The 62,721-nt window shown below is 39.0% G+C and overlaps 3 protein-coding genes across 7 annotated transcripts in view; 2 read left to right on the top strand and 1 right to left on the bottom strand.

Annotated features, from left to right (window-relative positions):
* Window positions 1-3,421: 3,421 nt before the first annotated feature.
* On the bottom strand, window positions 3,422-23,169 carry si:ch211-110p13.9 (uncharacterized protein LOC562347 homolog). 3 transcript variants are annotated; one of them, XM_057831453.1, is made up of 4 exons: window positions 22,204-22,918; window positions 17,033-17,168; window positions 16,822-16,955; window positions 3,422-9,073 (listed from the first exon to the last, which is right to left on the bottom strand). In XM_057831453.1, exons 1-4 carry the CDS (start codon window positions 22,399-22,401, stop codon window positions 8,420-8,422), a joined length of 1,122 nt encoding a protein of 373 aa, XP_057687436.1. In that variant the 5' UTR covers window positions 22,402-22,918; the 3' UTR covers window positions 3,422-8,419. The 3 variants fall into 3 exon arrangements, with proteins under 3 accessions (XP_057687436.1, XP_057687438.1, XP_057687437.1); XM_057831455.1 differs by lacking the exon at window positions 22,204-22,918 and adding an exon at window positions 22,072-22,125; XM_057831454.1 differs by lacking the exon at window positions 22,204-22,918 and adding an exon at window positions 22,959-23,169 and having other exon boundaries at window positions 3,425-9,073.
* zcchc8 (zinc finger, CCHC domain containing 8) lies at window positions 22,562-54,249 on the top strand. 2 transcript variants are annotated; one of them, XM_057831451.1, is made up of 14 exons: window positions 25,713-26,293; window positions 26,389-26,428; window positions 26,506-26,580; window positions 30,305-30,410; window positions 34,398-34,475; window positions 36,309-36,412; window positions 36,523-36,588; window positions 36,671-36,731; window positions 39,300-39,436; window positions 39,512-39,654; window positions 41,264-41,370; window positions 45,728-45,814; window positions 47,597-47,705; window positions 53,094-54,247. In XM_057831451.1, exons 1-14 carry the CDS (start codon window positions 26,104-26,106, stop codon window positions 54,014-54,016), a joined length of 2,226 nt encoding a protein of 741 aa, XP_057687434.1. In that variant the 5' UTR covers window positions 25,713-26,103; the 3' UTR covers window positions 54,017-54,247. The 2 variants fall into 2 exon arrangements, with proteins under 2 accessions (XP_057687435.1, XP_057687434.1); XM_057831452.1 differs by lacking the exons at window positions 25,713-26,293; window positions 26,389-26,428; window positions 26,506-26,580 and adding an exon at window positions 22,562-22,785 and having other exon boundaries at window positions 53,094-54,249.
* A 5,349-nt stretch (window positions 54,250-59,598) lies between these two features.
* Window positions 59,599-62,721, top strand: part of spinb (spindlin b) — a 14,430-nt gene continuing 11,307 nt past the window's right edge. Inside the window, exons 1-4 of one of the 2 annotated variants that reach the window (XM_057831450.1) lie at window positions 59,599-59,796; window positions 61,754-61,796; window positions 61,870-61,910; window positions 61,982-62,232. In XM_057831450.1, coding sequence (XP_057687433.1) covers window positions 61,758-61,796; window positions 61,870-61,910; window positions 61,982-62,232 — 331 coding nt within the window. In that variant the 5' untranslated portion in view covers window positions 59,599-59,796; window positions 61,754-61,757. Of the gene's footprint in view, window positions 59,797-61,680; window positions 61,797-61,869; window positions 61,911-61,981; window positions 62,233-62,721 lie in introns of both variants that reach the window. The other variant, XM_057831449.1, reaches the window with a different exon arrangement.

The raw sequence follows: 62,721 nt of genomic DNA, 5'->3' as shown, positions 1-62,721 counted from the left end.
CAATGTGTAAATCCAGAACTAAATATTTATTTAAATCGTAAATGTAAATGTTAAATGTAGTTCCGAAATGTAAGTCTGATATGTATATCCTAAATATTTATCTGAAATTTATATCCGAAATATTTACTTTGATTCTGAATTTTATACTTATATATTTTAAATCTTAAAACTAAATTTTAATGTTATATCTGGAAACGGTTGCAACTATATATTTAGCGTAATATGCAAATTCACATGACTGGAGACCGGAAGTAACAAAATAAAAGCTGGAGCAGCTCAGACTGTTTGTTTACGTTGCTTGAAAATAAATAAACCTCGTGGCTATTCATAGTATCTTTACTGGGCTCGTACGTAAAAGTGCCCCTAAAACTCTTTAACACTAGAAAACCCAGCAGAGGCCGACTCGGCCCTTCCTCAAGACAAATATTCCTAATATTCCCAAGCAATGGCCGATTTGGCCTCTCTTCCTAAAAAACCCAGAGGTGGCCCAAATGACCCAAGTGCTTTTGAATTAGCAAGTCGTTGTCCGACAGACAGCAACCATTCATATGTAAATGCAACCACTAGACATACATTGTGTTAGAATGCGGCCCAAACGGAGGGGAACACACCACGGTTGCACACTTAATGTGATAGTTTTTGTCAGTTCAAGTCAAGCTACATTTATTAATTTACATTTATTTATGGAGTTTTACGCTTTTTACAAACTTTTAACTTAATTCTCCTATACTCCACACAGAAAAACAGAAAAAAATGGCCCAAATGTGTACATTGTTTTTGCAAAAAAAAAACATTTTCGAACTGCAATTTGAGTTTAAAGCGAGATCATGTATATAGTTTAGAATGACTGGATCTAATGGAGCATGAATTGTGGCCATTTTGTCTGAAGTTAGTACGAGAAAACGTGTAGAAAACCTTTGAGAAAAACAGAAACCGAATTTGTGTCATGAGAAGGTGGAAGGGAGCGGCCCTGAACAGTTTCTTTGACACACTGAAACAAAGACTGAATGTCCTAATAGTCCTAATTATTATGAAGGGAATATATACTGCACAGTGTTGTCGATCTTACTTAAAAAAGTAATTAGTTACAAGTTACTAACTAAATTACTTTTTGGGAGAAGTAACTCAGTTACCTCATTGTAAGAGTAATTTGTTACTCAGCAAAAAAACTCATGTTACTTTTCATGTTCTACACGTTATTACAAATATACAATAAAAAACATTTTACATCAAAGATGTTTATGCTAACTGATTGAATTGATTTTTTCATTCCTCCCCCAAAAAACGTAGGTCAGATTTTTTACATTTTTTTTTTTTTAATTCACCTATATGAGAGTTAGTGGTATACAATCTCATTGGGCTGTCATGATAAATGGTAAAAAAATCACAGGGACTTTGATTACTTACCATTGAAAATAAATTTTGTTTTTATATGTATTTGTTTAAATTCTGATACAGGACATACCATCTTCATAAGTAGGACTGATAATTCAACATTCAGTCATTGTTTCAGTGTGTTCAAAAGCAACTGCTCAGGGCTGGTCCCTACGCCCTCCTCAATTATTTATTTTGAGTCCTAATTAATAAGTCTCACCAAAAAACAAAGGAACAATATGTATGCCGATCCTTTCCTAAGGTGGTAAAATGATCAGGTGTTTATTTTGTCATAACATAGCAAAGGTGGTAAAATGATCAGGTGTTTATTTTGTCATAACATAGCAATTGCATAAAAAAAAAAAAAAAATTATATATATATATATATACACATATATACCGTATATATAATATATATTTCATGTGTGGTGCTCTTCGAATGAAAATATATACTTTGATTGAAGGAACCTTTTTTTTTTTGGATTGACTAAGACATACACAAATCTACCTACAAATTTATCAACCTACAGTAGGCAAGTAACAAATAAGTGTCTACTAGTCAGGCTACTTTAGCTGAGGAGGGAGTTGGGCGAAAGAGAAAGCAGCCTCACTCAGCAAGGTTTCACCCAACCCCCTCCTCAGCTAAAGTAGCCTGACTTGAGCCTTTTTCGCCCAACCCCCGCATCAGCTAAAGTAGCCTGACTTACTCAGACACTTATTTCTTACTTGACACTAAACTGCTAAACTTCTGAGAATATTTTAATAACAGTATTTTAATAATTCATTCGGATGTATTTGTTTGAATACCCTCTACATGATAAAAAAAAAAAAAAAACATTTCAAAAAGATCAATTAACAATTTGCTGTGGATATACATTTATGTGCATAGATATTTAGAAATAATACAACTAAGCACACCAAGACACAGTGGTGAAATGAAGAGCACCACACATGAAATTGCTGGGAAAAAAATATGCAAGATTAGTAAATACCACTCTTGGTTCAGAAACAAGCCATCATTCAGGTTTCATACAATGGTGTAAATATTACATTGAATTTGAAACCAAATTAAATTAAACTGAACTAGTGCTCCACATCTATGTGCATGTGTTGTGGACCCTTCCGTTAGTTACCAGTGTTTGTTTTGTGTGCTTTGCTTAAATTAAATGAAACAAGCTTGATACATCCAAACAATATTCTAACAGCTGATGACCAGTATTATCTACTCTCAATGCGTTTTCTTCAGTCAGAAAAGTAATAGTTAAAAAAAGATTAATCACGATAAAATTGCACTTGCATTAGGGGTATAATAAATAAAAAATCGACACCACTAATTGTAATGTTAGTTCATTGTTCATGTTGTTGTGTTGAACATTTAAATTTAGTATTTAGATTTAGTATTTAGATTTAAGATTTAGGATATAAGTATAAAATTCAGATTTAAAATAAATATTTCGGATATAAATTTCAGATAAATATTTAGGATAAACATATCAGACTTACATTTCGGAAATACAGTTAACATTTACATTTACGATTTAAATAAATATTTAGTTCTGGACTTACACATTGAAGTCCGATACTTATTATTCAAAAATAAATATTTAAGTTGCTAAACAATGTTGTAAATGTGCAAAAAAAAAAGTGACTATAAAAAATTCACACCACGTTTTTAACACTGTGTGGCGCTAAATATGAGAACATGTTGTCGTAATTTTCAGCATGTTCTGCTTAACAAACGGCGCACCATAAGAGGTTTATTTGATCCATGGTTGGCAATCAACTGGTATTGAATAGTATCTAACTTGTGAAGAGATGTGTTTGCTCCTATCACATACAGTAGCATGCTCCCATAATCTGGTACTGATCTGAGCCTTCAAAGGGAAATCTCGGACTTAAAGACTTGTACAGTAGGTTCTATAAACCACATTTGTTCTCTTTTACAAAAATAAGTTTAGAGACATATAAAACATTGCCATTGATTTAAAAATCTATAATATTTAATACAACCTCTAGCAAAAAGTATGAAATCACCAGTCTCGGACAAGCACTCACTCAGACATTTTATTATGTAGAAGAAACTCAGATAAAAAGCTTTAAAAAATAATGAATTAGTTCAAAAGTGCAACTCCTTGGCATTTAGAAACACTAAAAGAAACGAATAAAAACATTGTGGTGGACAGTAAATCTTACTTTTTTGGAGCAAGTGCAGGGAAATAAATATAGAATCACTCCATTCTGAAGAAAAAAATATGGAATCACTCCATTTTGAGTAGAAAATACAGACACGTCCAGTCAATTTCCTTTCCTTAATTGGGCCCCTGCCTCGGATTAGATCTGCTTGTTAGTCAGCAGTTAAAAACAGTGCAGTTATCACACCCTGGAGGGCTGCTGGACCAAGTGGATTCACAAGAATCATGGCTCCAACAAGAGAGATGTCTCTTGAGACCAAGGAGAGGATTATCAAACTTCTTGTATGGCTGCCAAAGATGTGGGCTGTTCACAGTCAGCTGTATCAAAAATCTGGACCAAGTACAAACAGCATGGCAAGGTTTTTAAAGTTAAGGGTACTGGTAGACTGAGGAAGACATCCAAATGTCATTGACAAACAACTAAAGGTCATATGTCTTGAAAACAGAAGATGTACAACAAGACAAATGAAGAAGAAATGGGAGAAAGCTGGAGTCAAGGTATGTGACAGAACTGTGCAAAATCGTCCAAAGGGAATGGGATTTTCATACAGGAAAGCTAAAAGGAAGACATATTCCATTGACACTTAAAAAAAAGACTGCAATGGGCTATAGAGAGGCAATCATGGACTGTGAATGACTGGATGAAGGTTATTTTCAGTGATGAGTCAGGAATCTGCATTGGACAAGGTGATGATGCTGGAACATTGCGCTTCATTAAAAAAAAAAAAAAAAATACAGTGTTATTGAATCAAGTTAATGTTTAATGCATGTTATGCTATGATTTTTTTTTAATATTGCAAATTTTGTAATGTAAAATGTTGCATGTTTTGTAATGTGTACATCCGTCACTGTTTATAGTTCAGCTGAAACGAGTGAGGAGAAACTGTTTCAACAGTTTAACGGCTATCTACGAAGCTAACAGTATTTTCCTGTTTCACTGTCATTTGAGTCAATGATGGCCATAACTCTACACTGGGCCCATTTTCCCTCCACCTCCTTTCGTCGCTTTTTGAAGCAGCACCTAAGCGCTTGGACCTTTTCATATTAAGTCTTAATTGTCGTGTTGACAGCAACAGAAATGAGGCATTCATTTACCTTTCACTGTCAACTTGATTATTAACTTCATTACAAGTTAACTACTACAAGTTAACTACTAACGAAAACTAACCTTTTGGCTAATTTGGGGACATTTACATTGTTATTTTTATTATTGTGCACGGTCACTCTGAAAACCAAATAAATAAATAAATAAAAGCAACAGGAGGTTCCGAGCGCCAGATCTGACTCCATTCACGAATTTAGATCAGAAGTCAAATTGAAAATAATATTTTTTTTATATGTAGCATATTGAAATATACTTCATATGTTAGAAACATTAGGGAAGTGTAGCAAGAGTATTCCCCCTCCCTCTGAGTATTTTTTCCCCGTAAATTCAATTCAATTTTATTTGTATAGCCCTATATCACAACAAGGTTGTCTCAGAGGGCTTTGCAGAGTCAATATGATACACGATCAGATACAGTCGATGAATTACATGAGTTCAAGTCCTAGGCATCCCCCATCCTTAGACGCTCCATGGCGGCAAGGAAAAATAAAAAAAACACTAACACTAAAGCACTTTGGCGTCCCCCGCTACGAGATAGCGCGTTAAGCAACTGCCTCGCATGCCTGTACTGAGGGCCTGCACTACCATTGAACTGTAATTAAATAAAGCTATAAAATAGAATCTATTAATCCAGTGCTATTCCAAATGAGGTACGTAGTGATTAGTGTGCAAGATGCTCCTTTACTGAAGATAAAAACGTGTTAATTCCTACAAATTCCCGATGTGCCTTCCAAGAACCCATTTTAAAAGTACCCATGAATTTTCCACCCACTATCAATCGGACGCAAGCTTTTGCAGCCTGGTGCCCGATTGAGGCCCACGGGATGATATTTTTTGGGCTCCTTCTTGAAATTAGAATTTAGTGTTCCTGCATTTTTGCGGAGTTGATGCTTTTGGGGTGTTATAAATCCCTTATAAACTACCGCAGCTCAAGCAAAACACAGTTTTCAGCAACACAGGGCACTTGATTTTAATTCTAAAGTGAGAGTTTTCAGCAACACAGGGCACTTGATTTTAATTCTGAAGTGAGACAAAACAGAAAAAAAATATATCCTGTCATGTCTTTCTCAAAAACTCCTGTAAATAGAAAGACCACAGCACAGGTGTGAGAGTGTTTTTTTTTTTTTTTTTTTTTTTTTTAGCTGAGCACCTGAGATTCTTCCATTAACAAAGTGCAGTGCTCAAGAAATAGTGAACTAGACATGCTAAATACCAAAATACTAGTTTCATTTCATTTTCATTTCATTCGTTTATTTCAGGCCATCACTGTTCTTGTCAAGACAGCAAATATATACAGCTCATATAACAAAAATGAGCAGCAAAACAAATTAAGGAAATTAAGTAACATTACAATATCAACTAAACGCCTTAAAAGGAGCGGGAAGAAGAAAACATTTAATCCCACCCCTATTTTCTAATTTAGAACAAAAAAAATCTTGCTACTTCCTTCCATATTGTAGCCAACTAAAAATTCAGTTCAAACAATTTTGTACATATACGTTTTTGTATCCAATTTTGTCCCTACTGATGAAGTTACCATAGGTAACACCCAAACCAAGAGCGTAGGTTGGTATCAACATTGGTAGGGACGATATAACAGCATAATATGCATGTACACTTTTTGCTCGGGATGGGACATTAAGAAGACCAAACAGATTGGGAGAACCGGTGTCAGGGCTACATTTCTTATGAATATGAACCTAATTAATTGATATGCTAAATCGGGGGTGCTCATTACGTCGATCACGATAGACCAGTCGATCGCAACACTAGTGTAGGTAGCTTGCGGCCCCCCTCCCCAAAAAAACTTTTTAAAAAAAATGTACATAGTTAATTATGATTTTGTTGTGTGTATGTTGTGTTGCTTCTTGCTCACGTTTTTCTAGTTCTGTAGTTCCCAGCAGAGTTCAATAAATTTCCCAAAGTTAAATTATTGGTATGTGTAGAAAACACAAACAGAACAGTTTTGCAGGTTAGCAAGTTCACACAGTTTAATGTTATGCTAACTCTGATGCAGGTCGGACTTTCAGTAGCAAAATTAGTGGTGTGTTCCCCACCTCCACAACATTGGTGTCTTTTTAAAATCACTTAAAGTGGCTGCTGCTGGCCAAAAAAACTTATAATATCCCTTCTCTTCGAAGGGGGTGGAGGAGGCGACCTGTTTTTTTAAATGTATTTCTGCTGGGGTTGTGTGAGTGTGTGTGTCGGGGGTGGGTCTAGCCATCAGCCAATGAAACGTGCGTTTTGGGGGGGGGGGGGGGGGGGTGGACCGCACATTCAGCAAGTGAAATGGGGTAAGTGAACAGTAAGTTTGAAATAGTTCACTTAATAATGGTAGGGTCAATTTTATCCTTACAACATATAGGAAGACAATCTAAATGACCTATATAACTGAACTCATTATATCACGCATATAAGGTTGCTTAAAATTTGGTAGGGACAATTTGAGCATCCTGAAAAGTTGCCAGTGTTATGTCTCTACCGTCCCTATGCAAACCTACGTCCTTAACCCAAACCAAAAACAATTTCATACCAACATGGTAAATGAAAGTAAAACCATACCAACAACGGTAAAGGCCATACACACATGACAAACAATTATAAATGACAACAATAACGATACCAACAATGGTAACAGACAATATATCAGCGATGTTAAGAGACAACCAGCACACCTTCCAAGACAGATTATTAATGTAAATAAGACCTTGTATCAGTATACTGTGACCAGACTATAAGTTTGTATAACCGTTTGAATCTGTAGATAGTTTGGCATTGCTTGTGTTGCATTTCCAGAGTATTCCAAAGTTTTACTCCACACACAGACACACAAAAACCTTTAAGAGTTGTTCGAATTTTTGGAATTTTAAAGTTTCCATATCCTCTTAAGTTATGAGTTATCTCTTTCATTGTGAAAATGTTTTGTAAGTTATTTGGTAATATTTTGTTGAATGCTTTATAAAGGATTATTGAAGTGTTATACTTCACAAGATCATTCAATTTTAGCAGCTTTGAGTGAATAAACAAATTATATGTGTGCTCCAGAAACCCGACCTTATGAATGATCCGCATGGCGTGTTTCTGTAAAGTGACTAAAGGATTTATCGTGCTCTGATAGGCGTTTACCCAGACCTCAGCACAATGTGAGAAGTATGGGCGAACCAAAGAGAGAGAATATAAAGTGCGGAGTGCGTTCACATCAAGATAGTGTTTACTTTACTTATTATTGAGACTCTTGGAAATTTTTGTTTTTATATGTCTGATGTGGGGTTTCCATGTTAACACCCAAAAATGTATTCACATCTACGTTTTCAATTTGGACACCATCAATAATTACATACAAATCAAGATTTGTATTAAAGCTACCAAACATCATTGCTTTGGTTTTACGTAACGATAATTTATATCCATCCATTTTTTAATTCTAATCGGCTCCTTTTCACGGTCTTTAACAACTCATTATAATTAATACGACTATAGAATACATTGGTGTCATCTGCAAAAAGAATGTTTTAGAGGTTGATTAAAAAGAGAGAACCAGGTCGAGCACCTATCTTGGTCATGTTCAGAAAAAACTGTTAATGTTTTTAACTGTTACTATTTAAGAATTGATTACTTTTTTTGAATACTCGAAGGCCTTTTTTGGTGAATTGGCCCAGAATCACGCAGACGCTATCGCCAGGTTTAAATTGCTAAATTTTGTTCGAGACCCCGGCACTAGGATATCTACTTGCAGATCATAGGACGTCTACTTGCAGATCAAAGTGGAATAAAGCACGTGTGCCACACCGGTGATGAGGTTGTGATTTGCAAATTCCAGCATGAGAAGCAGGATTGGGTACTCGCTTTGCCTCTTGGCCCAGTCTTCATCCCTACTCAGTCCCATCCAGTTGAGCAGTAGGGTCCTCATTGCATCCGGGAAGAGCTGCGTAGACAGCTCCTCTGCCGGCGGCAGCTCCCCGATCCTCTGGATGTGGCGCTCTTTGAAGGCTTCCACCCGCCGGCTGATGTCAGCGTGGGCCGCGGCGAACCGGCGGCCTAACCAGCCGGCCAACGATGTCTCCGCAGCGTCTCGTTCTGCCGCTGTCCCGCTTAGGTAGCATTCTGCATGGTCCAGGAGGAGCAGGACCGGCTCCTGATGATGCTCCGCCAAGTTTATCGTCGCCAGTTTGTCACTTAGGCTCCTAAGCTTATTTCCAAGAGCAGATAAGGTTTCGGAGCTCTGCAGGGTGGAATAACAGTGGTCTGACTGCATTTCTTTATTTGTATTCTCCAATTGCTTGGGTGTTTGCTCATTTGGCGTTTCATTCACGGCGTTCAATCCAGCTGCTGTGTCCAGCTGCACAGTCAGGCTGTAACTGGTTTTCAGTGCACTGTCACTCATTTGAGATTTCCACACATCCTGCAACAGGGGACATGTTCAAGAATTTCATTTAATAGGTCTCAAAATGATTTTTAATAATAATTTTGACAACATTAATCAACTCACTTTTCATCTGAAAACATGATTATTTCCTGAACAATATTACTACACTATAACAGCATTACTTCAATGTGTCAAGTACATTTCGGCTAAGCTAAGAACCCTTGGATGACGGCTACCAAGCACTCGCCATTGTGCCACACTTCCACACCTGGCTCCAGAGACCCACATCCGTGCCCGGGAAAATGATGTCCCTTTTTCTTATTCGTCATAGAGGAGCAATTAAGTCGTATTTGTCTGGTCCCTTAACCAGGACCTGTTTGCCCTGGGTGAACCTACTAGGATCAAAGGCTCCCAGAAAATTTAGGATAACTGGGACAAACAAACCCTTCCACCATAAAGGAAAATAGTATTTTTGCTAACATCTTTATCACTAATCACAGACATGACTGCTTCTATTGTTTTAGTACAACAGTAAAGTAAAAATAAAGACATAAAGACATTAAATACGTAGTGTAACCAACAATAAAATACATGAATGCACAAATCCGATTTTTTGTCATATGTTTTTTGGTGTGCCCGTTCAGACTGCCTTTGTTCATTGAGCCCATTGAAGTATTACGCATGCGCACTAATTCGCAGTGCGACATGCGCTGAGCAAGAAGACCCGCATGCGTAGAAGCATAAAAATAAATGACTACACATGCTGGCTGTCATCTGTCATTCCAGGGAGATCATATTTTGATTTCCAAAAAGAGGACACAAATATCAAACATAAATAATCCCTGTTTAGGCTAATATTCAAAGTTTATATGGATCGATAGCATGCACGCCCCCCCCCCCCCCCCCCCCCCCCCCACACACACACACAGACAGTTTGCCCCGACTCTCAGCCGTGTAAGCAATCTTGAAATATTGCTCATATAGAGCAGAGAGAAAAAAGAGCATTCTCAGGCTTATCCTCAACCCATTTTTATTTTTTTAATGACTGTTGTCAAGCTCGACCCTTCCCCAAAAGCTGTGTTCAATGCAAGTTAGGGGCTAATAACGCACAGCTGCACCGCTACCGTAGTGCCCTGTCTCTCTCGCTCTTTGATGACGTAATTGCTGAATGAATTCCAATTTGGGAGACTTGACAGTTCAGACGGCTGCGACATTCTGGAAAAATGTGGCTCAGATTGGATTTAAACCACATACGAAAGTGACCCAGATCGGATTTGAAATGGTCCACTTCTAAGCTTGACCTGTCCCGTTCAGACCTTCAAGTTAATGCCTCCCTTGAGTCGGAAAAACACGAAAAAATTGGATTCGTGCATTAAGACCTGCAGTATGAACCTAGCCTAAGACTGATGCCACCCTCGGACAACGCCCAGCTTCCTGGCTCCCTTTAAAAATCTGAACACTTTCTCCAGACAACGTCACCTCTCTGGATGCCAAGGGGCATGCGGCGAGAATGGACCCAGGGCTCGGTTTTTCCACTCTGTTTGCCTGCCAGTTTTCGTTGCTCGCTCCCTATTTAGACTGTTCTTTCCTTGGACTAAATTGTCAAGGCTACAACAACATGAAAGAGCAAGCCAAAATGCCGATAACTACTATAAACAGGCATGAAAATGGGTCAGGGGTTAAAAAGGTGAGAAGGGTGTGGAGGAAATATGTTACGGTACACTTTACAACCCAATAAAATAATGAGCTCTGTCGACCCACAGTGTTTTTCAGCAGGGCCAGTCAGAGACCGGTAGAGGAGCAGTTGCTCATAGATCAAAAGGGGCATATAACCAAGTATTTAATACACCTTAACCCTTGTGCAGTATTGCGCCAAATCCTGGCGTTTTGCTTTGTTACTCATCATATTATCATATATAAAGCATATCAAAAAATAAGCTAGAGGGCTGAAAATTGTCAAAAAATGTCAAAACATGTTTACCTTCAAAATGGCACCATCCACAATTTCAAAATTGGTATTGTCATTATTATATGTGGGAGGCCTACTTTTTTGTGACGCAGGGAGTATTACGCCAACTTTCGTCCCCATTGACTCCCATTATAAATCCCAATTTCTCACGTTTTTTGATGCACTGCCACCTGGTGTGTGAAAGTGCATTTCCCACGATTACACAATTTATGGCTTCAGCGGGGTGTCAACTGAAACGAGATTGTAACGGATCCTGGATGAATATCTTAAAAATAAAAAATCCAGCAGGGGACACTAGACTATTATTTATCATTTTTCTTGATTGATCCCTCATTGTCAAACGCATTTACTTACTACCAAAAAAAAAAGTTTTCATGTTGAGCTTTGATCGAACGGGCCAGTGTGTGGACTCACGAACACTTGTGTGTGAGTGGGTGTGTGCACGCGCGTGTGAGGGTGGGGGTGTGCACGCGCGAATGTGGGTATGTGTGTGTGTGCGCGCGCGCGCACGTTGCTTGTTCAATGGGACAGTATGAGTTGACTTTTGTGACGTTTGACTTTATGACGCGACTGTGGGAGAAATCGTGTGCGTTTGTACATGCACGCGCACTCTCAGGTCACTGAGCGTGTGCGTATGTGTGTGTGCTTGTACTTTTGCGTGCAGAGGTCTGCAGAAGGCGGCTTTGAATGCACTTCAAAGCACCTTGTCTGCAGGGCGCAAAAAGGTGTTTGATGTGACACATTTTGAGAATTCAAAATGCAGTTGTTTATTGAATCTCAACTCTTATTGGTAGAATGTTTTACTTTTTCCTCCTCCCATTGGCTCAGTGAATGGTCACGTTTGTAAACAACTTTATATGGGGTCCAACGGCTCAAAGGCCATTTTACTCCCTGTGACGGCTGGTGAGCAGAGATGGCGAGAATCTTTTTTCTTGAGGAGGCAAGAAAAATGGTGTTGGAGGAGGAATGTCCCACAGACTCACTGGATGAAAAGGATGATGTGTCACAAGACTATGATGAAGATTTTGAGCCACTTGTAGGAGAGGAGGAAGAGGATGATGATGATTTTGAGGAGGTTACAGCAGAAGCAGCAGAGGAGCAACAACAACAGAATCAGGTCAGCACTCCATGGCTTGCCAAAAACCAAGAAATGAAGTTTCGAGGCACTTCAACCCGCCCCCCATTCTATTGCCTGGCCCAACGCTTTTTGCAATTGCCAGGATCAGTAGCCCCGAGACTACTGTCAATCTGTTTTGCCCCCACGACATTATCCAGCAGATTGTCTAAAAAAAAAGCCCAAGATTATTTTGGACTACAATCTGTGTAAAGGGGCAGTCGATCACTTGGACCAGGTAAGCATAGGTTATGTCTTTTTAAAAACTTTGCATCAAAGCTCTCTGGTCATCTGACATCATCTGATGTGTTTTTTTGTGTGTGTGATTTGCAGGCATCTGCCACATATTCTTGCTGCTGGAGGACATTACAATGGCCAATGTCCATATCATATCATTTGCTGGATCTGTCTCTCTTCAATACATTCACCCTCTTTACTCAGGTGGACCCCGCAGTGGTGGCCACGCCACAAAGCCAGAAATGTGGGCAGTGTGGCCTTTGCATTAACCAACCGACTACGGGCATCAAACATTAGCTGCAAATGTGGCATTTATATTACATACAACATTGTTAGTTTTGTTCATAGCACACTATTGCTTTTATTGTCCATAGAGGGCATTCAGAATAAATAAATAAATAAATAAAAACTATATACGTATGGATAGGTCTGATGCTAGTGAACATTTTGAGATGTTGCAAGTAAAAAAATATTTAGAAATGACTTGGTTATCACATCCTCAAGAGGGCGCCAGACTTCATCCCCAATACTGCGAGAGGGGTAAAAATTTTGAAATTGCTATTGTCAAAAAATGTTGAGTTCCCCAAAAATTTTGATTTTGTGATTTATTAACATATTCAAGGCTCTAATGACCTGATATCAAATATTCCTACTTGGATTTGGTTTTATGTATTTCATACAACATAGTTTTGTTCAAAGCACACTATTGCTTTTATTGTCCATAGAGGGCATTCAGAATAAATAAATAAATAAAAACTATATATGTATGGATAGGTCTGATGCTAGTGAACATTTTGAGATGTCGCAAGTACAAAAATATTTAGAAATGACTTGGTTATCACACCCTCAAGAGGGCGCCAGACTTCATCCCCAATACTGCGAGAGGGGTAAAAATGTTAAAATTGCCATTACAAAAAAATGTTGAATTCCCAAAAAAATTTGATGTTATAATTTATGAACATATTCAAGCCTCTAATTATCTGATATCAAATATTCCTACTTGGATGTGTTTTTATATATTACATACAACATCGTTAGTTTTGTTCATAGCACACTATTGCTTTTATTGTCCATAGAGGGCATTCAGAATAAATAAATAAATAAAAACTATATACGTACGGATAGGTCTGATGCTAGTGAACATTTTGAGATGTTGCAAGTAAAAAACTATTTAGAAATGACTTGGTTATCACATCCTCAAGAGGGCGCCAGACTTCATCCCCAATACTGCGAGAGGGGTAAAAATTTTGAAATTGCTATTGTCAAAAAATGTTGAGTTCCCCAAAAATTTTGATTTTGTGATTTATTAACATATTCAAGGCTCTAATGACCTGATATCAAATATTCCTACTTGGATTTGGTTTTATGTATTTCATACAACATAGTTAGTTTTGTTCAAAGCACACTATTGCTTTTATTGTCCATAGAGGGCATTCAGAATAAATAAATAAATAAAAACTATATATGTATGGATAGGTCTGATGCTCGTGAACATTTTGAGATGTCGCAAGTAAAAAAATATTTAGAAATGACTTGGTTATCACACCCTCAAGAGGGCGCCAGACTTCATCCCCAATACTGCGAGAGGGGTAAAAATGCTAAAATTGCCATTATAAAAAAATGTTGAATTCCAAAAAAAATTTGATGTTATAATTTATGAACATATTCAAGCCTCTAATTATCTGATATCAAATATTCCTACTTGGATGTGTTTTTATATATTACATACAACATCGTTAGTTTTGTTCATAGCACACTATTGCTTTTATTGTCCATAGAGGGCATTCAGAATAAATAAATAAATAAAAACTATACACGTATGGATAGGTCTGATGCTAGTGAACATTTTGAGATGTCGCAAGTAAAAAAATATTTAGAAATGACTTAGTTATCACACCCTCAAGAGGGCGCCAGACTTCATCCCCAATACTGCGAGAGGGGTAAAAATTTTGAAATTGCCATTGTAAAAAAATTTTGAGTTCCCCAAAAAATTTGATGTTATAATTTATGAACATATTCAAGCCTCTAATGACCTGATATCAAATATTCCTACTTGGATTTGTTTTTATATATTACATACAGCATTGTTAGTTTTGTTCATAGCACACTATTGCTTTTATTGTCCATAGAGGGCATCCAAAATAAATAAATAAATAAATAAAAACTATATACGTATGGATAGGTCTGATGCTAGTGAACATTTTGAGATGTCGCAAGTAAAAAAATATTCAGAAATGACTTAGTTATCACACCCTCAAGAGGGCGCCAGACTTCATCCCCAATACTGCGAGAGGTATAAAAAAAATATACTGCACAAGGGTTAAAACAACATAACTTCAATTTTAACCAGCTTTAAATTATAATTGGCTGTGACATATTCTAATTGGGAGGGGGCAACAGTGAATAGAAATCAACACTGTCATTAACACTTTCTAGCTGTGACTCAGTCACTGCCTCTTTTCTTCGTTCAACCTCTACATCAAAACTTTCTTCCTCAACTTGTTTTTCATCTGAGAACAAACCTCATCAGATGGTCACTGAGCCACCAACAGCACAGTTCCCTAAAAATATTTCATTATTATCCATATTTGACAACTCTAGCACCTAATAATTAATAAAGCAATGACATAAAATCTTATAAAAAAATAACATTGTAATTATGTTTATAATTGTATTTTATACCTGACTATCCTTGCAAACTGTTATTCTAAGTAAGTGTGCTATTCACCCAGCTGATGAGGTATCCGCTGCCTTTAGCAGCCTCATTCAACTTTTTTTATCCCTCAATCTCCTTTCCTTACGAGGCATGTCTACATCATGAAATATAAATCTTAACTTTAAAAAAATCAGACTCCCCAGTGGCTTTTAATTTTAAAGCTTTAATTTCTTTCTCAATAACTATGCAGAAAATATATATATTTTTGATCCAAAAAATGTCACTTCAATAAAAAAATGTGTTTGAATGCAAAAATAAATTTGAGACAAAAAAAAAAAAAAAAAAAAAAAAGCATTTGAAAACTTTTACTTGATTGAAAAAACCTTTTGGATTGAAGTAATGTTGGTTTGCGTTTGGGCCACATTTTGGCTGGAACATTTGTGTCTTTATTGTTCAATCAAAAAATAAGTTGCTTCAAAAAAAAAAAATCAATCATAGAAAAAGTTTGCGCATGCGTCAATCATCGTTTAACTAAGTGAGCAGCTTGACAGGATTAGAGTAGACTCACTATCAAGCATTTAATAAAACCAAGCATTTTTCTACTACTTTATTCTTGTTTAAAAATAATTCGGTGGGACTGTAACATGTTTAAATCTTATCATAATTATTACATTTTGAAGTGCTTAAAAACAATTTATAAATTATACTTTGGGGAAAAAGTGAAAAAAACATGTCTTTTATGTGTAACTTTTTTCCAGTGCTAATCTGGATAAATTGAACACGCACAAAAAAAACCTTATCTTTCACTTATCGCGGCGGGTTCTGGTCCCCATTAACCGCGAAAAACGAGGGATAACTGTATTTCTGAAAAGCTTTAAGAAGCGAGAATCATTCCCACCACTTGTTGGGCCGGCCGTTAGCTCAAGTTGCAGCCAAAAATTACGCGCCTCAGTCGGACGAGAGGATCGATGCGAGCTGCCCCTTCCATCCGAGCATGCTGCTTAATTTGACTCAGCAGTGTGTTTCTTCGTTTACATTACCGTTAAATACACAAGCTTGACGCTAACTTAACGGGAGCTATTTTTTCACGGGAGATTTGGCTAGCCGTGGCAGTGTTCAACGCAAGCTGCAACAAACGGCAGTAACTTTATTATATCGCAAAATACGAAAACAATTGAAACCATTACTCACCAAATTTAATCTGCAGGCCAATACAGGCAAGTGTGTATGTTGCGCTCTGGTCTGCCCCAGCGTGCCTGCTTTTTGTTTTCGCAGCTTTGCAATGCAACCAAAAGCTCTCCAAGCACTCAATGTTCACGCTCTCCAAGCACTCCATGTTCACGTGAAGAGCGTGCGCGCGATTGGAATAATGGAACGCAGTTTGGGCCTATGATTGGTTCTTGTCAGCGAAGCAGCCAGAAGGATTTGCTGACTGTCCAAGTGTCATTTTTTTTTTAAAGGACCGATTTCTGAAGTGCTCAGTTAATCACATGATAATAATAGTATTTTTTTTTTAATCTCCCTCCCCCCTTCCCCCACGTAGGTCCACGTAGGTCACCCTTTTTGACTTCAAAACGGCGAATTTCGCCAAAAGGTGAGACATTTTCATGCCTGTAAAGAAATAACTATCATTCACGTAAATTATACAGTCACTTCAGTTCACATTGGTCTTGATTACTTTTGGTCTCTTTTTCTATATCACAAAAACCTGGCATTTGAACAGGGTTGTGTAGACTTTTTAGATCCTCTGTACCACCAGTACCTGTGCCTCTCTCAACATTTGTATTGGTCATGTGTTACAATCTTACTTGGAAGTTGTCAAGCACTGCCAGTTGCTCCCGCTTGGTGTACATCTCAAAGGCCACCCGGAAAAGACCATGAATTGTGTAGAACCACAACCCGTTATTGGATGGTGCCACCTTCAACCCCTGAAACCTGAAGGCTGACAAATGCCACACGTGCCGCTTGACACAACCAGACCCGTTGGGATTGATTGCTCTTTTGTTGTGTTGAGTTTACCTGAAGAAAAATGGATTTTGGTCGCAAGGCCTTTCCGGGCAAACTTGGCATGATGCCTGGGATGGTTCTCAGAGCGGACATTCGTGTTGGCCAAGAGGTCAGCGCCGAGAAAGAGAGGAACCGACGCCAGCGAACTCTGAAACAACAATTTTAATCACTTTAATAGGCAGATAAAACCACAATTATGGAGCCCAGATTAGTTTTTTTCCCCTCAACATTATTTTATGTGCTCAAAATCTTTAATTGCTTACTCAGTTTATTTCTCTGTCCTCAAAATCTATCATTGATAGTTCAAAATAGTGGCACAAATATAACGCCATAGTAATTGAGCAGGTAAAACTAACATGCAAACACAATTATGGAGCACAGAGTAGATTTTTTTTTACCTCAATATTATTTTCTGTGCTTAAAATCTATTATTGCCTGCTCAAAATCCTTAATTGCTCACTCAATATATTTTTCTGTGCTCAAAATCTATTTTTCTGTCATTGCTCACTCAGAATAGTGTCACAAATATAACGCCATATATTTTTTTTGTCCGCTCACTTGACCACCGGAACACGAACGTCCGCTGGTTTGACCACAGTCAAAGTCGCAATATCTGTTCTTTCCAATATCAACCCTAGTATGTTGTGTGTAAAAAAAATGTGACTGAATACATGTACGTCAGTGGTTTCCAAACTATTCCACATAGGGCCGCAGTGGGTGCAGGATTTCACTCCAACAAAATAAGACCACACCTTTTCACCAATCTGGTGTTTTATATGTGTAATCAGTTGATTTAGGAGTGGGAACCTCGTGTTAACTCACTATACGATACGATTTGCGATACAAAGTTCACGATAACGATGATCTGACGATATGGCGATACAACGATTATCGATACATTGCTCGGAAATTCATTCTAGGATATTTTACAAACAACTAATAAACAGAAAAAACAAGCTTCTGCTGTGAATTAAATTGATTTTAATCACTAGTAGACATCCAATCCATTTGAACTGGGAGGGTGGCAGCGAATGAACGTTCGTTCATTTGCTGCCATCCCTCCCACTTCAAACGGATTGAACGTCTATGGCCGTCAGTGGCAGCCAATGCCAGGCAATTAGGTCATTTTGGGTCTCCCTGTTGATTTTGGGGTATTTTATGGGTCACTTCCTGTTTATTTTGAGTTACAGAACAGAAAGTGACCTGGGAATCACACAAATGAATAAGCAGTAACTCAAACTCAACAGGAAATGACATGTAAATGAACAGCAAGTGACCTGTAATTGCCCTGAAAATCGGAAAGAATGACCGCGAATGCTCTGGTTTCGAATTAGTGCTGCAACAATTAATCAATTAACTCGAGTATTCGATTAGAAAAAAAGATTAAAATTAAATTTTGCTGCTTCGAGTTTTCGTTTCATTTAAGTGGCGTTGTAATGGTTTGTTTTGAAAGTGTTTGCATTTATTGATTTGGGTGGATACACAGCCCTCTAGTCTACCTTATTTCACATGGCTGACTCCATCTGCTCCCTGTTAAGACCAACATAAGCGTTTGAGCTAATGATTTTTTTTTTTTTTTTTTTTTTGCATTCCTAATTTAGTTTACAGGTATATTTAGCAGTTTTTTTGTGGGAATATGTGTCTGAGCCTTTTGTTAAGAGCATTGTAAAAAAGTGTTAGCATTTTATAGCATTTAAGCTAGCGGACTTTTGCTATGTAAGTTAGCCAATTTTTTGTTGTTGTACGTAGATCCTCTTTTTTTATATACCGTGTGAGGCTCAGCTCAGGTGTTTTAATTTTTTATGTTCCTTATCCGATTACTCGATTTTTCGAACTAAATAATTCATCAATTAATAGACTACTAAAATAATCGATAGCTGGAGCCCTATTTCGAATGAACGAAGGTTCCCAGTCTAAATGGATTGGGCATCTTGTACCGTCAATGGCAGCCATAGAGTTACCTGAGACACAATTTTGGTGGAAGATTTCAGTAGCAACTTGTTGGTTCCTTTTTTAAAAATTTTTTTATTTTTTATTTTTTAAACGATATCTCGATTCTTGGCAGGAGCATATCGATAACCTTTTGGGATACAAAATATCACGATATATCACCATTTCGATATAGTGTCACACCCCTAAGTTGATTGCAGTCAGGTGCTGCTTGTTTTAGTACAAACCACATTGGTTAAAAGTAGCGATGGCAGCTTGAAAGTGAAACTTTGAAACGTGCTCCGAACCGATGACGTAGATTTATATTGGACCAATGCTTGCTTCAAACCATGTGACATATGATGTATGAAACAGGAACTGTTTCAGTTCTTGAATGAAACACCCCTATCGGTTCACAATCCAATCGGGTGGGTCACAGACACTGGCGTCTTGATTCTGACAAGTGACTGGCTGAGGTGATTTGAATTATAGCATCTCATTATTTCATAACGGCACTAACAAATGTTAAATTTGCGGGTTGTCGTCGTGGTTCGTGTGCGTTTTTGCAGTTCACTTGCTGGGAAATCTGTTTTGTTAATGAGCAAGCTAGGAAGAGAGGTCGTTCTGAAATGTAGGAACACTATGATCTGATCGCTCCTGATAAGGTACGTTTGCTGTCTATAAACACGTAACATAAGTAATGTCATTTAAAAAAGTTACATTGCTAACAAAATTAAAGTTGTTGCCAGAGATGCTTGAGGTCTGATACCAGGAGGTCAAGGAATGCCTCAGGATATGCAACGAAGGAAGTGTAGCGATAGTTTACTGATCCACCCCTGGGAAGAGCCGAAAACCCACTTATTTACTGGCAAAATCATCAGAATGTGTACCCTCATTTATTCCAGTCAGCAAAACATTTTTTATGCAGACCATCATCATGTGTTTCCTGTGAGCTAAGTATTTTCTAAATGTGGAGAAGTTTTAAGCCAAAAAGAAATCGACTCCATCCAAAAACTCTGCAGATAATAATGTACCTCAATAAAAATCTTTGAATGTTCCCCATCCCACATAATGACCATAGTTAAACAAGCACACTCCAATCCCCCCCGGCCCACCACGTCGCTCACATCAGTGGCACAAAACATATTCATAGCTCTTTATTTGTAAAAATAGTCACCCTCTTAAAATATTCGCCTACGCCATATTTGAACAAATATTTACTCCACCGCCCAACCCCCACCAACCCTTGAACATTTCCTCAGGGTGCTGGCCACCTCTGCTAAAATTGGCAACATCCTTAGTCAAATTGATTACTCAATTCTGCCACTGAAATGGAATTAATCATCAATACAGTGTAATGAAAATTTGGTTCAATATTTCATGTTTTCGAAAAAAATAAAAAATAAAACTTAAAATAAAGTGACTTAGGCGATTATTGTAAGAGGATGACGAAATAGCACATCAAAATCAGCTTTCCTGTGTGCATCACACTTCAGGGGCAAAGATGGCTTGTGAGCCCCTGCAGTTCCATCTTATGCCAGGAGATGTCACTGGTAATGAAGTTTCATGAACTGAACCTATTTTCGAATCAATGGAGGAAGTCGGCGTGATGTCACGATGACGTCACCTTGCTTAGCAACGTGTCGCCATTTTGTGAAGGGGGTACGCACAGCTAAACATTCCGTAGACAAACGTCTGAAATTCATATATTTCAGGTGTGTTTTGCGTCTTTTTTCATAAAAACGTCTTAAACGTGGCTTACTATTATCACGAGTCACTGCCGACAGACGCGAGGAGGCGATACAATTTAAAATTAGCGTTTATTGGCTTACAAAGCTGCCCATACAAAGTCGCAGCTGATAGCTGGATAAACAAAGGAATGGCCTGCAGTGGAGTTTGGAAACATCTAGAACTACCTCATAAAGTCACCCAGTAAGTTGACCTTTATCAATTATGTGGAATATGTACTGTGTGGAACTGAGAAAATTGGTAGTATATACGAAGTGATTATTTCTGCCATAACCGGTAATTCGCCTCCAAGCGTTATTTAGCCATGAACACGTCACGGCAAAATAACCAGTTTCCACCAGGCCAATAATATACCAATTGACTAATCAGAGCAGTTCATGGCAAAAGAAAAATAAAGCTTTGCAAGTTGCCGGTTACGGTAATAATAACCACTGCCTAGTCTATTGCATCCTAGCAGCTAATTCGGGCAAAAATTAAAGACAGTTTACTCAACAGTTATAAAATGTCGGCTGCAAACGTAAATGTGCTTGGATTTAGGTTCCCACAGGAGAGAATAGTCCACGGAACCGTCCTCTTTTACTGTTCCTCGATTAATTGCTTTCAGCCATTTGCTTGCCATTTTCTTCTCACGAGGAAGAATAAGAACTTCAAATGCGGCTCCGAATTCTTCCTTGTGTGACAACCCGCAACACAGCAACTTTTAGTCATTCCGATGGAAAAAAGACCGCAAATAAGACGAAAGTTCAACGCGTTTGTATTAGGCTCAAGCGTATGACGTGACACTCGCGAGGTTTCCGCCGCTATCGCCATTTTGGAAGCGGGAAACATAAACAGTGAGGCATTTCAACACAGGTCGCTCTTTAAAAATGGTTGGAAATTGTTGTGCGGTAAAGAATTGCAACAACCGATCAAATAGAAAGGAGAATGTACAGCTCGATGGAACACCATTGAGTTTCTTCCGGATCCCTACATGGAGAAAAGGCGAGGGAAAGGTCATATCTGAACTTACCAAACGTCGAAGAATGGCATGGGTGGCCTCGATCAGAAGGAAGGGCATAACATTTGATTCTCCAGTTACACACAGAGTTTGCTCTATGCACTTCCACTCTGGTAAGTTAATTTCGTTTGTTTACGCAAATTTCGGTAACTTATACCCTAAGTCGGCCTGTTGTTATCTATAGCTACAGCTAAACAACTAGCATGCATACATGTGCATTGTCTTCATAAGACATAATTCTTGTCGTTGCTAAATGAAAAAGCTGTAATATTTTGACATGAGAGAGTGGCAAAGAATTTGTACACAGGCTACATTTTCTGCAACAGAAAATTTGTACATCCGGGGTCACAGACTAATGCAAACACACATTGCCTACCTTTGCTAGAAAGATGGTGTTGCCGTTTGCTATGGTCATAATGTGCAGATCCTGCACCCGTCCGCAGCAAAACTGTTTGTAGCTTTGTAGCGATTTGTAATCTCAGAATTGCTGATGAGTGTAGTAACTTACACCAAACACTAAATACAGCATGATGTCCATTTCGCGTAGTGGTGGAAGCTTGTTGACATCTTTATTCCATTTGTGTTCGGCTTGCTCGTAAGGGTCAACATTGTTCACATCCTTAAAATTGCTCACATATCTGTCCTTCGCCATGGTAACAAGTTTGCCTCTGTATCGAACTGGCAAGTTTTCCTTACTTTTTTCCATCTTTGGCACTCGTAGTTGAATTGTATTTGCCGTTAAGTTTAAATGTCCCGTGATGCAGACGTGCTTCCGAAATGGCTGCGTTGTCGCAAATCTCGCATGATCCCGTGCTGCTGTGACGTAAACGCTCGAGCCTAATTACAATGCACGACAGAGCAACTGCTTGTGACTCGTCTTTTGCTCCATTTGCAATATGGCGACGCTTTGTTATGGCTGGTGACGTCATTAATGCCTGGACGTCCGACTTGCTCTATCGGCCAAGTGGTTCGCAACTTCACATGAAGCTTCGTTGGCCATCACTAGTTAAAAGGTCCGTGTTTGATCACACCGGCCCTCGAGGACCGTTTTGGAGACCCCTGATGTACGTCATGGTGCTAAATCAGCATGGTAGGCTACCACCTTTGCATCACTTTTAGCCAAGAAAAACCCTGTTTATAGCTATTAAGAGACTTGCGATAACGCCAATTAATAGGTTTATCGGTGCGCGATGCACCTTGTTTGCATTGGTGTAAAAGTGCCTTTAAACTTTTGCCCCAAACAAAAATGGCTGTCTTGCATACCTTATGGGGACCCTCTGTGAGTGTAAAAGATGACTCGTTTACCAGGTAAAAGTAACGTATTTTCCTCGAAACCCCGTCCCAATGTGGTAAGGACAAAAAGCTAAAGTTTGACATATTCTTCCGACAATACTTGCGGCTTATTATGAATCCAACTATGGAAAATCCGAAAACATCACCGAAGAAACAGGCTATCATCACAAAATTTGTTGCGCTAATCCCTGAGTCTTGTGTTGGAGGCTTGCTCCGCCCACTACTACGGAACTTAATTTCCCTGATTATTGTCTTGCAGGCCATTTCTCGAAACTGAGAAAAATTACAGTTTTTACAGTATTATAGAAGTGGATATATTTGGACGGCAAATAAAATTTGACAATAATGACATATTCAATAGCATTTAGTTTTCATTCATTTTTAATTAACATTCTGTCCGAACAAGCTTAACAAGAGGCAAACAGACAGCGGAGTGCACCAATCAGCGACGGGCAGACGTGCCGTTAGCAAAGCGACGAGGGCAGGACGAGGGACTTGCGCGCGGAAGTAAACATACGAGGAGAACGGAGTTTATTCAACATGGCTAGCGCGAGACAGACTGTTGTCAATGTCTCGTGTCGATGTGTTTTAGCTCATTTAAAACTGAGTTTACCGCGGATTGGAACATAGTCTCGGCTCTCCCGCCATCCGTGTTGTTATAGAGACGGCTTTCGGCGCGCAAGAGTGACGTTGCTCGTGAAGAACACGTCACGCAAATAAACAAATCTGATTTGTCGATTGATTTTGTAGCTACTCGAGAGGCTGTGTCCCAGACTTTTCTCTCAGTGTTTAAAAAATACAGGGAGAACAGTCTGGCCGTGCCAGGCAAACACTCAGTTGCCCTGACATTTTTCCGAGTAAGGCCAACGACGTCATGCATCAAGAGAGACAATAGCTAATTAATATGCTCACTCGCCACCCTGTGGTCTGGGGTGTGAAATGCAACCTGTCAAAATGACGGATGGACTTCAGTTTTTTCCGTCACCGTTTTAAAAAACCGGTCAACGACGGAAAATATTCGGTTAATGCGACCCCTGATTGTTATATGGAGATTGCTATTTGTCATACCATTTATGTAGCAATTGGGAAAAATACTTCGATAAAAAGAATATCCTTTAAAAATATTGGAGTAGAGAGACTGAAACAATGATATTTTGCGGGTCTCTTTGTCGCACTTTCCTCGTTATGAATAATTCCCCCTCAGTGGGCTGCATACTGAATCAGATGAAACTATTCCCCTGCTGACGTCATCCACCTGTTGGGGACACTAGAGCCCTATGATGGTAGGCGTGGCTAGACGGCGGATTAAAACACTAATTTCTCGTCATCTGCGCTTTGCCAAATTGTTGTACTAGTATATAGTTGAATCATCTCAAAATATTATTTTAATTCACATAATAATGCTATTTAAGACTTTTTTTATTCTGTCCCGTACGCACTTTCAGGAATAAAGTTGCATCATCTGCTAATTGATTTATCACAATGTTTTCATCCAATACTTTCAGCCCCTCAATTCTACTGGTTTTGAATGAAATAGATAACATTGTTTTTTGAGTTTTGGTGTGTTTTTTATGGTATTGTTTTTGATGATGTGAATAATTTGTTGGAAAATCAATAAAAAATACAGTGGGGAAAAAAAGATAACATTTCAGCCACCATTATAAACAGTAACGGTGAGCTTCCACAACCCTGTCGAATTCCTCTCTTAACTCATTAGCTCCCAAAAACGTATAAATACGTTCTATTTTTAATTGTTTCAGTGTCCCAAAGACGTATTTATGTTTTACGTTTTTTTTTTTGTTTTTTTTTTTTTTCCAAAAAAGATATCTCTGGGTTCTGATTCAATTTAGCTCCAAAGTACAAAGATGAAAATCCATTTTATAAAACTGGCCACTGGAGGGCAGTAGCGCATTTGGTAAGACCCGCAACCCGATTCAACGGCAACGAACAGCCAAGCCGCACGGCCAGGCGCCGGCGGAAGACGTTCGAATGGATGCCAGGCGGCAGACGACCGAGCAGAACCGGTAGGACGCCCGGGATGCCAGGCGCTGGACAACCGAGCAGAACGACTGGGACCACTAGTGCCGCGGACAATGCCTTTGAGTCCGTGCTGCTCGCGAGTAAAGCCCGCAGACTCAAAAAAATTCATCTTTATGAGACAGACGGCGATGAAGGAAAAGTTTAACTGGCTGTCTCGGCCAGAACAACGTCATCTTTCAGTTAGTTATGTGTAAATAAATTGTTACTTTGTTATCAAAAGCTCTATTTGTCTTAATGTTTATCTTATTTTGTGAAAGGAAAACATTATTCAGATGTTTGGGATCTAACTAAAGCAAAAAATAGCTGTGTATAAGTCAAAGTTATGTTTGAAATGTATGCTTTCACAAAAAGCTCAATTTCTCAGTGTTTTCATCAGAAATAGGAAAATTGCTCAAACTAAGCTATTTTCTAATGCTGATTTCTAAAGAATGGAAAAAGATAACTTTTTTTTCTGCTGATAGAAGAGAGTCTAATCTTTCTTTTGGTGGGTTCCGTGTTTATATAGCAATAGAACAGAATTTTCTGTGGGCCTTGCAAAATCAGTCAAAATCCAGTAAAACGGCCGGAAGCGAAGGGCCTTGCTCCGGTGAAAATGGCTGGGAGTGAATGAGTTAATATCAAAACTGAGCGGCTTTTAAAAGGGTGATTGGGCTGGAAACTGTCTTTCCCATCTGGCAACGCTGAATACAGTACCAATGGAGAATTGACACGAAATGAAAGGAATGTGCGCGTGGGTGATGTAACTCGTAAGAAGGGACTGCATAATGCATTTTCGTTCATGCGCGTTTAACTTCTAAGCACACGTTTTTCATAACTTATTGTGACGAAAAAGTTCGATATATACTCGTAGTTGGGAAAGCGGTTGCCTGGTTCACGTAGTTGGCAAGCCGTTTGATCCACCTGACCAACTGACGCAAAAAATATTTTCTAACGCAAACTGCTTTTGAGTTGAAACCAATAGGCGCGCCCATGCGGATCACATGATAGACCATGTGACAAATGTTGACCAATTGAGGCAACGTATTTCTTTGCAAATGCGCGGAAGCTCATTGACTAGGATCTATCCTGGAAAATAATGGCTGAAGTGGATTTTGGAGATGCACAGCTCTTTGAGCAATTGGATGATGTGGTCCCTGCTCCCACACACATTCGATTTTCGGATGGGGAGAGCACCGATGCGTTGGATGACGAGGGAGAGGCCGGGATGCTCCGTAGACGTCTGGACGAGTGCGGAGACTGCATTGAGAAGCTAACGAAAGAGAATATCCTTGCTGTAGTGCTCGTGCACTTAGCATGTTGTTGCTAACTGGCTGATAGCTAGTTTCAATGTTATTGTAAGACTTAACTTATGGTTCACATACAGCTTTAAGGAGAAAATTGAAAATCCTGACGCGGCCCAGGTGACATGACACGGTGGTGGTCAACTTTCATTTTCAGAGTGTTGTGGCTAATGTTTTCATGTGTTTATACTGTACAGCGGAATCACCATAGAAGATGTCAATGTCGACGGGCCCATCGCTCAAATTATTTATTCCAACAGTGTTATTTCCAAGTAAGTTATAAAATGAATTCATACAAGAATTCAGATTTTCAAAGTGGTGTTTCAGAGGAGGCCAAGTCGAGCCCCTAATCGCAACAGCGTCTCTTATTCCCAAAGTTCATGGCAAAAAAAAAACCGCAACAGGGCAAGGATAACCAGGCTGTAATCATGTTGAGAAGGCAACAATATGAAAAATGTGTATATTCAACTCGGCGACGCACTGAAGGACTTCTCTAGCTTACTGTATGAAATAAGTGGAAACTGACAGATCATATTTATTATTATTATTATGATGATCATATTTAAGTTAATAATGACACGTTATATGATAAATAATTTAAACTAATATTCTGGCAACCTCATAGTTAATATGTCAGCTTTTTTTGTATTTTATTTTCTTCAAATAAACACAGAATTGTTTTGGAGGCCTATGACAGCAAAAATTTCATATTTCACGCAGTATTTTATGCTCCTGAATAAAATGGATTGCTTGGATGTGTGCGGAAGCGATCGATCTATATGTACAATTTTTTTTTTAAAATCCTGCGCCATGAAAGTGGGTGACTTCCTGGATTGAGGAGGAATGTGAATGTGACGTCACCCAGGTCTCTGAATCTGAATCTCACAATACAGCATTGATTTATAGCAGGGTTCACTAAATCCAGACCTCAGAGCCACTTTTCCTGTCGTGTTTTCCATGTCTCCCTCCGAGGCCTGTTGCGATATCAAATTTTAGTGTGCGATAATTATTCTCATAAATAATTGCGATATGCGATATTATTGCGCCCCCCCCCCCCCAATTTTTTAAAACCAATTTACAACAACACAGTGAGAATACAGTATATATTAATAGATCAAGTACACCCATTTAAACACGATAAATATTTACTCTTAAATTCAAAAATACTTTTTAAGAAATCACAACTAAAAACAATAGACCATGCCTCTTAAGTAAAAAACTGCAATATTGATACCGCACAGAAATACAGAATAAATAAAATGTGTTTAAAAAAAAAAATTGCTCTTAATAACTTAAGCATTTAGGCAAATGAAAACTTTTCGCGTCATAGCTTCTGCAGTGGTGTTCCATAGGGATGCAACGATAGTTAAGTCACGGTTCGGTATGATTTTTGATACGGGGGACACGATTTTCGATCGGATTCAATACATTTAATGCTCTGTAAAAAAAATAACAATTTTTTGTTTCGTTTTTTTTTTTTTTTTTTGCTAACGAGCAAAAATTAAATTGCCATCAAATAAACATGCATTTTAGTGCATAATGTTTATGTGCTTACTACTTACTGATCTGAAAAAAAATTGTATAAAAGTGCTGAGAACAATCTTTACTCTTTGTAAAGTGAGGCAGGGCACACTGTTGACTGCTACAGCTCTTTTAGCAGCTAGGTTTACTACATGAGCAAGACATCCTATTTGTGGTCCGAATCCATCTGTGTCACGTACTGAATTAACAATATTTGCAACATTATCTATTGTCACTGGTATGCATTGATTTGGCCTTCTTAACTTCCGTTCAGTCATGACAGTTTAGAATTCATCGATGTAGTATATGGACTACGTGTCCCATAATCACTCTGGGCTCACGTAGCCAATGGCATGGGACGTAGCACATCTAGTTTGCCATTTCATGATATCTAGTGTGTGGGCGCATTAAAAAAGTTAGCAAGCGCCACTGAAGTCACGTCTGCTCATTACTACACAACGCCAGCATATGAAAATCGACTTTCATAAACAGGACGAGTTCGAAGCACAGCGCTCTTAATTTCATTCAGCTGTTTGTTGTCAAAGCGAGGTTGTTCGTAGCAGCCAAGTCGGTAACAATGTTTTGGCGGATTTCGTTGTAAATATCCGGCGTTGTGCCGAAAAATAGCCGCCCCACGTGAAATGTCACTCCTGACGGGAGCACCCACACGTCAACAACACCGGCGCGCCGTAGATGGTCCACAGTCACTCTGGACCACTGACGCGGCCGGTATACGTTGAACAATAGGATATAATGGGAACGATTGGCTCCGGCGCTAGTTTGCCGGACCTGGAACGAAGATGCATTTTGCGCAGTTAGTAACGAGGAATCCGAACTTTTAACAGCACGTCTGCCGCATGTGCGCACGCACGTGCACGCGAGGCGATAAATCGCAGCGGAAAAATTACCGCCTTCATTTTAATTTATCGCGCGATAAATGGAATTATTGCATATTGCGACAGGCTTACTCCCTCCTCCAATACACCTGAATCAAATAATCAGGATCATTATCAGGCTTCTGGAGAGGTTGCTGATGACATAATCATTTGATTCAGGTGTGTTAGGGGAGAGAGACGTAGAAAACACGACAGGATTGATGGCATCAAGGTCCAGATTTAGTGAACCCTGCTTTATAGCATGCCGATGGACTGCGGATTCAGCTGATTTTGGGGATTAATTTATTTTTCGCATCACGCCATCCAAATGTGCTGTATGGTTTTGTTGCTGCTCCGCGGAGATTGGCCAAAACAAGTCCAACAACTGTGGGACCAATGGACTTACGAGGATGTGAATAACCATCATGTTTTGTATTATGTCAGATACTGGGTCCATGGCACACGTTTTAATATGGAGGTGGCTGACAATGCTCCTTGTCCACGGAGAAGGCCACTCGGCCGATGACCGACGGCTTGTCACCCCCCCGAAAGTGCTTTGCGGAAGTATCAAGTCCCATGACTATCACAGCTAAAGTTGGGTGCATAAATTGCCATATTTAAGAGCAATGTGCAGATTGTGTATATGGTGGGAATAAAGTGATATGACCATATTAACTTGGTTGCAGGGGATGGGACTTGATAAGCATATGCCTCTCCCGTCAGCCCTTGTCTTTTTCTTCGGTTCTTTTTTCCTTCGGGTTAATCATATCACATCTTGTAACTTTCAGTGGTACCGATGATGATGACAATAAATAAATAATAATAAATAGGGGCATTCTGTAGATTATGCTATGTAGACTTAAAACTCCAAAGTATTTAATTTTTTTTTACCGGCGAAATTTATACTGCGGCACAGCAGATGTGCCCCAGTGAACTATGTCTGGTGAAGCCCATGATTAAACTAACTTCAACTAAATTGTTGTAACGCGCCCCTTTACATCCTCAGTAAGGGTAATGGCGTTGCAAGGATGGGAAAATTAGATTACTCACTACTGAAAAAGATAACGCCGTTACAAAAGCTGTTATACTCTAAAGCCGTTATTAGCAACACAGGATTTAAATGCAAGAATTTAAAGTCTTAAGGGCAGATTTAAACAATTATACTGCGTTAGCTGCACTAATATCGATGGGCGGGGCTAGAATCTTGGAGCCTAAGCGAGAATCCTCTAGAACAAACTTAAAAACACCAAGTAAGTTTTGGATTTCCAAGTACCAACAGAATGACTGACAATGATTTACAGTTCTTTAGTGAGTGTTCATATGTCAATTCCTAGATGTACTCAAATATTAAATATTCTTTGCATATAGAAAAACTCAAACGGTGCTTTAATAATGATCCCTAAAGTATGACACAAAATCTAATTCTATTTGAAGTTTGCACGTGGGTGTGTCGATGTCACAAGCACAACAGCTGCAAATCAGGCACTTGCAATTTATTAAATTTACAGCCTGTGTTAGGTTTTCAAGATTAAGAAGATGCACTGATGTACTAGGCAAATACATTTTTCATGCTGGTCTTGAATATAGCTTTTCTTCTCAGGCAGTGTCGTCAAGAAATTGAGGATTGCATCTATGGAGTAATAATGAGACACCAAAAAGAAGGAAATCACAGTAGACGCTCAGCATCAGCACACATCAAGCCACAGGTCTGTTTTTTTTTTTTTTTTTTTTTTTTTTTAAATTGTATGTGTGTGTGTGTTGTTAGAAATCAAATGTATTAAATGCCAAAGGGCAAACGGTATTACTTATATCAATACTTAATAATTAATACTTTTGTCGTGTTCGTTTCCCCAGAGCAGAGATACTAATAATTAAATGCTATATATATATATTAGGCCTGAACAATATTGGAAAAAACTATTGCTGCGATTTTTTGGGGGTTTGCGATATATTGCGATATTATATTGCGATATTAAAAAAAGATATATATATATTTTTTAAAAGACATTTTTACTAGATGACTTGAATAGCTCTTTGGAAAGACTTTGGATGACTCATTATGACCACAGTGTACAGTATTCCATCGTTTTTCGTGGTTAATAGGGACCAGAACCCGCCGCAATAAGTGAAAAACCGCGAAGTAGCGCATATCCCCCGATATATATATATATATATATATATATATATATATATATATAAATGCCTTTTAAGCACTTTAAATGTAATAATTATGATCAGTTTTAAACATAACTTTCCCACTGAATCATTTTTAAACAAGAATAAAGTACTATAGTAGAAAAATGCTTGGCTTTATTAAATGCTTTTGTTTACCTAACATGGCTGTGACTCTTGGAGTGACATGTAGAAATGACAAACTCCTCATAATCACTTCTGGCGTTTATTTTATATGTCTCGAACATCTCCACATTCTCCCCCCACAGACACACACACTCATTCCAGCCTGCGCTCCTTTGCAGAAACTGTTTAACAAGTTAAACAGTTTGATTGACAGATTGCTGCCCGGCTTCTTTGACAAGATCAAAGCCATCGTTAACTTTAATAAGCAAGTGCCGCAGTGACTGAGAGCTGGGAAAGGGGGTGAGAGAGGCTGTGTGAGCAAATGAAGCAGATCAAGGGTTTGTGGATCAGAAAAAAAACCCAAAAAACTATCGCACGTCCTTGCGATGGGACTATCGCGCATGCGCACATCGCGATGTTTAAACGATATATCGTTCAGGCTTAATATACATATATATATATATATATATATATATATATATATATATATATATATATATATATATATATATATATATATTAGGGCTGTCAAAATTATCGCGTTAACGGGTGTTAATTAAATTTTTAAATTAATCACGTTAAAATATTTGACGCAATTAACGCAGATGCCCCGCTCAGGGAGTTTTAAATGACAGTACACATTGAAACGCTCACTTGTTGTGTTTTATGGAGTTTTGCCGCCCTCTGCTGGCGCTTGGGTGCGACTTATTTTATAGGCATCCATGAGCATTGAGTAAGTAATTATTGACATCAACATTGGCGGGCTACAAGTTTATTTTTTGATTGAAAATTTTACAAATTTTATTAAAACGAAAACATTAAGAGGGGTTTTAATATAAAAATTCTCTAACTTGTACTAACATTTTTCTATTTAGAACTACAAGTCTTTCTATCCATGGATCGCTTCAACAGAATGTTAATAATGTTAATGCCATCTTGTTGATTTATTGTTATAATAAACAAATAGTCCTTATGTACCTTACGTTGAATGTATATATCCATCTTGTGTCTTATCTTTCCATTCCAACAATAATTTACAGAAAAATATGGCATATTTTATAGATGGTTTGAATTGCGATTAATTGCGTTAATTACGATTAATTAATTTTTAAGCTGTAATTAACTCGATTAAAAATTTTAATCGTTTGACAGCCCTAATATATATATATATATATATACATACTAGTCCTTTTCAAAAAATTAGCATATTGTGATAAAGTTCATTATTTTCTGTAATGTACTGATAAACATTAGACTTTCATATATTTTAGATTCATTACACACAACTGAAGTAGTTCAAGCCTTTTGTTGTTTTAATATTGATGATTTTGGCAAAAAAGTCAAGAAAAACAAAAATCCCTATCTCAAAATATTGCATATTTCATCCGACAAATACAAAAAAGTGTTTTTTAAATACAAAAAACAACCTTCAATTAATTATCCCAGCTATGCACTCAATAATTGGTCGGGAATCCTTTTGCATAAATGACTGCTTCAATGCGGCGTGGCATGGAGGCAATCAGCCTGTGGCACTGCTGAGGTGTTATGGAGGCCCAGGATGCTTCGATAGCGGCCTTAAGCTCATCCACAGTGTTGGGTCTGGTGTCTCTCAATTTCCTCTTCACAATATCCAACAGATTGTCTGTAGGGTTCAGGTCAGGAAAGTTGGCAGGCCAATTGAGCACAGTAATGCCATGTTCAGTAAACCATTTTATCAGTGGTTTTGGCACTGTGAGCAGGTGCCAGGTCGTGCTGAAAAATGAAATCTTCATCTCCATAAAGCTTTTCAGCAGATGGAAGCATGAAGTGCTCCAAAATCTCCTGATAGCTAGCTGCATTGACCATGCCCTTGTTAAAAACACAGTGGACCAACACAAGCAGCTGACATGGCACCCCAGACCATCACTGACTGTGGGTACTTGACACTGGACTTCAGGCATTTTGGCATTTCCTTCACCCCAGTCTTCCTCCAAACTCTGGCACCTTGATTTCCGAATGACATGCAAAATTTGCTTTCATCTGAAAAAAATACTTTGAACCACTGAGCAACAGTCGAGTGCTGCTTCTCGACCCGCATTTTGTGTGATAACATTTGTAACCATGTCTGCATAAAAGCCTGTCTTTTATAACGAATTCTCAGTTGGCAGAAAAAAAACGCACATTTTCTTAATGTTTAAAAAGACTACATATTTTTATGATCATTATAAATTTATTCACACAACGAAATAACGCTGGAAAAGTTTGTTAAATACAAATAAACAGATGCGGTTTTGCGGACTCGCAGAGGGGAAGATTAAAAAGGACGTTATAGGCACGCTCTGTAATGACCATACAGCGCCGCCTTTGTTTTCTATCCAAATTATTTATTTTATAACAAGTATTCCTTAGTTTATCATTCATACATCGTTAACATATAGTTATTTCAAAAAGTTAGCGAGAAAGAACCCTGGCCCGGCCCGACTTAATAATAGACATTTTAATTTTGGTCATGTTTTCAGTTTAATTTAGCTGTTTCCAGCTTGCTATCTTTATAATTGCGATGTTTGTTTTCCGCTTTTTCTCTTACTGCGAAGAGGGAGGAAGTTACATCGGCCGCCGCTATGATATTTAAGTCATCAGCCATCTGCTGTGACCCGGGAATTTAACGCCTGCTTTCACGCACACTGCTTCCCATGTCAGTCGACATGGGAAATTGTTTTCACACACAACTGCTGCACGGTTAAGTCCCGCGATATTCCCGTTGTTTTGGAGTATGTGATAGGGGCTCAAGTTACATCCAGATACTTTAGGTTGCAGTTTATGGGTCATGCGAAGGCAGTGGACCTGCTTAAACATTTCGGTTTGCCTTTCGAATGAATGTGAATTTCGCCGTTTTAACTCGAGAGTTAGCCATGTTCACTGGGGTCTTGGCAGGTGCACTAGCCTGTTACAGAAGATGGCTGGTCTGAGTGAGTCCTGTCCTCCTCCTCTTTTTGTCCATAATTATTGTGTGCGTGTGAGTGTTTAAAAAAATTCTGACAGACTTTATAATGTTACTTTAAATGTGTTTTAATTGTATCTTCAATATATGTGCATTCTTTTGTCAAACACTTAGTAATTGAGGTTAAATTTGATGTTCAGTACTTTATTTATTTAATATGATTCAATATGATCTAAATAATGGGTGCAAGAAAAGTATTAATTTTCAGTTGAAATGCCATTAAAAAAGTTCTTAAAAGTCTTGAATTTAGATTTATCAATCCTGGGGGGACCCTGAGTTTCTTATGTGCCACTGAAGGCAAAACATCGTGGTCTGATTGTTTATTATGATCTCCCTATTCCAGGCTGCAATTTACAATCTCTGCAAACAGAATAAAAGAAATCATTAAAAAGATTACTTTTTTTGTTCTCTGTAGCCTTCTTCATTTGCCATGGATGAAGACCCAGTCAAGATGTCTTCCACTAGCGTGAGAACCACAACAGAAGCTTTTAAAGTGAGCACACCCACACATGCACACATAAATTAGAACTTAAGAGATTTTTAATATAGCCACGACTTAATTTGTGTAAGGCAAGAGTGTCCAAACTTTAGCACGCGGCCCACTTTTTATTGGCCCTGCAGCAAATTATGAAAATATAATTTAATATGGCCTCTACAAAAAGTCAGCCTACATTCTGTTGCCCTCAGGGTTAGGGTTTAGGGTTAGGGTCCCCTCAGCTTCAATAATAGATAGATAAAGTGATATAGTAAACAGTGATTCTCCATTAGCTCAGGGGTCAAAATCTGACATGTTGACTGAAATCACTTTAAGGAATCTGTGTAGTGTCTCAGCATTTCAGGTTTCATAAATGAAGTTGTTTCAAATGTTTGAAACGTTTAAAAATCCAATATAAAAAAAAGTCAAATGGGAAAAATTAAGCTATTATTGGTTGTGATTTTCTTGACTAAAAAAACTGTGCCTGGTACAAAGTCTTGCAAAAAGACTTGTTCAGAACAAGGAGGGTCAAAGCCGTCGAGTTGCACATGAGGCTATCTGTGGCAGCAGCTCGGTGTTGACAGTGAAATAAATTAGTTTTTCATCAAATTGTTGCAACATGTATTGGTCTTTAATTATATTTTAAGGTCTTAAAAAGCATTAAATGTGACTTTTAAAATGGTGCAAGAACCCTGTCCCAGCAGCACACTGGGTGCCCCCTCTCGGCCCAGAGTTGTGCGGGGGGTTTGCTCCTCCGCTCCTCTTGCCCCCTGATCCTCCTGATTCCCGGGTGCGAATGGGTAGATGGTGTGGGGGGGGGTTGCCCATCTCTTTGTCCTCGTCCTGAAGACTGGTTGGCGGCGACCTGGATGGGCTGAGGCCCATCCTGTGGCGCTGACAGTGTCCCATTCACGTGGACTGCAGATGGAGGAGCGCGCCGTACCCACTTCCCCCTCGGCTGGCGGAGGCTGCACAGTGGCTCAGAGCGGAACTTCAAGTCACCTGAGTGTTTTCCGCCATATATACATATGTAAGGTGAAACAAAAGTAGAAGAATTTCAAGTTTGCATCCTTCGATTTTTCTGAAAGTGGCCTTTGGAGAAAGTTTTGATATTGTATTTTTATCTGCAACCTTTTCAATGAAAAATATCAGGCCTTTCACATTTATTTTTCCTGTTAGTATGTCACCACTGGTCGGGAAACAAAGGTAGAATTTGTTCCAAAATTGTTCAACATAATATGGTCCAGATTTTTCCAATGGTTATAGTCAAAGCTAGCGTACATTTAAGGTACAATGGTACACATTTTTTAAATACTACTTTATATCACAAATTATAATTAAGAAAAATAAATTATCATGGGGAAAAAAGGCACAAAGACGTTCTGGACACCAGCCTAGATATTTATAATAACAGTCAAAAATTTAAGGGGGTCTGAAAACCTTGTGAACATACTTTGACATATGAAAAGCTATGACACAGAGCATAAAGAACACTGTCCAATACGGTTTCTGAGATTCTTTTACTCATTTATAAAGATGGTTTATCGACGTGTGCACCACACTGTCTTGAAGGTGAACATGACACAACAGGAGCAGCACACTTGTTCCAATACAAGGCACAACAGGAAAATAACTAGCTGACAATGGCTGAGATTATGGTGTGACACAGCAATTCGATAACGATTATTTATTTATTTATTTATTTATTTGCCATTTTAATCAATATTTTCTTACAGTGGTGCAATGGAAGTTCCCAGCGAATGTAGTAGGTTTTCAAAACCGCGTTAGGTGTGATTTATGCAAGTCAGGGATTTGGGAGAAGTCACCTCAGTTTTTGTGTCTATGAGACAGGTGGTGGGCAGCGTGCTGCACTTCAGCAGTTTCAGTGTGGACAAACTGGGGCAGCCACTGGTCAACGAAAGCCCTCAACACACCGATGGATGGGAAGTGCCAATGTATCTTAATGACACTGCAGACCCCATATCAGCGTTGGGCCCTCAAATGCTCTTTTCAGTTGTTGCGTGTCTCTTCTTCATGAAATTTCATTTCCTTAAGTGGCGCAAAGCTACCAACAGATCTTCAATCAAGTTATCGGCATCGACGGGCAGGACATAGAAGTGAAGGAAAAAAGGTGTGCTAGGAAACAATTGCTGCTAAATCAAATCACCGCTGTATTATTATTTTTGTTGATAACATTTGTCTTTGCCCTGCAGGCCCAAATCAATGTGTTTCAACTGTGGTTCAAGTGCTCATCAAATGAGAGACTGCCCCAAAGTTAGTCAGCACACCCACAACAGTATTAGGAACACTTAACACTTGTCCGATAATGACTTAACCGATATCCCGATATTGTCCAACTCTAAAAATCCAATGATATCAAACCGATACATATATATGCGGTTGTGGGTTTATATTATATATATGTTATGACTAATTGTATTGTGATGCCCTATTGGATGCTTTAATAATGATAAATATTTACGTTTCTTTTAAAGGGTTTTTGTAAAGGGTTAGTTGAAGTATCAACTTTTGAGAAGCTCTCCACTGTGGGGAATACTGTCTTTGATAGGGTTCAAATGCGTCAGATGCACTATAATTATTACTATATATATATATATATATATATGTATATATATAAGTGCTGTCAAATTTATCACGTTAACGGGCGGTGATTAATTTTTTTTAATTAATCACTTGAAAATATTTAATGCATCCGCGGAATGACCCACTCATGCATTGCCTCAAACAGATTACACTGACGCCGTTTTTTGCATATTGAGAGCTAAGAGGCAACGAAAGGTGTCTTGTTTTGTGCTTTTTCTTAACAAAGGTATACCACACGCAACGTGCTGGCATTTTATTTATTAGCACATTCAGCTTCAACATTAACACAGCTTATGGGTCTCGGCGGGCCGTAACCCTAACTCACTTCTGCATCATGTGAGTAAACAACAATGGCGCCGCGTGCACTTCAGGGTGCCTCAGATAATTCTATATCAGAATATTACAAAAGGCGAGTGGACACAGCCGTTCATTGGACCGCACCATTAATTGGCATAAGCTTCGGCAACTCCTTCACAACAAACATAAGTATCATTTAGTGAAAGCACAACAAAAATAATATCTCTCTCTCAAAAAAAAAAATGTTCACCAAAAGAACAGCTTCAATCTGTATTAGTGGGCCCTATTCTCACACAGTTAAACAACAGTGCAAAGAGAACTGACATTCCCAATCAAAATAGCTATGCAAAATATACGTAAAACTCACTGAGACATTGGTCATACACTATTCAAACATTTCATTTAGCTCAACAAATACACTGGATGCCAATATTTAGTCAAACTATCTGAAGTCTCGTACGTTGTGAAGCCAACACTCAAATGAACGTAAGGTACAATGAACCCGGAAACTACAGCGTCAGTTGAGGGGCGAAACGCACTCGTTGGCTAATTCTCTAATTAATTTAAAACTCTACATTGCCACCTTGTGGTGTATTTCAATCACTACCTTACGTAGTTAAAGACACTGTGGAAGAACGGCAGGGAGTCCATGTGCCAATGGTGAGCTACTAGTTTATTTTCTGATTGAAAATTTTACAAATTTTATTAAAACAAAAACATTAAGAGGGGTTTTAATATAAAATTTGTATAACTTGTACTAACATTTATCTTTTAAGAACTACAAGTCTTTCTAATAATGTTATTGCCATCTTGTGGATTTATTGTTATAATAAACAAATTGTGTCTTATCTTTCCTTTCCAACAATAATTTACTGAGAAATATGGCATATTTTAGAGATGGTTTGAATTTCGATTAATTACAATTAATTAATTTTTAAGCTGTAATTAACTCGATTAAAAATTTTAATCGTTTGACAGCCCTAAAATATATATATATAGTTCTATATTCTGGTTTGTTTGGAATCAGTTCCTTGTGACCGGTTGATTTGCTTCTGGTTTTGACATTTATCTCATTAGGAATATTTCACCCAGAATGCACGTTTAATTGGCTCTGGAAAATATTGTCAAAGTTGTACTTCGCATTGATTTCTATTGACAAACATTAATTTACCGTCTCATAAAATTACCATTAAATATTAATTACTGTTTATTGAAATAAAAATAATACAATAGTTCAACCTTTTTTCAGAACTACATTTCCCATGATGCTTATCGGCAAAACCAATGGCTCCTCTACAGCATGTCTCCTAACTTTATTCTCTTTTTTCTGGTTATAATATCAACGTATAGATTGAGTTTTTAAAGGGAACATGTAAAACGCCAGGTTGTAATTTGGGCTGTTTTTTTTTTTTTTTTTTTTTTAATTCAACTCTGTAATTGGGCTGGAGACAGTCTTTACCATCTGGCAACCCTGGTTCTATCTGGCTACAGAATAAAATATCCGGTTGACTTACAAAATAAAATGAAGTCAAATTAGTCGATACATTCAACTGTTTTTCATTTGATCATGGGGCCAGGGTTCAACTTAAGATTCAAAATTCTTTTACAAGATTCTTTTACTTCTACAAGTCAGTATTGATGATGATACGATACAAAACATACAAAACACAAAACCTTTTTCTACATTGCGCTTAAATGAAATTTAATTGCATCAAGCTATCAGATAAATTGTATTCTATTTCCAGCCTTGATTAGGCTTTTGAATTATTCTTAAATTCTGTTTAAGTTTTTAAGTTGGTGTTATGTTTAGAACCCCAGTTAGGATTTCAATGTAATGTTTCTGGTTTTGAATAGGGGATATGGTTGAAGCAAAGTTTGATATTAAAGTTAAATGAAGACATGTAGTTGCAATGACAAATGAGTTTGTCCATGTGTTGTCAGCCTAAAGACTTGGCAGCCATCAGTGAGAGAAGAAAAGAGTTCAACCAGTACCAGAATCATGCAGGACTTGGGAACCAACGCTACCACGCAGATGAAGTGGAGGAACGATTCTCCAAATACAAGCCGGGAATCTTGAGGTATGGATTTGTCGTCGCACACACACGCTCTTCCTTAAGCTCTGTTTGTAAAGTGTTACATGGCGTTGTGTCCAGTGAAGAGCTTTTGTCAGCGCTTGGATTGGACGGCAACACCCTACCGCCTCTCATCTATCGCATGAGGAAGCTAGGATACCCGCCTGGTTGGCTCAAAGAAGCCGAAATGGAGAAGTCTGGTTTAACGCTTTACGATGGAAATGGTATGACTGCTTGCCTGGGCCGGACTGAGCTTCTTCTTTTCCATTCGGCTTTCCCTTCAGGGGTCACCACAGCGAATCAGTTGACTTCATCTAGCCCTGTCCTCTGCATCCTCTGCTCATTCAGTTATTTTCTCTACATTAAAAAAAAGGGAAAAAAGATTAGGGGTTTACTCACATTTGAAACCATTGACTGCAAATTTTTAAACTAAATTCTCCAATGAATTAATAAAATCTTGTGAGGCACACAATATTTCTCACCACCAAGTTTAAAAATATGAATTATTAAATGAAGTAAAATAAATTTGCTTTATTACTACTATTATTACGCTCTTTCTGAAGTTGCCTACTCCCGGGGGGTTTCCAGAATTGGCACCTTTCAAACTTACGGTAAGTTCTCGAGCCCCTGGGATCGTAGAACATCTTCGAGTATGTTTGTTTACTTGTAAGAAGGCATCATATTTATTTCTGCCTCATTGTTTAAAAAAAAAAAAAAAACTGGTACAATTTCAAAAGGTACAGGAAAAATTGGTCTTGAAATTACTTAAGAAGTGCCTGTCTAAGAAAAATATGTACAAACCCTTTAGATTTGATCCCAAAAAAAAATCTATTTAGCAACGAAGACCTCAAAAATGATTACCATATGGTTTTCTTAAAGGCAGAGTCTTTCCCAATGCAGTAATCGTAGTGTAGGTGGTGATGTGTGTTCACCTCAATTTTTTTTTTTTTTATTAACTCATTCCCTGCCAGACGTGTATGTTGCTATACCTAACATAATTAAGGGTTCATTCATTATATTATTCTTTCATCAAAATTTAAGCAACTTTTGATCTAAAACTTTTTCATCAAACCTTTCCATGCTATTTTTTAATACATTAGTTGTAAACCTGTGAATTTATGTCTATTACAGTGGTACCTCTAGCTACGAAAGCTTCAGTACATGAAAAATTCATTTTACCAAAAGTTTTTTTTCAACTACGTTTGACTATAAATGTAAACAAATGAAATATACACACCACATTGTGCAACATGATGATCATTTATATGAAACAAAAGAATATAACTTACAAGCGATGCTTTGTCAATGCACAAACCAAAATGAAATGGCAAGCAATGGCTGCCTAAGCTAGCTCGTATTTTGCCACTCTGTTTGCTGTAAGCTCGAGTAGTCACGTGATAACGTCTGTGGAACGGGCCTAACAAACCAGTTACTCTTAAGTGCCACTAGGGGTCGACATAGAATTACAATTTAAGAAAGGAAATAGATGATATGACAGCAAATTGAATGTGGTTTAGTAGAGCTTGGAAAGAATGAGGTGGGTTAGTGTTAAGCCTAACCCTATGTAAAACATGATTCATTTTATGAAAAAAAAAAAATGATATAAAAGTCACTCCGGAACAAATTTCTTATACTATTTGTGGCGATTTACTTCAGGGGGAGAGGGGGGGAGGGGCTATTTTAAAGCTTGTTTGTCGAGAGGAATGAAATACATGTTTGAAATATTTTGTCATTTGTTTCATACAAAAGCAAACCAGCAAGAAAAATGATTGTTCATCAAGAAAATCCTATTACCAATCTTCACATTGTGTTGTTTTGTTTGTTGTCATCTAGTGTCCAATGACAACAGTATGAGCAGCCCACAAAATGTCTCTTATGACATTTCCAAACTGGTGGATTTCCCTGGATTCAATGTGCCTGTGCCGCACAAAGTCAAAGATGTAAGTCAGTACTACATTTACCTACTTGTTGTTTTTTTCCTCATTCATCATTAAAAAAAGAATATTGGTTTTTTTTTCTCAGGGTTTCCGCGGGTCCTAATAAAGCCATAAAATGTCTTAAATTTAAAATCCGGATAATAAAGGCCTTAAATTTGCCTTAAATTTAATGGAAGATTGCGGTACGTTTTACATTTTTAGACTATACTTTCAATGCCAGGGAAATCTCTGTACTTGTTTTATTAATGGTTGTGCACTAAATACGAATGTTTGTGATTAATATATGTTATACGGCTACATTGTCCGCAACCTTTGCGTGCGTCAGCAACTCAAGTTGTCACCATGACGCCATTTCCTGGTTATTTGCGATCACCCAGAGTTCACCCATCATCTTATGCAATGGACTGAAAAGGGCATAAAATTACCAAAACCTTGTATGTAGTGGTAACACCAACAGTAAAAACAATAAAATGAAATGTGTAGTCGTGTACCATCTATAAAACCGTAGCAGCATAAACAACAGTTTTTAAAGCAAAAACGAAAGGTAGCATTTCTAGGTCAATTGGAATGGAGGGTGGCCGGGTAGACTCTGGATGACCTCGGGGGAGAAAAAAAAAAAAAAAAAAACATTCTTTGTAATAATTCCAAAACAGTTGCAGCACAAATGAAAAAATTTACAGCACATACCAGCCCAAATGATTGACACCATTTTTAGCCGGTTTAGATAGAAATGAGGGTGCTGGCTGACCGCGGGTTGACTCACAAAAGATTTGTAAATATCTCAAAAATAAAAGTGGCACAAACGAGACTTTTTACAGCACAAACGTAGCACAAACGATTGACATCATTTTTGCATACATTTGCATCGGATGGGGGGCCAACTTCACAGAGGTGGACAATGGGGGTCAAAGCGTTCGAATCGCACATGATAGGAGAAAAACACTATTGGTCTGTGGCAGTTGTGGGTTTACAGTGAAATTAAATTTTTGCTTTTTTTTTTTCCTTTGTCAGAAATTGTGACGACATGTTTTGGTCTCAAGATATTTTTAAGGTCTTTTAAACGTATTTAAAAAGCATTAAATTTGACTTTTAAAAGGCAACAACAACCCTGTTTTTACATTTTCAAGTACTTTTAAAAGGAACCATGGGTGTAAAGACTTGTTCTCTCGTGCTAAAATTAGAAACACATTAAAGATTGCCATTGATTTCAAAATGTATAATATTTATTACATACTTTGACTTACAGAGGGCGCCATGTCATACGCAAGCATTGCACGGGGGGGTTGATGATGGTTGCTCTTGGTAGAAAAGCTGTGCTCGATATTAGCGAAGCTAATGTAATGACCTGCAAGATTTGTTGGTTTTCATCTGGGGACTCGAGCAGCTAATAGATAGATAAACAATACACATATTATTGGTGTAGAAGAGCAATAACATGGTCCTTCTATATCTCAATGTGCAAAATAAGGCGTCATCTTAATCAGATGTGAAGAAAATTATACAAATAGCCAAATATCAAACTAAGTTTAACACATTCATTTGTTCTCCGTGTCGCTTATCTGTTATCGGGTCGTGGGGCACGCTGAAGCCTATCCCAGCATTCTACGGGCGAGAGGCAGGGGACACCCTGAATGCATTGCCAGTGGGTATGTCACGATCAGTGTTGTCAGATTACTTGAAAAAGTGATTTAATTACTGATTTCTGATTACACCTCAAAAAAGTAATCTAGTTACTTAACTGGTTACTTTATTATCAAAGTAACTAAGTTACTTTAAAAGTTATTTATCCATTACTTTTTACCCATTTTTCCTCCCTTTGCCACCTCAACATAAGAATGACAACAGAAAATTGTCATCGCATGTAATTGACTTTCCGATAATTTAAGGGAGAAGATCAGAATTTTTCTATTAACTACTCGATGGAGTTGATTTCCACCACCATTGACTCGTGCTAGCTTAGCCACTCCAGAGCCCTGAAACTAACAAATAACTGACAAACTGGATGGAATTTGTATAAATCTGCTCCACCGACTAATTAAACTCGAAGATTAAGCCTAATGTCAAAATTTCTGGAATTTGGTTTAGAGTTTAGGGGTTAACAGCATATCAGTGCCAATGTAAAACAATGCAAATTGACTGCGCAATAATCTACAACACACAAATGAATTGCACAGTACAATAAACACAAAGGTAGGGGCGGGTGCGAATACGCGCACAACCCGGAAGTACGCCGTACACACAAGCGGTCAATTTGGCCACAAAACGTGGCGGCAACTAAGCATTTTACACTCAATCGGACTTAAAACACATCCCAAAGATGCTAAACGAACACGTCACCTCACGACATAAATGTGCAACATGAATATGATTCAAATAATGCTTGCCAACTTGGAGCGATGACTACCCGGCGGCAAAGCTACAAAACTGCCGCGCATGTAGTGAGTCCAACATGTCGCTGGAACCCTCCAGAATGAAGGTAAAATAGTCACTTTCTTGGACGTACTCAGATCAACATTCCCTCGCACTCTGCTCTAATGTGCACCCGCGTTGGCAAACGCCTTTCTCATTCCCAAAACGCTTAGCGCGTGTGACTCGAGACCAAAACAGGAAGTAATTCTGAGCAGTTACCATGGAAACATACACGTAGCGGGAACCTTTCTAAGTTTCTAGCATTTTCCATTCAAAATGCTCTTTGTACTTGACTACCATATTCTTCATTCTACATACAGTACATTATGAGGCAATGACAAAATAGTAACGCACAGACACTAAGGAAACTAACTTTAATCAGATCACTGGTTTGGAAAACTAAACGCGTGAGATTTTTCGCTACTGAAGAAAGTAATCAGATTACAGTCACGCGTTAGTTACAACACTGGTCACGATACCAAATTTGTTTCGCTACCGATTAGGGCTGCAGTTATAGAATATGTTAGTAGTCGATTAATCGATGGAGTACGGTAGTTAGTTTGAATAATGGAGTAATCGGATAAGGAACATTAGAAATTAAAATACCTGAGCTGAGCCTCAAACGGTATTTTTTTTTTTTAAATGAGGATCTATGTAAAACAAAAGAACAATTGGCTAACTTACATAGTAAAAATCCGCTAGCTTAAATGCTATAAAATGCAAAAATTGTTTTTTTTTTCAATGCTCTTAACAAATGGTTCAGACACATATTCCCACAAAAAACGGCTAAATATACTTATGAACTAAATTATGAATGCATTAAAAAACATTAGCTCAAACAAAAACTTAGCTTACGTTGGTCATAACAGGGAGCAGATGGATTCAGCCATGTGAAAAGAGGCAGACCAGAGGGCAGTGTATCCACCCTAATCAATAAAACTAAATGGAAAACACTTTCAAATTGAACCATTACAACGCCACTTTAATTAAACGAATACTTGAAGCAACAAAATTTAATTCGAATATATTTTTCTAATCGAATACTCGAGTTAATCGATTAATCGTTGCAGCACTACTACCGATAGCAATGTGTATTTCGATACTTTTTGCAAAAAGGTGAAACACTTGAATGTCAATATTACAGTGAGTGTGGTGAACAACATGTTTTTGACATAGTTCCCAGAACTATTCTGCATGGTTGTCCTTCAAATGTTTGGAGAGATTTGATGTGTTACCACATTTTGCGAGGCAGACTTTGTAGCACCATTTACACTGCGGTGCTTCTTTGGCTCCCCTTTGTCATTCGGTTTAAACCCAAAGTATTTCTTGACATCAGGCCTCCATTTTAGAAATGAGCACGGCTTTTCCGCCACTGCAATCATTCTTCCTCATTCTCTTCTCGTCCGTCTGCACGCCTTCACTCTCTCAGCCAGTGAGAGTAGAGGGGGAGGCGCTAGGGCAACATACAAACTACACTGCTCAAAAAAGTAAAATGAATACTGAAGTAACACATTGTGGATATGAATGAAATATTTTTATTAAATACTTTGTTCTTTCCATAGTTGAATGTGATGACAACCGATTTAAACAAAAATTATCAGTGAAAATCAAATGCATCAACCCATGGAGGTCTGGATTTGGAGTTATACTCAAAATGAAGATTGAAAAGCAAATTACAGGCTAATCCAACTTTTATGTGATGTCCTTTAAACAAGTCAAAATGATGCTTAGTAGTGTGTGTGATCTGTGTGCCTGTATGATCTCCCTATAACGCCTAGGCATTCTCCCTAAAAAATGAAGGAGAGTGTCCTAGGGGATCTCTTCCCAGATCTGGACTAGGGCATCACTGAGCAATTTTGTTACGTAAATGTTATGTAATTATTTAATCAGAACATTTCATGTTGTTTTAATGAACTAAAGTGAAGGTTTTTGTTTCTTTTTTTTCTTCCAGGAATTCATGCGTTACAGTTCCATTCCCATACAGAGCAACCACCTGAAGCACAACTATGCCGCCTACCTGTCCAGCCACTTTGCTTCGGTAACACATGCCACTAGGAATCAAGAGAAGTCGGGCGAAATTGTTTAGTTCTTTAAAATGGGGTTGTGAGGCAGGTGTTCCTGTGTCTCAGTGGTCAGGGCAACACTTTCTGTATGCATCAGTCGACAGTGGGCACGACTGGCTAACTGGGCACACAATGTCAGCTTAGGATGTTATGTCCATCAGTTACGGCGAGGGTGTGACGTGGTTAGTCAACTGTCAGCATACTGGCCTGTTCTTATCACTTATTTCTTGCATGCTGGGCTTTAATTTGCACACATAAACATTTCTCTCACCCACTTATAGTTTAGATGTATTACATTGTTGGTTGGTTAGACTATGGTTTTAATAAAACAATAGAATCAGGCATGTCTTTGATTTTTGATTAGCATGTTATCAAAAATACTATTTCCCTTAGTACTTAAGAGGTTTGATACCTTTGGAATTAAGTAGTTAAGGAAAGGAGTCGAGAGAGAAAATAGATGAAAGTTGTGATCGATAAGTGTGGTGAAAATCAAGAAGCAAGGGTATGATATGAGAGTGTTGAAAAACAATTTGCCTCAATTTTCCATCCCATCATAATAGCCATATTTATTCAAGCATACTTAAGCTTTGGCATTTTGTTCCCAGGATAATCAATAATCAATAGAATATGATAGTCGGTATCTGTGTTCATTACCGCTTTAGGTCTCGCTGAATATAAACCCTGAAATTTATTTTCAGTGCGTGTCAAAGCGAGAACACTGAGAGCAATGCGCCTCGGCAGAGAAAACTGGAGCGAGAGTCTAATGGGGAGTTGCGGGCACCATACAGGCACTTTGTCGTGATTGTACTGAATGAAATACAATTAGAATTTTGACATTTTTATTATTTTACTTGTCAAGGATAATAAGGAAAGGGTTAACTTGCGGCCCCAAAGTTCAGTGTATGCGTCTTATTATATAAGATCACCGCCTCTTCTTTGGGTCCTTGCAAATTATGGCTATTAATTATATTTAAACACAAAAAATTCTGTATTGTACTGTAAACTAGGACGACTGGCTGTGAATGCTCATCTTTCAGTGCCATTGAGGACTCTAGACGTCCGATCCATGTTGATTGGGAGTCCAAATGGATTGGATGTCTAGCGCCATCAATGGAAGTCAATATTTAAAGATTTGAAACCAGAATCTTTAAAATAAAACGTCAACTCTGCTTTCTGCTTATGGTAGATTTTGAAATATCTGAGAATGAAACACTGGGGGAGTCATTTTTCAGTCAGACAACACAATATCAATAACTTTGACATGAAAGACTTTTGCTGAAAGTATTTGAGTATGGCAATGGCAAATCTTTTAGACCTCGGAGAAAATATTTTAAAAAACACAAAAAATAATGGCACTCTTGAGCACAGCCATTTTGTGACCGTCAATTTATAGCCACACGCATACACACTGATAGACCTGATCACAGCGCCATGTGATAAATGGGTATTAATATGGAAGGGCGCGCATTATGGGATACTTTCATATCATTGTCTAAAATGGTCCCGGCATTGATTCAAATGCACTCACCAAGGACAGTCACATCCTGGAACTACTGGCTTTAATTTACATTTTATTCTACTATTACACAGCAGAAAATGTCATTATGTATTTTTTTCCATTTTATTAAATAATATTGTTGCTGGAACGCACATGATAATGGTGTTGTAGTTGCCTTTAAAGGTTTTGGAAAACATTAAAAAAGTGTCGAAACATTGTCAGAATGTCAATGTCTAAATGACATTTTGTCTGTCAACAGTCCGATAGCCCAAGCAGTAAGAGGCCTCTCGAGTCGGACTCGTCTCAACACATCATGAAGAAGCACAGATCCAGCTATGAAAGCGACTCCGACATGGATATTGAATCAGGTAAACATAATCTAGAGGTGCAATTGATTGTTTAATCCCCAACTATTTTGATCATAAATTTCCCCCATTCGATCACGTGTAGTTAAGTCGAACACGATGAATCGATGATTGGCATTAATCCTACTACATGCGGTTTAGTCAAAAAGAGAAGGTAACTGAAGCACAGGCACCAAAGGAGAGCAAAACCCAAGCATAGCCATCCCAGGTCGGAGCCACGGAAGTTCACCCGTAAATATACTAGTCAGTGAGAGACGTCGGTTTATATATTGTACATTAAATAAAAGCTTTTTCAAATGTTTTATTAACCAGGTCATAGACTTCATAACCTATTGACATGACACGGGAAATGGGGCCGATTCATAGGGGGCCTAATTTCAAAAACATCAAATTCAAATATTTACAAACACAAAGCTGCTACTGACCTAAAACCAAAACAGGCACCTACCTTATCCATATAGGAGTCTCCATGAGCAGCGGCATCAAAAAATTCAAAGTGGTTCCCTTATAAAATCCTGATTATTTTCTATATAAGTATAACACAATTTAAAATGGCTATAAAAGTCTCAAAATTTTACACTAGATGCACAAAAATCACCAGATGCAGGGATAATCACCTATATTTTCAGGATCAATAGCAATATTTAACATATGTTTTTGACCAAAATAGCAACTTAATTAATTTTTTTATTTACTGCAAGTTTTCAACAGCTAATGAATCACTCAATTTAACATCAGAAACTTAATACTTGAGGAAAACATGCAGAATCATAAATATTTTGTAAATAGATAATTAATAAATTCTATATACAATCACAACTTATTATTAGGGCTGTCAAAATTATTGCGTTAACGGGCGTTAATTAATTTTTTAAATTAATCACGTTAAAATATTTGACGCAATTAACACACTAGGCCCGCTCAAACAGATTTAAATGTCAGTACAGTGAAAGGCCAACTTGTTAATTGTGTGTTATGGAGTTTTTCCGCCCTCTGCTGGCGCTTGGGTGTGACTTGCATATGTTATCTGGCGTAATGTCGTCCTCTGCTGGCGATTCAGTGCAGCTGATTATTTGGGTTTCGGCGCGCTTTTCTGACGTGATTATATGTCGACGCGAACTCACACTAATAGACAGTGCTATTCAGACCAGCTAACGTCCGCATCCAGTATTCAGTGGCAGTTCTCATAGCCCCATCACACTGTTTGTGTCTAATACATGCATCGCTTGTGAGTTATATTCCTCCTTTGTTTATATTCATGAGCATTAGATAGTTATTGATGATGTGTATTTGAATTTGTTCACATATATGGTGAAATGCAGTTACATTGTTAGATGCTTGTGAGCTAATTGGCTAGTGCTACTGCTCAAATGGACACGTGTGTGTACATTTTATGTTATTTTGTGATTTATGCAAGTTATTGACACATTGCCTTGTTATTTTCAGTTTTACAAAAATACAAGAAACGTGCTCCTGTCAAAAAGAGGTGACTTCAGTAAAGCCCATGCAACTTTGCCACACCGTCTGATTTCTTTTTGGAACTTATGTTCGCTATCTGTCAATTTGTGTACTCACACACATTGAGGACAGAATAGGGCTACTAGTTTATTTTTTGATTGAAAATTTTACAAATTTTATTAAAACGAAAACATTAAGAGGTGTTTTAATATAAAATTTCTATAACTTGTACTAATATTCATCTTTTAAGAACTACAAGTCTTTCTATCCATGGATCACTTTAACAGAATGTTAATAATGTTAATGCCATCTTGTTGATTTATTGTTATAATAAACAAATACAGTCCTTATGTACCGTATGTTGAATGTATATATCCATCTTATATAGTATATATAGTATAGTATATATCCATTCCAACAACAATTTACAGAAAAATATGGCATATTTTATAGATGGTTTGAATTGCGATTAATTGCGATTAATTACGATTAATTAATTTTTAAGCTGTAATTAACTCGATTAAAAAATTTAATCGTTTGACAGCCCTACTTATTATAGAATAGAATATCCCGTTATTATCATTATACACTATATACTGTTAGCGCCTGACGTAAACAGAGCTTTTCTGGCGAAAATTCTTGTGAATAAATGCTTAAATCCCCGAATTCTTCATAGATATGGACGTTAAACAGTCTCGATTCTGGGTTAAAAGCTAAGAAACCGTACAGTTAGCATTTATTTTACGTATATTGACAAAGACCATACTACTATATTAGCAAATGAGGCTAGCGGATGCCTGGTGTAAAAGCTTTTCTGGCGAAAATTCTTGTGGATAAAAGCTTAAATCCCAGAGTTCTTCATAGATATGGCCGTAAAGCAGTCTCGATTCTTGGTTGTAAACCATGAGGCTGGTCAGATATGAAGATTAGCTGCCTCCCTGTGTAAGCAAAGAAGAAAATCTCTGCGAATAAATGCTTCAATCACGCATGCATGGTACGAAAAATATCATATTTACCTTGAATCCTCGAACAAATCACTCCTGAGACAATCCTTCCTGTTTGTATGCGGTACAACTTTCGTAGTTAAATCCAATCCTAAGTAAATCCAAGCTTAAATCCGACTAGAGCGTGTGCAGTCTTGGGTTATTATTAAATGACGCTCGGCCCCCTCTGATAAGGCGTCACGCAAAGAATGACGAAGTGACACATTAATAGTGATGTCTATCACCACGCCTATTTTTGCATGCCTTTGATGTTGCCTTTATGTTTCAAAGAAAAATTGCTCACAATGGCCTGGTTGGGTTCCTTTTTTCCACCACACAATACCCTTCACGTCCAAATTGTTGTTTTCTTCAATGACCAATTTATGATCAACATTTTGGACCCAAAAATACAAAAAGATTTTGTCAAAATTGGTAATATTGATGTCCAATTGACAAGCAAACATGCGCGATAAAACATTTTGAAGCTCGGTAATGTTTATTCAACTTGTTAGGATAAACATTCAACAGAAAAAATAAAACTGAATAATTTTATGTTTAAAGATTTTTTTAAAAATTATTATTATTATTTTGTTTGCAGTCGTTTTTTCTCAGTATTTTCGTTGATTGTGAGACAAAATATTTTCGCAAATTTAGAGAAAGAAATGATCAACAATTTTTGTGCGCCTTTGTCATGCGGATTACACAAAGAAAAAAAAATCTAGCACTTTCTCTTCGAGTTGATGAAATAACGCAATTGCTTGCGCTAAATCTAGGTTTCCATTCATTCCGCACATTTCACAAAAGCCCCTATCATATACTCCGAAACACTGGAAATAACGCGGGACCTAACCCTGCAGCAGTTCTGTGTGAAAACGATGTAGATGAGATTACGCAGACATTTCATGGGTTGCGTCCTAGGATCATGTCCGGGACTTTGCTGGGAAGCGGTGTGTGTGAAAGCAGGCGTTAAATTCCCGGGTCACAGCACGATGGCTGATGATGTCAATATCATGACGGGCCGATCGTCATTCCTCCCTCTTCGCAGTAAGACGAAAAGCGGTAAACAAACGTTGCAATTACAAACAAAGCAAGCTGGAAATAACAAATTGAAAACATAACAAAATTAAAATGTCTATTACGTTCGAGCCGGGCCGGGGTTCTCTAACTTTTTAAAACAAATATTTATTTATATATGTATACTAAAACGATGTATGCCTCTTTAAACTAAGGAATACTTGTCATAAAATAAATAATTTGGATTTAAAAAAGGGAGGGCTCTGTATGGTCATTGCAAACAGTAGCTGCAGAGCCAGAGCGTGCCATGCGCCCTCTTTTTAATCTTTCCCTTTGTGAGTCCGCAATACCGCATCTGTTTATTTATATTTACCAACTTTTCCAGCTTTATTTCATTGGGTAAATACATTTATTATAGGCCTGCACAGGATATCGTTTGAATATCGCCATCGCAATGTGTCCATGTGCAATAGTCACATCGCGGAACATGCAATTGTTTTAATTGTTTTTTTGTTTTTTGTTAATAAACGGAGCAAGTGTGCAGATCCTGGATCCCTTTAAAGTACAGCAAGCCTGGATTAAACGACATTATATAAATTAGCGATGTCCCCGATCCGATCGAGTGATCGAAAATTAGGCCGATTTCATCATCGGGTGAAAAGGATCGGTTTTTTAATTTTTAAAAACATATTCATGTTTTTCTGCTTCATGTTCGTACAGCGCCACAGCCTCTCACCCTTCCTCCTGCTAAGCAAGTGTGACCAAACTGTTTGTCTTGTGAAAAATATGGGTGTACCTACATGTTGTGTTGGTGCAAAAAAAAAAAAAAAAAAAGTTAGGTGCAACCAATGCAAAAAGTAAGTGTGGAGCCTTGGCAATATATATCGCAATGTTCATTTTTTCTAATGTCTTTCAGGCCTATCCTAAACAGAGCTATTCAAATTATCTGGTGAAAATTCTTTGTTTTAATATTGCAATATAATATCGCAATGTATTGCAAACCCCCCAAAATCGCAATGATAGTTTTTTCCAATATCGTTCAGGCCTAATTTATAATGATCATAAAAATATATACACTACTTAAACATTAGTTTTTCATCATTAGTTTTCTGCCAACTGAGAATTCGTTACAAAAGACAGGCTTTTATGCACAGGCATCGACACAAATGTGATCACACAAAACTCAACCAGTCCGTTTTCTCAAGCAGTAAGCAGTGCTCTGTCCAGTTCTGACTGGAGCATCCCCTCCCTTTCCTACTTCTCCTGAGTCCTCACAAATAAAACATAAAAATTTCGGGTTGGGGTTTGGGCTCAGGCCTAAAAAATAAAATGTAAAATTTCAGGTTTTTTTTTTTCGGGCTTGAGCCTACAAATAAAACATAAATTTCAGGGGGTTTCGGGCTCGGGCCTGCAAGTCAAGTTAATTGATCGGGCTCGTGCCGGGTCGGGCTTTAATACCCGTGGACAAGGGTCGGGCTGGATTTTTTTAGGCCCGATATTACCTTTAGCTTGAATACAGTCTTGATGAGTTTAAATTGACTGCAGTTACGATGTCGGGAACGCTTCCTCCGGAACAAAATGGGAGTTTCCCTGAATATGTGTGTGAAAAGGGCTAAAGTTGCTCGTTTTGAAAAAGGACAAAAAAATGATGGAAATATGGACATAAACACATGGTCCATGCAGCGTTTTAATGTTTATTCATGAGGGAAAGAAATCTATAAAACTCAATTATCTACCATTTTACTTGGTCAGTTGACATAAGTAAAATCGACCATGGACCTCAACCTCCACATTTTCAAAGAAGACCAACCAGCGGCATATGGGTGATGATATGAGCGCAGGATGCCTCCCGTGACTTTTAAGGGTTAAAGAAACTATCAATCATTGTATGATTAATGTAGTCACACAAATAAAATTTGATTTTTCTGCCTGATAGATCCCGGCACCCCTTACCGATCCTGCCGCCAGGGCAACTCTCACTTCCAACCACCGCTGCCAGTTGGTTCCCCGAGCTTCAGCTCGCCTCCGCCGCAATGCACCCCACCTGCCACTCCCACGCCGCCGCCCCGTACGCCCACCAATGGCTCCCCGGCAACGAGGGGCCACGAATGGGTGGTGGTGGATGATGCTGTGGAGGGGACAGAGGATGAGCTAACCCTAGAGGAGCTGGAGGAGCAGCAGAGATTAATCTGGGCAGCACTCCAGAATGCAGATACTGCCAACAGCAACACGGTAACGTCCACAGCAGGGACTCCCACGGGACAGTCGGCCAACTTGTCCGCGCCTATACAAGATGACTCTGAAATGGAAAACCTGGAAGTTGGGGGCTACACGGATGAGAATCCAATACCGCACGGCGAAATTTCTCATAACGACGGCACCCTTAGCCCACCCGCATCCCGAGAGGGCGACGTCTCGAATGCTGATGACGTTCTTCCGGCTACTTCCAAACAAGGAAGCGCCCAAAGTCCTGCTGCGCCTGAATCCAAAGTAGACTGTCCCCAGCGCCCTTGTCCAAAAGAATTCCCAGAACATCCCCGAAGTCCAGGTCCAATCGAATCTCAGGACGAAAGCCCTCAAAGTCCCGCTCTGCTTGAATCACAAGAAGATAGCCTACGATATCCGAACAAAGTCCAGGAAGACTGTCCCCAGAGCCCCAATCAAGATTCTCTGAATGTAAACGCAGCCAACCCCAAGGTGTTGGCCGTTCCCCATCGGAGCCGCTTCGCAGAGGGCATCGTACCTTTTGAGGAAACGCCGGAGTACACGGAGGTGGCCGAAGCTAAGGGGACGTACCTCCGCATCAGGGACTTGCTCAAGAGTTCGCCTAGAAATTTAAACAAAAAGAAAAATGACTGAAAAAAAATTGTGACTTGTGCTTTTCCTTAAATGATTTTTATGTACTGCACCTAATGAGTCAGAACAAATAATTCTTTCCATTTTATTATTAATTGTACATTTGTCACGTTTCTGAAATTTGATTTTTTTTTGTATTTTTGATGCTTTCAACAGTGTTGATGTAAACCTGTTTGAATGGCCTAACAATGTTTTTTTTCCTCAAATAAATTTGAGTGACAAACTGTTCCACTTATTCATTCATTCATTCATTTTCCATGCCGCTTATTCCTCACGAGGGTCGCGGAGGTGCTGGAGCCTATCCCAGCTAACTTCGTGCAGTAGGCAGGGGACACCCTGAATTGGTTGCCAGCCAATCGCAGGGCACAAGGAGACACACAACCATTCACGCACACCTATGGACAATTTAGAGTGTTCAATCAGCCTACCATGCATGTTTTTGGGATGTGGGAGGAAACCGGAGTTCCCGGAGGAAACCCACGCAGGCACGGGGAGAACATGCAAACTCCACACAGGAAGGCCGAAGCCCGGGATTGAACCCTAGATCTCAGAACTGTGAGGCAGACGTGCTAACCACTCAGCCACCGTGCCGCCCTGTTCCACTTACTATTTGGAAAAAAAAAAAAAAAAAAAAATTACAGAAAGGATTGAAAATAGGTTGTCATTTTTTCCAAATAGTCTTGAATAAAACACGGAAACGTGCACCATCACGTTGTATGGAAATGAATAATAAATGAGATTGAGTACACCTTTTAAATTTTGCTCAACTTTTATGTAAAGCTGAAATTAAATTGCTAAACATGTATAAAAAACAAGGGCGTATGTATGCATAGGGATGGTAGGGACAAAACTACCAACTTTTCAAGATGCTTAAATTTTCCCCACCAACTTTTACGCAATCTTATTTGCATTGTATATTAACTTCAGTTATATAGGTCATTAATATTGTCTTTCCCTATGTTGTATGGATAGAATTGACCCTACCATTAAGTGAATTGTTTAGACTTGCATTTTACCCCCTTTTCTTGCTGAATGTGCTGGTCCATTTCCCCCCCCCCCCAAACGCACGTTTGATTGGCTTATGACTAGACCCCCCCCTACTCCCCCCCCCAACGCAAACACACAAGTTCGACAGAAATACATGCCACCTCTGCTTCGAAGCAGGAGGGATATTAGAAATCATTTTCGGGCAGCAGCCACTGTTAGTAATGTAAAAAGACGTCAATGTTGTGGACGGTGGCGAACACGCAACCAATTTTGCTGCTGACAGTCCGACCTGCATCAGAGTTAGCATAGCATTAAACTGTGTGAACTTGTTAACTTGTGAATCTTGAGTACACTGCAAAAATACACCTTGAAAGGAGGTAAATTCCCTTGTTTTTAGTGTAAATCTACTAGAAGAAATAGGTGAACTGAACTGAAGAACTAGCAAAACTTTGACGGAATTGCCCCGCCAAGTTGCGGAAACACTGTCAGCCGAACGAAATGCCGCTCCGCTGGCACCGCTACCGCAAGCCAACCGGTGGGGGCCAACATTCCGCGCGTTCACTTCCATGTTAACCCTTTGTACTGACTCCATGTTCCAAAAATATGAAGAAGGCTCACCGAAAACAGATTGAACATTTATTCGTTGACAGTGGTCAAAAAACAAGGCAAACCAGACGACGGAGGAACAATGCTGGATCCAAAACAAGGCTACATAGAAATGTTTCCGAGCAGCGAACCGTTTGTTGTGGGCCGGGCAGAAGGTGTGGCTGGGGGTTGTCTTGGGATCATCCCTCTGTGGCCGGTTTTGGGCGGTTACGTTCGTGCGTCATCCTTCGTGGCTTGGATGTGGTTGTCACAGCGACCGACGCCGGTCTTGACGTCCCAAGCGCCCGTTATCAACTTTATATCCTGGTTAAGCGGCCGATGCTACTTGTTTTAGGACAGACCACCCTGCTCTTTGTCCTTGGAGTGGCCGGGAGAACTGATTGCGAGAGTTGGTGCGTCAGTCATGCTTGTGACACACACGTTGGGCTTCTGTGATAAAACGACGTTGTGTATCCTGCTTCTTTTCATTAAACTATGGTGTAACTGCTAATTATTTTGTATTAGGTGTGTTAGAGTCAGAAGTTGCGCTAGACCTTTTCGTTGTCTGTCATTTTGACTGACAGGGTCATAAAAATCCGGTCATAATCTATTTTTACCCGTCACTTAAATTTTTTAAAATGATAATGATGACATATTCAGTAGTATTTAGTTTTCATTCATTTTTAATTAATATTGTAATGCTTGCATGACGGCGAAAAATTAGACACGGAAGTCGTGGTATTTTTCTCCCTCTTTTTACTCTGCTTACCGCCAACACCAACAAAACAACAACTCCGCCCCCAAAGAAAAAGAGGCAACTATATAGACCCCAATCACCAATGTCACACAATGATCTTCATTGTGGTTGTCAGCCCAAAATCTTCTAAATATATATTAAATGCATCTTACCAGATATAAAGTTACTACTACATAGTCTGTGGTGATCGTTTGGTGCCCAGATTTCTTGTCGAATTACAGCAGTCCATCTCGCTCTCCTCTTCGGGTCTCTCAGAATACGGGAGAACTTCAAGTCTCTCCGTCTGTCTTCTCTGTTACTGCAACCAACCGCCACACACGCCTTCACCATTTTGATTATTAATGTTAACGAGCAGAAAAACACGCCGTAATAGGAGGCATGTACGTAGCGGTAATGTGTAAATACGACGAGCTGACACACAATATGGCGGCTCCAGTCAGGGGGGCGGAGTTGTGACGTCATGTGATTGGGGTCTATACACAGGCGGCAATCTAGTCCACCAATTGGATGACGCGCTGGCACACCGGGTGCACCAATAAGAACCTCGCGTTGATGTGTCAATCACGGTGCCGCCGCCAGACCCCAGTGACGCTACAATATTCTGACAGAATAGCCAACAACGTCATGCATTAAGAGAGACAATAGCTAATTAATATGCTGACTCGCCACCCTGTAGTCTGGGGTGTGAATTGCAACCTGTCAAAATGACGGATGGACTTCAGTTTTTTCCGTCACCGTTTTAAAAAAACCGGTCAACGACGGAAAATATTCGGTTAACGCGACCCCTGGTTAGAGTAGTACAAACAGTCCTACAGTACATATGAGAAATGATACTATTCCTTGATTGATTGTATTACATGTGTTAGAGTAATGCAGTTAGACGGTGCCTACGAGAAACGGTACCATCTTTTTCATTCCCCCTCATGAGCCCCGACAGGGCTGATAAGGTGATTCACTTCACTTTGTCAAACGGCATGGAATGATGTCTGCCTAAACTATAGTTAGATGCTTTACTGCTTTACTATAATGAATGTGTTAGACTAATGCAAACAATTATATGGTGTGTGCGAGAAGCCGAGAACGGTACCTTATCCCTTCACTTGAGCAAGAAGCTGCTTAGTGAGAGAGGTCCCAGGACACAGTCTGTGTTATACAGGAAAGTGTTGACTGTCAAAAAAAAAAACATGCAATGTTTTGCATTTTGAATTTATTTGACTGTTACATCTGGTAATATCGTTTTATAGGCATGCTAAGCAGGCACCACTGATTCACATTAGCTTAGCCACTCCAGAGCCCTGAAACTAACAAATAACAAACTGCACGGAATTTGTTGAAATCAACTCCACCAACTAATTAAACCTCCGCTAACTCAAAGATTAATCTTCATGTCAACAATTCTGAACTTCCCCTTTAAACTAGTAGGACTGGCTGTGAATGCTCATCTTTCAGTGGGCTGGGCGTCCAATCCATTTTGACTGGTAGGGGCGAGTGAACGAACTGGTCTGGCCCACAGGTATCGTACACATGAGATCTAATTGCTAGAAATGTGGCCTTCAAACCAGAATGAGTTTGATAGCCCTAGTATAAAACATTGTGAAGGAATCTGACCTTTTAGCCAGATTTCTGGAATCACGCCAGCCGAACCGTCGGAACTGCGCTAGGCGCAATTCCAACCTCCCGGGCCGGCGGAACTCCGACAACACAGCCAAATTCCGTACATTCACCCTAGTCTTAACACCTTGTACTGACTCCATTCTAAAAGCTGGAAAAGTCCAAGTCGACAGCAATTATACAGCAAGGCAAAACAGCAAAGAGACCCAGTCGAGGAGGCAAACTGGATCCAGGTTCACCATATCACAAGTCAACAAAAGATTCCTCAGAAAAATGACGATTAGTTAAACATTCAGTCTTTTAAAGGCTCTAGTGAGGCAGGCAGCAGTCCGGAAGATGGATGTGTTTGGCCGTTGTTTAGGATTATTGTCTTTTGTGGATTGGACAGAATTCTGGCATTGCTGTTGTCAGGGCAACCAGAGCTAGAGATTTTGCTCTCCTCAGCGCCACGAGAGTGGTGAGTGTTCACTTCTCAGTCGCGGGCTCCTCTTGTTGTCAGGCGTTCCTTGTGGCAAAACAGGATGCCCCGTTATTTGTTAAGGACTGTCCAGAAGAGCTGATTGCGGGCTTTGGTGGTGCAGACATGGGCTTGTAGATAGATGTCTTGTCTATCACCTGCTTTTCAGCGTCAATCTCACCATGTCAGATGCATGGCGCATGCGTTAGAATTCTGTGGTCAGAGGGCGTCTTGTATCTCTTATGCCCTTATCTGCCCCTTGTCTTGGCGCTGCAATTCCCAATCATTCCAAGTCCATAATATCAATATTCCTGCTTGTTTTTCTTAAACTATGATATAAATGCTATTTATTTTATATTGGGTGTGTTAAAGTAATACAAACAGTCAAACAGTAAATATGACAAAAGATACCATTCCTTTCAACTGATACCAAGTTCAGTACATTGTTTTCAAATACAGAGTCCTTGAGTTCCATTCCTACCTTGGCGACATGAATTTCCTCGTTAGTCAGATTTTACCTTTAAAGTAGAAATTTACGCTAAAATACTGTATTTAAAAAATAAGATTTTTTACTTATTGTTACTGTCGAGAGATTATTAATTAATTAATATATTTTGCAAGCAAAAGCACGAAACACAACTCTTGTGACGCCAACAAAATGAAACAACAACAGCCTTCGACTGGTCCATCCCTCCCACTCACTCATTCAAGGTCTTGCTGGCAGGAAAAATAATGACATTTTTGGCGAGCCTGTTGTCTGCGTGCCCAGTCTGGTGTCGTGAAACAAAGTAAAACCGAAGGTCATTCACTTACACTAATACAAGTGCATGACCATTTAACAAAACTAAACAGAAAAGAGATAAAAAGTTGTTAACTGACTAATTTGTTTAACAACAATAATATTGGTGGGGGTGGGGTGGGGGGGGTCCCCCTTAAACATTTAAAACCACTGCGATAAACTTTGCCGTCCGACATTTATTTATGCATTTATGTTATATTTTGCAGTTTGGGGCTCTGGGCGGGACATAGCTTCAGCAGACTATTGCTGGCCTCTTACTTCCGACGAGGTTAAAAAAATAAAAGTATATTATGTATTACAATAAGAGTTTTATCTTGAAGAAAGGAAGAAAATCAGCACAAGGATCACTCTTGTTAGTGGGATTCGAAATGAATACGTCCTACACGTGAGGTCATCCCTCACTCCACTTCGTACTGAAGTAGACAAGGCTTTAACTTTGAAGGCGGCGTGACTACACTTCCGCTCTTCGTCTTTTGTCGGCACGGCGAGTTTAGCTTGGCGGCGCAGAACTCTGGCGAAGGAAAAAACGGATCAATCGGAACCCGGAGGTCGTTTGCGCTTTAGCCGCAACGCCGATTGTCGAGTTGGTAAGAAAACGGACGCATTCGGTGGTGTGACGCTTATTTTCCCTGGGCTTTAAGCCAAAGCGACACGGTCCCTTTTGGCGCCACGGTGTTTAACGCGTTTTCACCTCGCTACCTCCTTTGTTCGCCTTCAGCACTCGGAATGCGCAATTTTGCTGAATATTAGCGCAGTTGACATTAGCCTGCACGCAAGGCACATGCCTCACTTTTGCGCAGGCTAATGGCGTTAGCTTGTTGCTGCTTGAGTGGCAGCTCAAGGGACGGGCCAAAAACATGTTTACCCTTGATTGTAGGCGCACCATTCACCACATTCCACACACGAGTAGAGTGTGTGACGTCATTACCACATTCCCCCAAAAAATGGAATGTGTCGCAGGAAAATGACGTTGCAGCTCATTAATCGTAATCATTTGAATGTTTAATACTACCCGAATCCAAGTGTATTTCTTTCTTCTGGTTTAAATGCGCTTGCTCTTGATCTTGGAGCGCTTTCTAAGTGCTCTAAATTGCCTGTTAGAATCAGAATTATCTTTATTGGCCAAGTATTTTAGAAACAAACATGGAATTTGTCTCTGCTACGTAGAGGCAACTCTAGCATGACAACAAACAAGCCACTAGAAGAATATAATACATTTAGAACGTAATATAATTGCAGAGAACCATTTAACCATGTACTGCAAGGTCTCGGTCTATGTTGAAGTGATGAAGAGTGTAGAAATATATTTCCATTTATTCACATAATCATATGTCGAACCAGCCACATTGCTTTTTTTCAATACTTACACGGGCTCTTTGTTCTCACATCAGTGTAATCTATCAAATAGGTGCACATCTGGATAGTATTTCCTTGTGCAAGCAAGGCGGGGGGAGGGAGTTAACGTTCCCAAGTTAAGAAGAATATAAACTGGATGCGCTCGGAGGGGGGGGCACACATCTGGTGTGTCCCGGTGCCGGTGTCACCTCTCTCTTATGTCTTGTCTGTGTCTAAATGTAAACACTTGTTCTTTTTTTATTCCTGAATTCGGTGTCATCATCATCTGCTCGTTATGAGAATTGAAGAACCTGTAAAAAGGAAAATCGACTCTTTTCCTTCAAGAGACAACAAAACAAAGTGACTTAGGGTTCAGTGACTGCAATGCCAACCAGAAATTTGAAAATGCATTTTCTGGAGAAATTGGGTAGCTTTGCTGTGCTGGCCAGTCCACACAAATGCGCGTGCCCTGAGTACGGGTCCACGCAAGTGCGCGTGCCCTGAGCACGGGTCCGGGCAAGAGCGCGTACCCGGAGCACGGCTCCGGGCAAGAGCGCGTACCTGGAGCACGGCTCCGGGCAAATACACGTACTTGCCCAATTGACTAGCGCTAGCTTAGCCACTCCGGAGCCCTGAAACTAACAAATAACTTGCAAACTGCAGAGAATTTGTTTAAAGCAACTCCACCAACTAATTAAACCTCTGCTCACTCGAAGATTAAGCATAATGCCAAAAATTCTGAACTACCGCTTCAAACCGATATTCTTTTGCATCGATAGCTTGCTATATTTTCAATAGAACCCTCCGCTTCATATTGTAAACCCTTTTGCCTCCATCTAGATGATGTTCCACTGGTTTTGCGCCAATATAAACCACTTAAAACACTCCGGTATATACGTCTGCTCGCAATGGCTGTGCCGTTAGAGTTACTAAGCTTGTCAGCTTAGCAACTGTAACTAAGGGAGGGCAGAACTTTTGCCAAAGGTCAATTGCCTTTCACAGTCGTGCTTTTGAAAAAATCTCCGTCAGCTTACAATATCAGCTTTAAACATAGGTAATCAACTATAGTTTTTGCATTGAATCATTATCGATCTCTAACACATAAAAAAAAAAATCAATGTGGGTGTTCCCTCCAGGAGTTGGTCTGCTCCCCTTACCGGTGTGAATACTTCTGGGCCGGGTTACCACATTCTTCCTCCTCCCACTCAGGTGGATGAATGAAGACCCACCTACAAGATCGCAGCGAAAGGAGGTGAGCGGCCGCCTGTTACACCAAGGCGTCCTGAACACACCACTGTGGAAACCGCAATGTTTAAATGTTGCAGGACATGTCGGACAACGTGATGAAGAGGAGGAATCCTCACAAGTAAGATCAAGGACGAGACAAAGAAGATGATGATCTTTTGACTTGAGATTTCTTTGTTTCTTCTTTGCCAGGAAGCAGAAAAGCAACATAGAGCCCGGTACAACCTTGTCTCCGGGCAAAACAAACATTGTCGGCTGCAGGATCCAACACGTGTGGAAAGAAGGCACTAAGTCTTCACAGTGGAAGGGAACAGTCCTGGACCAGGTCCCTGTTAACCCGTCGCTTTACCTGATCAAGTATGATGGCTTGGACTGCATCTATGGCCTAGAACTACACAGCGACCAGCGGGTCCACGGGCTCCAAATTCTGCCGGACCGAATTGGTGAGAAAACGACGATTTCGCTTGATGCTAAGCTTAACAGCAGAGCCAAGTCACCACTTTTAAGCTGCGTTCACAATAGTGGTACACGATATGGGAAAATCCTCTATCACGATATGGACTGTTTTGTATCACGATAGCAATATGCCACAATATCATGAATTTTTTAATTATTCGACGAACAAAACATACAACATACTATGACAGCTCACGTTTCTCATTCTTATTTGCCACCTGGATAAGACAAGTCCATGCATGTAGATGATATTATTCAAATATTATCTTGGCTAGTAAAATAGAAGAAACAGTTTAAAGGGAACATGTATAGAAAGACTTGTAGTTCTTAAAAGATAAACGTTGTAGGTCGCCATTGTTGTTGGCGTCGCAGGACGGTGACGTGGCTAGGTTATGCTGCTGGGCATCCAGAGTATTACTGCCGACATAAACATGTAATCTGTTCAGCTTTTTCTATCTGAACCCGAGAGGAACATT

This window comes from Corythoichthys intestinalis, chromosome 3, assembly GCF_030265065.1.
Source record: "Corythoichthys intestinalis isolate RoL2023-P3 chromosome 3, ASM3026506v1, whole genome shotgun sequence".
NCBI lineage: Eukaryota > Metazoa > Chordata > Actinopteri > Syngnathiformes > Syngnathidae > Corythoichthys > Corythoichthys intestinalis.
This window is presented reverse-complemented; position numbering and strand designations above follow the sequence as displayed.

What these genes read in the sequence shown, in the direction of transcription:
- si:ch211-110p13.9 (XM_057831453.1), bottom strand. Translation starts at nt 22,401, where the DNA reads ATGGAAAAAAGTAAGGAAAACTTGCCAGTTCGATACAGAGGCAAACTT. An exon ending in TGCTGTATTTAGTGTTTGGT is followed by an intron (nt 17,169 to 22,203) that starts GTAAGTTACTAC and finishes TTGTTGTTTCAG; the next exon opens with AGTTCGCTGGCGTCGGTTCC. An exon ending in CAGTGCTTGACAACTTCCAA is followed by an intron (nt 9,074 to 16,821) that starts GTAAGATTGTAA and finishes CCCCTGTTGCAG; the next exon opens with GATGTGTGGAAATCTCAAAT.
- zcchc8 (XM_057831451.1), top strand. Translation starts at nt 26,104, where the DNA reads ATGGCTGAAGTGGATTTTGGAGATGCACAGCTCTTTGAGCAATTGGAT. An exon ending in CCACAACAGAAGCTTTTAAA is followed by an intron (nt 34,476 to 36,308) that starts GTGAGCACACCC and finishes TCTATGAGACAG; the next exon opens with GTGGTGGGCAGCGTGCTGCA. An exon ending in CGACATGGATATTGAATCAG is followed by an intron (nt 47,706 to 53,093) that starts GTAAACATAATC and finishes TCTGCCTGATAG; the next exon opens with ATCCCGGCACCCCTTACCGA.